Source organism: Bubalus kerabau, chromosome 23, assembly GCF_029407905.1.
Source record: "Bubalus kerabau isolate K-KA32 ecotype Philippines breed swamp buffalo chromosome 23, PCC_UOA_SB_1v2, whole genome shotgun sequence".
NCBI lineage: Eukaryota > Metazoa > Chordata > Mammalia > Artiodactyla > Bovidae > Bubalus > Bubalus kerabau.
In genome coordinates, this window is record NC_073646.1 from 10,419,609 (window position 1) to 10,490,308 (window position 70,700).

The 70,700-nt window shown below is 49.2% G+C and overlaps 2 protein-coding genes across 3 annotated transcripts; one reads left to right on the forward strand and one right to left on the reverse strand.

Moving 5' to 3' along the window:
* The first annotated feature begins 9,413 nt into the window (after positions 1–9,413).
* On the forward strand, positions 9,414–27,470 carry NUBP1 (NUBP iron-sulfur cluster assembly factor 1, cytosolic). Its single transcript, XM_055561691.1, has 11 exons — positions 9,414–9,864; positions 9,944–10,048; positions 11,818–11,951; positions 16,967–17,035; positions 19,654–19,686; positions 20,428–20,518; positions 21,119–21,273; positions 22,853–22,963; positions 23,229–23,331; positions 26,370–26,453; positions 27,177–27,470. Exons 1-11 carry the CDS (start codon positions 9,654–9,656, stop codon positions 27,233–27,235), a joined length of 1,155 nt encoding a protein of 384 aa, XP_055417666.1. The 5' UTR covers positions 9,414–9,653; the 3' UTR covers positions 27,236–27,470.
* Positions 27,341–60,308, reverse strand: TVP23A (trans-golgi network vesicle protein 23 homolog A). Of its 2 annotated transcripts, XM_055561693.1 has the most exons (8): positions 60,117–60,308; positions 59,786–59,865; positions 32,319–32,463; positions 31,068–31,157; positions 30,707–30,835; positions 29,710–29,838; positions 28,755–28,814; positions 27,341–27,594 (listed from the first exon to the last, which is right to left on the reverse strand). In XM_055561693.1, the coding sequence occupies exons 1-7, from the start codon at positions 60,123–60,125 to the stop codon at positions 28,755–28,757; spliced, it is 642 nt and encodes a 213-aa protein (XP_055417668.1). In that variant the 5' UTR covers positions 60,126–60,308; the 3' UTR covers positions 27,341–27,594. The 2 variants fall into 2 exon arrangements, with proteins under 2 accessions (XP_055417668.1, XP_055417667.1); XM_055561692.1 differs by lacking the exons at positions 59,786–59,865; positions 60,117–60,308 and adding an exon at positions 44,366–44,610.
* Between the last annotated feature and the right edge of the window lie 10,392 nt (positions 60,309–70,700).

Here is a 70,700-nt window from a genome sequence, read left to right on the forward strand (position 1 = left end):
AACCACCAGGGAAGCCCAGTGAGTTTGGGCAAACTCCGGGAGATAGTGAAGGACAGGGAAGCCTAGCGTGCTACAGTCCATGAGGTCGCAAAGAGTCAGACACAACTTAGCGACCAAAAAACAGCAAACCCTAGACTCAATATCACTCTGGTCCTGCCTAACAAAGTTTAAAAGTAGAACCCCAGAGATTAAAATGTTTCCAGTCCATTCCCTGTGCAGGAAAAAAAAAAGATTAAGAATGTAAAATACAAGAAATTTTCAGCACAAAATAAGGTAAAATTCACAATGCCTAATAAAACAGGGGTTCCCAACCTCCAGGATCGCATGCCTGATGATCTAAGATGGAACTGATGTAATAATAATAGAAATAAAATGTACAATAAATGTAATGAGCTTGAATCATCCTGAAACCTTCCCCACCCCCACTCCAGTCCATGGAAAAAAATGTCTTCTGCAAAACCCTGGTGCAGAAATGTTGGAGACGGCTGCAATTAAAAAAAAAAAAAAAAATACCAGGCATGCAAAGAGGTAGGAAACCAGGATCCACAAGAGTGATAGGGGAGAATCAATCAATTAAACCCAAACCAGAAATGGCATGGATAACAGAATTCGTAGTCAAGGACATTTTAAAAGCTATTATAACTGTGTTCTATGTGTTCAAGAAGCTAGAGAAAAAGTTGGCACGTTAAGTGGAGACATGGAAGATATTTAAAAAACAAAAACCTGAGTTGAACTTCTAGAGATGAAAACTACAATGTCTGAGATGAAAAATGCACAGGATGAGATTAAAGGTATGGTTTAGTCAATGGGCTTCCCCGCTGGCTCAGACGGGAAAGAATCTGCCTGCAATTCGGGAGACCCAGGTTGGATCCCTGGATTGGGAAGATTCCACTGGAGAAGGAAATGGCAACCCACTCCAGTATTCTTGTCTGGAGAATTCCCTGGACAGAGGAGCCTGGTGGGCTCCAGTCCTGGGGTCGCGAAAAGTCAGACACAACTGAGTAACCTGGGGTCGCGAAAAGTCAGACACAACTGAGTAACACTTTTCACTTTCACTTGGTCAACAGAGGCTGCCGTACAAAATACCACGGAGTGACACATCATACCATAAACACCGGAAGTGGATTTCTCACGGTTCTGGAAGTCTGAGATCAGGGCACCAGCACGGTCCACTTCCGGTGTCGTTTCTCTACCTGACTTCGAAGCCAGGTGTCCCACTTTGCAGACAGGCTCTTTATCGTCTGAGCCACCAGGGAAGCCCCTATGGGAACTAAGGATGTAATAAAGTCTAGAAGCAGGATACCAGCCCCAGATAACTGAGAAGCACATGAATGGAATGATTTCCGTGAGCCCAGATGCCTGCATCTTCCCACACATAGACGAGCGCTAAATGCCTTAACTTGAGATACCTGGTTTTCCTTAATCAACAGACATCTCTGACGTTCAGCCTACCTGCCTGTTGCAAACTTCTATATAACCTGACTCCTTCCCCCAGCTCCTTGGAGCAGTTCGCTCGGGGCCACTTGAGATTCTGCCTCCGGGGCTTGCAGTCCTAAGAATTCCTACCGAATAAAACAACTCTCTCCTTTCAGGTTGTGACTGAATTTTTCAGTTCACAGTTCACTATCTTGATTGCGGTGATGGTTTCACAGGTACAGTATGGTGGTGGTGGTTTACTCGATAAGTTTGTGTTCCACTCTTTGCAACCCCATGGACTATAACCCATCAGGCTTCTCTGTCCATGGGATCCTCCAGGCAAGAATACTGGAGTGGGTTGCCATTTCCTTCTCCAGACAGTATATATAAGTCAAAACTTATCAACTGTATGCTTTAAATATATGCAGTCTGTTTTCTATCAGTTAATCCCCAATAACGCTGTTTGAGAAATAAACTAACAATTGCTAACATCCATATACCACTCAAATGTATGAGGCATTTTTTTTAAAACTTGTTTTAATCCCGTTAACTTTTTTAACGCTCCAAGGTAGTCAATATTATCACTGTCATTTTACAGAGGAAGAAACTAAGGAAACTATGAAGAAAAGATTTTAAAGCTGATAAATAGGGAGCTGGAATTTGAACTCAGACATTCAAAAATCTACGTTCTTAACTAGCACAGGAGTCAATTCCATAGATAATGGATCTGAACCTCATTTTTTGACTCAGTTATATATTAAGTGCCTACAGTATATAAAATCCTCTGTTAAATATTTTTGCTGGATCCTAGAGAAGAGGTTGGAGAAGGCAATGGCAACCCACTCCAGTACTCTTGCCTGGAAAATCCCATGGACAGAGGAGCCTGGTAGGCTGCAGTCCATGGGGTCGCTAAGAGTCAGACACGACTGAACAACTTCACTTTCACTTTTCACTTTCATGCATTGGAGAAGGAAATGGCAACCCACTCCAGTGTTCTTGCCTGGAGAATCCAAGGGACGGGGGAGCCTGGTGGGCAGCCGTCTATGGGGTCGCACAGAGTCGGACACGACTGAAGCGACTTAGCAGCAGCAGCAGCAGGAAAGAGGTGGGCTTCCCAGGTGACGCTAGTGGTAAAGAGCCCACCTGCCAATGCAGGAGACTGAAGAGATGTGGGTTCGATACCTGGGTCAGAAAGATGCCCTGGAAGAGGGCACAGCAACCCACTCCAGTATTCTTGCTTGGAGAATTTAATGGACGGAGGAGCGTGGAAGGCTACAGTCCATAGGGTCGCACAGAGTTGGACATGACTGAAGCGACTTAGCAGGCACGCACAGGGAAGAGGTAGGAAATTCTCTACTCTTGTACATAAAATTTTTGTCCATTTCCTGACTACTTTGGTCATAGATAGGGTAAGAACGTCACCTAGTGGTAACACTGGGAACTGCATGCACCTCCTGTGCTTTTCAAAGGGTAGTGTTTTCACCACCTGCAGCGTGTTTTAGGCTCGGCTGAATTGGCATCTGAATTTGTAATCAGTTTGACACTGGTGCCAGTCTTGTTTCATCTGCTAACCTGCTGTGTGATTAGGGGCCACTTTCCGTGTCTAGGCTTCAGTTTCCCCATCTGTAAACAAGGATGCGGATCTCACCATTGCAACTCTCTCCTACAACATAAACTCAAACAGAAACGTATGTTGGATCTCTGTGCTTGCTGCTTTGCATGAATCAAATGATTTTATTCCCACAGCAACATCGTGGAGCAACTGCTCTTATCCCCGTTTTACAGATGAGCAGGCTGAGGCTGGAGACACGAAGGGACTAGCCCAGAGTTACTCAGCTCATTAGAGTCTGGATTTGAACACATGTTGTCTGACCTCAGAGCAGGAACTGTAAACACCTGTCTTGTGCCTTCACCCATCTTACCCATCCCAACCATGGAAGTCTGTAGTGCCTTTGCTAGAAACTCTGGAGGAGTTTTTAAAAACGTGCTGGGATATGATTTATAATAAGAAACGTATATTTGGTCTTCGTCCCCATTTCTGGCAGAGAGCTCCTAAAATCCTTCGAATTTCCTAACGACTGAGGGCTGCAGTCCATGGGGTTGCTGAGAGTGGGACACGACTGAGTGACTTCACTTTCACTTTTCACTTTCATGCATTGGAGAAGGAAATGGCAACCGACTCCAGTGTTCTTGCCTGGAGAATCCTAGGGACGGCGGAGCCTGGTGGGCTGCCGTCTATGGGATCGCAGAGTCGGACACGACTGAAGCGACTTAGCAGCAGCAGCTGAGGGTGATAAATGTGTCTATTGTTATGTTTATTAGGCGACTGCGGCCCTCTCTTGGGGATGGGGGCTGGTTGCCAGGGGAACCATCCAAGTGATTGGCAGGTTTGAGCTTTCACTCCCACCTCCGGGAACAGAATAGAGCTGGAACTTGAACCAATTGCTGATGATTGGTAATGAAACCTCCATTAGAGGACAGGGTTTGGAGCGCTTCCAGGTTGATGAAAACTCAGAGGTTTGGGGAGAGAAATACACCTGGATAGAGCTTGGACTTCCCGGCGCCCTTTCCTCATGCCATTCCTTGTGTATCTCTTCCATCCAGCTGTTCCCAAGATTTTAGGATAAACCAGATAAACGTACTTAAACTTTTTAGGATAAACTTACTTAAATCTAGGAAGTAAAATGTTTCCCCGATTTCTGTTAGCTGCTCTAGCAGATTAATCAAATCCAAAGGGGAGGGACTTCCCCAGTGGTGCACTGGTTAAGACTCCACCTTCCAATGCTGGGCATCTCTGCCCGGGGATCTAGGATCCTGTATGCCTCATGGCCAAAAAGCTAAAACATAAAAACAACAGAAGCAATAGTGTAACACATTCAATAAAAACTTTACAAATGGTCCACATAAAAAAAAAAAAAAAAAAGGAAGGAGGTCATGGGAACCTCTGAGTTGTAACCAGGCAATCTGAAGCACAGGTTTGCAACTGGCATCTTGGGGAGGAGGGCAGTCTTGTAAGTTCAGTTCAGTTCAGTCGCTCAGTGATGTCCCATTCTTTTCCCATGGACCTCAGCACTCCAGGCCTCCCTGTCCATTACCAACTCCCGGAGCTTGGTCAAACTCATGTCCATTGAGTCAGTGATGCCATCCAACCATCTCATCCTCTGTCATTCCCTTGTACGACTGAGCCCTTAAACTGTGAACTCTGAAACTCTGATGCTAAGTCCAATAGTGTCAAAGCTGTTGAAGTATAATCCATCCAGCTGGTGTCCAGGGCATTTTTCATTGATCTGGGGAACCACCCCCCGCCCCCCACACACACACACCCCTACCTCCCACATTAGAAACTGTGTTCAGAACCTCTTTACCAGCCCAGGCCCCACCCACAAGATTGTGACTTAATTGGTGTGGGGGAGAAGGACCCCTGCATAAAATACCTCAGGTGATTATACTGTGTAGAGCTGTTCTTAGTCGCTCAGTTGTGTCCGACTCTTTGTGACCCTATGGATTGTAGCCCGCCAGGCTCCTCTGTCCATGGGATTCTCCAGGCAAGAATACTGCAGTGGGTTGCCATTCCCTTCTCCAGGGGATCTTTCCCACCCAGGGATTGAACCCTGGTCTCCCACATTGCAGGCGGATTCTCTACTGTCTGAGCCACTAGGGAAGTGGAAGAATACTGGAGTGGATAGCCTATCCCTTCTCCAGGGGATCTTGCTGACCCAGGAATACAGCTTGGGTCTCCTGCATTGCAGGTGGAGAAACTCTGCTGTAGAAAGTATTAATATATATCCAGGGTCCCAGTATATCCAGTCTTAGTGCAGATTTAAGCTCTAATAAGTTCAGAAGTATAAACAAGTTTTGCTTTTAGAGCAGTTTTAAGTGTGCAGAAAAACAACTTGATGAAAGTTCAAAGCGTTACCATATAACCCCCCACCCCATTGCCCCCATTATTATTAACATCTAGCATTGGTGTGGGACGTTTGTTGTCATTGGTAAACCAGTATTGATACATTAGTATTAAAGTCCATGGTTTATGTTAGGTTTCACTCTTAACGCATCTTCTGTGAGATTTGATAAATGCATGATGTCCTGTGGTCACCATGACAGTTCACACAGAATGGTTTCAGTGCTGTCAGCTACAAATGGGCATTTACCATCTTCCTCTGCCGATTCCCACGTGGTGCAGTGGTAAAGAATCTGCCTGCCAGTGCAGGAGGCGTAAGAGACTTAGGTTCAATCCCTGGGTTGGGAAGATCCCCTGGAGAAGGACGTGACACCCCACTCCAGCATTACTGCCCGGAAAATTCCACGAACAAAGGAGCCTGATGGGCTACAGTCCTTGGGTTGCAGAGTCAGACATGACTGAGCGTGCGTGCACTCATGGACATCCACCTCTGCAAGGATCAAATCACGTGCTGCTGCAGCTGCTGACCTTCAACACCCCCTGAAAGGAGTGCAGGGCGGAGAGCAGAAATGAGGCACTCGGTGCTCTGGGAAACTGGCAGGACAGGTCTTCAGATAGATATTTTTAGGAGCTGATTTTATGAGCCCAATTCTTGCATCTCCTCATATCTAGAAAAGCACTAAAATCCTTCACGATGACTTTTCATGACCAGCAGGAACCTTCAGCAAAAAATGCGTGCTTGATTGCACATACTCCCCCTTCACCAAAATCACATATATACTGACCTTTCTCTTACCTCTTTGGAGTAGTTTCTCAGAGCTATCTGAGGTACTGGTTCCCAGGCTGCAGCCCTTATTTTGCCCCAGATAAAAAAAACTTAACTTGCAACTCTCACATTTTCCTTTTTTTTTTTTTTTTTAAGTTGACACTGCCCTAAAGACCCCTGTGTTTTTCGTCACTCTCTCTTTACCCTTCTCCAACCCCTGGCAACCACTAATCTTTTCACTGTCTATAGTTTTACAAACTTATTTCTAAAATCATTTAAACATTTAGCTATTTAAATCTACAATGTTTTAAACTTTAATTCTGTTATTTCTTTTGTTTCTCTCTCTCTCTTGGTTTTTGTGTTTTTTTTTTTTGGTCTTTTTTTTTTGAGCTATGCTGTAGGGCTTGCAAAATCTCAGTTCCCCAACCACGGATTGAATCTGCACCATGGCAATAAAAGCCCAGAGTGCTAACCACTAGAATTAAAGTTTAGGAACCCCCTAAACTTTAATTTTGTTGTTTTAGTCATCGTGGCCATCTACAGTCAGGAGGACTGAAATGAAAATTTTAAAGTCTTATTTCAAACTCATGAGACTAAATAAATGTAAAGGAAATGTCAACTTGCAAATGCCAAATGCCAATTTTTGTAAGTTAGCTCATGCTTCAAAAGTTCCTAAAGGAGAAAACTGGGCTCGGACCTTTGGAACACACTGAATTCGGGAAAGGGGGCGCAGTCAGTTTCACAAATTTCACAGACCAGGAACGGTACCTGTGAGAAGATGCTGAGAGATCTCTTGGGGGGACTGGGTGATGGATGGACAGGCAAGGGTCTGGGGGGTAGGGGGGTCCCTCCAGAAGGACCTCTGTGAACGAGAGTAATGGGCTGGGGTCCCCAGGGAAACACCAGCTGTTCAGTGGTTAGGGCCCAGTCTTTACCCCAGGACAAGAAATGAGACTGGATAGGTCAGTTGGGTCATAGAGGCCACTGAGAGTCATGTGAAGATTGGGTGCTAGCCTGTGGGCCATAGGGAGCCATTGCAGATTTAAGAGCAGCAGAGTGACACCATGAGATTTGTATGGGGGAAAGCTCAATAGATCTCTACTAGAGAAACCTCATGCGGATCTATGGGCGACAGTCAGGGCCCACCACCCTCTAGGTCTCTTCCCCCAGGCATCTAGAGCTGCACTCCCTGCGCCTCTCTGGGGGTGACCTTGGGACTGAATCTCGCTGGTGGAAAGTGAGCAGACAGCTTTCATGTCTGGGCAGATGTATTTCAACAGAAGCTTAAATTCACTCCAATTCACACTCTCCACCGTTGAAGATTTGTGTTCCGATGGTGGCGGTGTCACATGATGGCACTTCTGTCTGCATCCCTGAGCAGCCATGAACAGGGGCCTCTGTCAATGAAGCCGGAGCCAAAAATAAACTTTGCTGCCTTGAGCCTGTGCAGCCTGGAGGATGTTGGGCAGCGTAGCCTGGACTGGCAGATACAGAAACTATTGTAGACCCAGGAGGACAGGGCCTGAGCCTAGGCAGTAGCGATGATGGAGGTGGCGGCCTGGGACGTGTCTGTCACCACCCCAAACACAGCGGTTTAAAACAGTGTTTATTGGGTGGGTTGGGCAGCTCTTGTGGACTCGGTTGGACTCACTCGTACACCTATCATCATCTGTGCGTCTGCAGCACTTGGTCCTGCATGTCTCAGGGTCACTGGTTTGGAATGGCCTTGGCTGGGACCCCTGGAGTGACTTGGCTTAGCTCCACGAATAACCTTCCATGGTTTAGCCCAAAGATGGCCTCACTGTCATGGCAGAGGGACATGAGAGGGAAGTGAAAACAGGCTTTTACGACGTTTTTCTTAGGTCCCATTTGCTAACATCTCATTACCTAAGTAACACACATCCCTAAGCCCAGAGTCAATGACAGAACAGAATGCACTGCAAAACCGGATAGCAAAGCACACAGATAAAGAGGAGGGTGAAGAATCAGGCCATGTGCACAGCCAGGCCACCACACCCCCCAGGGGGGAAGCCACAGGACTTGATGCCTGAGTGAGTGTCTCAGATGTCTCCAACGGTGAGTACCAATGTTTACCCCCATCCCTGTGCCCATCTGCCACTACACCCATCAGGATGTGGTGTCTGATTCCCCACCTTGTGAACCTGGGCTGCCCTTGTGACTTGCCCTGACCAACAGAATGTGAGATCATGAGCCTGTGCAAGATCCCAGCCTTGCCCAGTGGCCATGGAAAGATGATCAGGCTGGACCACTGAGTGATGAGAGACCACGTGTGGAGAGGTGCCATGTGGTGGGAAATCCAGAGGGACATGAGAGAGTCTTGGATCTTCTAGTCAGCCCCTGCCTGAATGAAGCCACATGAGTGAGCCCAAATAAAATCAGAGGAGTCATGAGAAATAAGAAACCACTGTTGTCTTAACCACTAGATATCTGGATAATTTGTTACGCAGCAATTGCTAACCAATACAAGGGAGACAGAAAGAACTAAATGAGGCTGGTGTTCAGGCTGATGACTTGAGTGCTTCAGCAGGGGTAGCATCAGTCTCTGAGATGAGAGCTCCAGAGACAGGAACTAGTTTGAGAAAGCTGTGGACATGTTTGTCATGCTCACAGGACATCCATGCAGTAAAATCCAATAGGCATCGATTGAGATACATGGGTTTGAACTTAGTGAGAAATAGGGGCTGGAGACTGGGGAATGTTTCATATGGGATATCAGAAGATGTGGAAAGTTCCACTAAAAGTGGTCCAAGAAAAGAGTCTTGAGGAGTGCTCGTGCTAAGAAGTGGTTCTCAAACTTTAGTGGATGTCATTGCTATCTGGTGAGAATGTGAAGATGCAGATTCCCAGGCCCATACCTCTAGTTGTTGATTAAGTAGGTCAGGGATGGGCCTGGGGAATCTGCTTTGCCACCTGGCTTCCAGTCTTCTGCTCCCAAACACAACAGATGGAAAATTCCATCCCAGCTGAGGCACAGGAGTTTGGCTGGGAGAGTAGGAGACCTGGAACAAAGCTGAGAGAAGCTTTGTTTGATTTTGTTTTACTTCACCGTCACTCTTACAGCCTTGTGAGGAGGAGTAGGGAGGGGAAGGTTAGAGAACAGTAGACGCTTTCCTCCCTGCCACCGGGCAAAGAATGAAGCTAAAACCACTGGGTGAAAGGTTGATTGAGAACAAGATATTCACATGACTTCAACATGTCACCCACAAAGTCCGTATTAATTACAAATGGAAAATGGTACCATTCCCTGGTGTGTTTCTGTTTGAGCACTCAACATCTTTATTAAGTGATCAAGCCCCAATAACACCAATAATGGGACCAACTGGTATCATGCGCTTCCTGCTGTGCTACAACTTCAAGTGCATTCTGCTAAAAACTTTAACCTGAATTTAATCAAGGGGATTGGGGGAGCGAGGATGGCAGGCTCCTCCTTAACTTGAAAATAAAAGTGTATATAAGCTAACAGCTTTGCGTCAATCAAATCTCTTGGGTATGAAAATGGCATTGATGTAGGGAAACCCCTTTGTTTCTAGCAGGCACGCTGAAGTATTTATGATAGATAACCGAGGCTCAGTTTTAAAAGGAACAGAAAACCTCCCTAAGCACCTGCCACAGGGTTTGCGCGTGCGCAAAGTCCTCTTTCGGAGACTTATTTCGCGCAGCTGGAGGGTCAGATTGAGCGCCACGAGACGGAAATATGCAACCGCGGTTTCCGGTGACCGCGCAAGCGTCCAGAGCAGCAGAATGGAGGAGGTGCCTCACGGTGAGCGCGCGGAGGGGGCTCGGGTAGGGGGAGCTGAAAGGAGAGGAGGCATTCTAACTGTGATCCTGTCTCCGCGCAGACTGTCCAGGGGCCGACAGTGCCCAAGCAGGTCGAGGGGCCTCATGTCAGGGGTGCCCCAACCAGCGGCTCTGCGCTTCTGGAGCCGGTGCTGCCGCGGACCCGGGTGAGAAAGGGGCAAGGCTTGAATGGAAGTGAAAAGCGCGATTCCGGAAGAGGCGGGGCGTAGATGGAGTGGGAGGGGTAGGGATGAGTGACAGGGTCGGGGCCCAGAGGGGGCGGGCGTGGGGAACGTCTGCAGTTAAGGGGCGAGGCTTGAGGAATGAGTGACAGAAGCGGAGCCCGGAGGGGAAGAACGTGGAAAAAATTGGCGGGGTCGGGGCGGAGCCTGAATCCGTGACTGGCGTGGAGTCCATAGGGGTCTCGGGAGGGGCGGGGCAGGGGTGAAGGTGGGCAGGGTTAGAGGTGGGACGAAAAGTTTGAGTGACAGCAAGTGGAATTGGTCGGAAGGAGGGCGGCACCAGCCTGAATAGGATATAAACTTTGAAGTCAGGGAGCCTAGGCTTAAATCCTAGCTCTGCCAGCTGTTTTTTTTGGACAAAATTTCCTTTCTTTTTGAGGAGCTCTTCCATGAATTCAACAGAAGTATGAATTAATCACTTGCAGGCAGAGTGTTCTGTGCTGGGTACACAGCTGTGATTGAGACAGATGAGGTCATCTGTCTCATTTTTAAGCCTTAACCTCTCTGACCCTCCGTTTCCACAGCAAACTGGCGAAAAACAGTTACAGTGTTTTAAGGCTTTTAACTAGGAGGAAATACTGAAGACATAGTATTATAAATGTGTAATAATGATGGTTATCGTGACAGGTACTAAGTGCCTGCAGTATTTGTCAGCATCTCACTCCCAGCCCTCCTGACATTCAGGGCTGGATAATTCTTTGTTGTGAGTGTGTCTCTGCCCTGAACATAGTAGGACATTTAGCAGCATTCCTGGCCTCTACCCGCTACATGTGGGCAGCACTCCTTCCCATGGCAACCAAAAATACCTCAAGACACTGCCAAATGCATCCTGATGGGGTTTGCCCCCAGGTTGGGAATCACTGCTGCATTCAGAGCTGTGTTCTGGACCTGGGAATATAGTTCATACTGCTGAGTTCCCTGCTTCATGGGCTTTATATTCTAGTAGAGAAGGAAATGGCAACCCACTCCAGTGTTATTGCCTGGAGAATCCCAGGGACGGGGGAGCCTGGTGGACTGCCGTCTCTGGGGTCACACAGAGTCGGACACGACTGAAGTGACTTAGCAGCAGCAGCAGCAGCAGAGGAGACAAATGAGTAAACCAAGAAGTAAGGAACTCTCAGATGTGCTAGTAGCCTTGTGGGTTTGTTTTGGGGGCTTTTTTGGATTTTTTGTAGCTCTTATTACTACCGTTGGTGAGCTGCTGTTTCACTCATGATCCCTTGAAACAGTCGAGCACTTACCTCCTTCCAGCCCATCGGAAGAGCGACATTCCGAGAAAGACAAATATCAATATCATATGATATTGTTCATATGTAGAATCTAAAAGAGTGGTACAAATGAACTTATATACAAGACAGAAATAGTGTCACAGATGTAGAAAACAAACTTATGGTACTGGGGCAGGGCAGGGGGGTGATAAATTGGGAGATTGAGATTGACATATACACACCACTATATATAAAATAGGTAACTAATAAGGGCCTACCGTATAGTACAGGAAACTCTGAGCAGGACTCTGTAATGACCTATATGGGAAAAGAATCTTAAAGAAAAGTAGATATATGTACAGATATAACTGACTCACTTTACAGCAGAAACTAACATAACATTGTAAATCAACTCTACTGCAGTAAAAATTTAAAAACTGAAAGACTGAGTCAGGAGCTTGGTCACCTGACTTGCTTTCTTTGCAGCCATAGAGGAAATCAAAGAAAAAATGAAGACCGTGAAACACAAGATCTTGGTGTTGTCTGGGAAAGGCGGCGTTGGGAAAAGCACATTTAGCGCCCACCTGGCCCATGGCCTAGCGGAGGATGAAAACACGCAGGTGGGACCTTGGGGAAAACTGGGAGAGGCTCCTTCCTTTCTCAGGGCTCATGATGGCTGGCAGGGGGCTGACTCTTAGCAACAGCTGAATTGGCCTCTTTGGAATTTATATCCCTGCAGAGGGAACAAGAAAATGCAAGGGAGTTGAGCAATGAAATGAATATTTCATTGGATTCTCTAGCCATGAACATGGATACCAGGTGTACATTTTTCTAGTCTTGCTGATTATTTATTATGTTCAGTTCAAGCTTCTTTCTCTTTATGGGTCTTTATGAAACCCCCTTTCTGTCTTTTCTAGCCAGGGGTCTGCCAACAAGAGCCTGTCTTCTTATGGCCTGTGAGCTCTGGGCGGTTTTTATGTTTATAAATGGTTGTTTTTACAATGTTACAATAGAACCTACATATCATCCTGGATTTTGCCCACAGAGCCTAAAACACTTTCCATTTGGCCCTTGAAGAAAACATTTGCTGACCCCTGACCTAGGCCATTCACTCACACCCACATACACAGAGGAGCAGGAAAATTCAGATTCCCCGGGGCCGCTCTCAGGATTTCAGCTTGAATAAGAGGTATGAGAGGGAGAGGAAGAGAAAATTTTTTACCAAAAAGGTCAACTGGAAATTTGCAGTCCCTGTGATAGTAAAAAAAAAAAAAAGAAAATACAGGTTATTCATTGGGCCTCATACAGTTTTGCTTTGATTATAGAACATGACCCCAGTATTCACTTTGATCACTTCATGGCATATGGGGAAACACTGTCAGACTTTATTTTTTGGGGCTCCAAAATCACTGCAGATGGTGACTGCAGCCATGAAATTAAAAGATGCTTACTCCTTGGAAGGAAAGTTATGACCAACCTAGATAGCATATTCAAAAGCAGAGACATTACTTTGCCAACAAAGGTCCATCTAGTCAAGGCTATGGTTTTTCCAGTGGTCATGTATGGATGTGAGAGTTGGACTGTGAAGAAAGCTGAGCACCGAAGAATTGATGCTTTAGAACTGTGGTGTTGGAGAAGACTCTTGAGAGTCCCTTGGACTGCAAGGAGATCCAACCAGTCCATTCTGAAGGAGATCAGTCTTGGGTGTTCATTGGAGGGACTGATGCTAAAGCTGAAGCTCCAGTACTTTGGCCACCTCATGTGAAGAATTGACTCATTCAAAAAGACCCTGATGCTGGGAGGGATCGGGGCCAGGAGGAGAAGGGGATGACAGAGAATGAAATGGCTGGATGGCATCACCGACTGAGTGGACAAGAGTTTAAGGAAACTCCTGGAGTTTGTGATGGACAGGGAGGCCTGGCGTGCTGCGATTCATGGGGTCGCAAAGAGTCAGACACGACTGAGCGACTGAACTGAACTGATGGTGTTATACCTGATGAAACCATGAATACTGGTGTTTTGTTTTTTTTTTTTTAAACACAGAATGCATTCCACCTTTTTGGTTTTGCCAAAACTCTGCATAGATTGCCAACTGTTTTTCCACTAGAGGACTGTTTGGGGCCTGCAGGGGGGTTCGGTGTAACATAGAAACAATTTTATTAGGTTTGTGTTGAAAGCTGTTCCAGACCATTTTCAGTTCTTTCCACTGCCTTGGTGTGTGCTTTCTTGCATACATTGATGCGTTTTTGAAAATTAGTTTTCTCTTTTTGCATTTTGAATGTTGAAACTTATTTTATATGTATAAAGGCTAACTTTTCATATTTGTCTTATAACTGACTAATGGCCTTTCCCTTTTATTTGGCTTTTTTATTAAGATAGTACTAGCAGGGACTGTAGAGTACTTTTAATTTAATATTGACATTTCAAAACTGTGCTATATTTCCAGTTATTTTTTTTAAACTAAAAACTGGATAAATGCCAGTACTTTCTACTTGTGTGAGATAAACCATTCTATTCCAGTATGAAATAGCATCCTAAGTTCTTAATAAAATAATGGCTAAATTTCCTGCACGAAAAAAAACCAGTAAAGGCAGCTACCGTGGGCAGGGGAATGAAGCCCACCATTCCAGCCTGCCCTCAGTGTGTGTACACACACACAGATACACAGATGCACAACGACCTCTTTGATACCTCACCGAGGACTCCAGGAATATATATATTTTTTAAATCATTGGGTTAAAAAAGAGTTGACTTTGGAGGTCAGCAGACTTTTTATATAAAGCGCCAGATGTTAATTATTTTAGGTTTTGTAGGTTATACAGTTTCTGTAGCAACTTTCAGTTCTGCCCCTTTAACACGAAAGCAGCCTGTGAACAAATGACTGTGGCTGTGTTCTAATAAAACTTTGAATTTCATAATTTTCACAGTCATGAAATAAAAATATTCTTTTGATTTTTTCCCCCTTACTCTAAAAACATAATAGCCATTCTTAGCTGTGGTCTGTACAAAAATAGGTGGCATTCTGGGTTTGGCCCCCGGGTGGCAGCTCGCCAGCCCCTGGTTTGGTGGTTTGGTTTGTAGCCCAGCTGCGCCGGTGCTGGCTGGAGAAGAACTTTGTTGCAGGAGGACTGAAATGCTGGGGAGGCCATGGCCTTCTGGAGACAGTGCTGAGGTGGGACTAGGGGGTCTGGAAAGCTTGGTGTTTCTCTCATTGACTGTGGCTCTGAATTGCGCTTGTAACTCATTTCTCTTCTGATCGTTTTATGATGTGTGGAGCCACTCCCATTGACCTGCCTGACAGATGTGGGCTTCTCTGGAGTCTGGTTTCTGTTACCTAAGGTGTGCTTGAGGGATCTGGTGAAAGGGAGAAGGGACTGCCCGGAGCCAGCTGGGCAGCAGGTTGGAGAAGGCATCCTGTGGGCTCTGATGCCAGCTGGTGGAAGGTGGAGGGAGGAGGTATAGGCAGAGGCACAGAGCCGGAACCGCCAGGGCAGACTGGACAGGCGGGCAGGGCAGGGCCGCTGCTGCTGCTACAGTGGAGGAGCCGAGGATGGGGGGCCAGCCCAGGAGGCTTGAACGCGCAAGGAGGACATTCCCGTGGCAAAGAGGATGGTCCGAGTGTTACTACAGCAGCAGCAAGTGTTGTCAGAGGGTGATGGTGAGCCAGCAGGAAACGCTGGTCTTGTCTCCATGAGGGGCCGCAAGGTCACAGCTAGTGCGGGGGCTGAAACCAGTGGCAGGAAAGGAGAGCAAAGCTGGGGAGATGGAGTAGCAGGGTGTCTAACTGCTGGAGAAGAGGGAGGATCCGGAGTCTAGCTGAACCTGTGGGGCCAGAGCGGGGCGAGGTCTAGTGTGGTGGCCAAGAACACAGGCTCTGGAGTCAGTCTGCCCACCATCACCTCCCAGCACTGCCCACCCCACTGCTGTAACCGTGGGCAGGTTATCAGACTCTCTGCCTCAGTGTTCTCATCTGTAAAATGGGACTCAGTCCTGAGTGAGATGATACATGGAACTGTAAAATGCTTAACACGACACTTGATGCATAGGAAGTGCTCAGTCAGTGTCCCTGATAGTCATCATTATTATTTCTTCATTCCACTCCCTGGAGTATGGAGGGGGTGAAGACCACTATGGGAATGAGTGCATGGGATATCTTTCCTGCATCTTTCACTCAAGATACCCCTTCTGTTGGGGGTGGAGGGGATGTATTAATAATTCCTCAAAAGGAAATGGGTTAAACTGTTCCCAAAAGAGAGTGAGACATTCTAGACCTAGAGGCTAGAAACTCAAGAGCCTTCACAGAAGTCTCCCATTAGGGCTGTAGGGATGGTGTAATTGCCCAGGTCCTCAGGCTCTGATGTAAAATCTCTGGACCATTAAACACACACCAGCCTGAAGCCTCAAGAATGGTCGTTAGGATGAGTTCTGTTGCATTCTTCTTGAGGTCCAGCAGAGGGTGCAGGAGGCAGATGGTGATCCAGTGTATGAACCCCTTTGCTGACCCCGGTGTGAGGTCATGTGAGGACCACAGGAGGAGATCATAAGGGATTGTTGAGAGAATGGAAGAGGGAAGCAAGAAACGAATTTGGGGCAAGTTAAAAAGTTACCCAGAGGTGCTGCACTTTGGATCTAAGACATAAGCTCTTTCAGGATGAATAGCTCTGCTCTTTAGAGAGTTTCTGAAAGCTGTCTCAGACCTTTTCACATATCACATGGGGAAAGCGGGGCATTTGGGGTGGAAAGAGTCCTCCTGGGCTGGACATGTCACTAGCAAAGAACTTCTGTGTGTTTCCTTATTCTTTCTTTCTCCTTTAGAAGTTGAACCTACGCCACTGTTAACCTTCAGCATCAAAGGAAAACAGGGCTTGCTCAGAACTCAGCTGGAGGGTCCACTCCGGCCCTCCTAGCCAGGCCCCCGGAGCCGTGGGAAGAACCCTGGTATTGGAGTCCAGAGACCTTGGTTTAAGTCCCAGCTCTCTTCCTTGCTTGTTGAACAAGTCTCTGGGCATCTCTGAACTGCAGTTTCTTCTTCAGGAAAGCAGAGTTATAATGATCACACACACACCCACACACACCCACACACACACATACACACACACACCCCCCCCCCCCCCCCCAGACTGAGCCGCAGTTTATTCTTTGGTAAAGCAGTTATAATGATCTCACACACACACACACACACACCCCCCCCCCCAGGACACACACACACATACACACAACCCAGGACACACACACACACACACACACCCCCCAGGATACACACACACACACACACCACCCCCCCCCAGGATGTGGTAAAGACCAGGTAAACAGTGGCTGGACCTGAATCTGCGAACAACCTGACATCCTGGTTCATAAGCTCACCTTGAAAATAGGCCGTATTGAGGGTGGCAGGGGTTGGGGGGAGCATGGGGGTGTTGATGTACTTTGCACTTGTTGGGTGTCTTGACTGTGTCTCCACGGCCCGGAAGGGAATGTTGTGACTCTGAGACTCTACTCGGTCCACGTTCCACCCGGTTTCTCTGTGTCTTCTCCCCTCCCTTCTTTTGCTCGAACCCCGTCCCCTCCCGATCATGCACACCCGGAGGATTGGACCTGCATTGCATCACTGCCCTGGTCTCTTCTTGTTCCCCAGGTTGCTCTTCTAGACATCGATATATGCGGGCCGTCAATTCCCAAGATCATGGGATTGGAAGGAGAACAGGTAAGAGCAAAATTTTAAAAACACCAGGAAATATTTTCTTATAATGAACCTGAGCCCTGAGCTGTGCACCCTAAGCCAGGGGGTCAGCGGAGCGCGTGCGTTTTTACCTGGATGTGACCACATCAGGGAGGGTTCAGTCGAGGGTCTACTTTTAACAACAGCTGTGAGTTTGGGGGTGTGTTGGGGGGGGCGACCCATCTGTAAGTTCATCCAAGCCATCTGAGAAGTGTTCATTTCGATGCCGTCTTAGAGGGGAAGGGAAAGAGCAAGTCAAATGCAGAAGTCAGACACAAAAACTTGGTCCTGGCTGGGAAAGCTTGAGCAGGGCTGGCAAGGGCTCTGTAGGCTGGAAGCAAGGGAATCTTTCTGCCCCTGTGGTCACTGGGGAAGTGAGGGGAAGTGAGACCGCGAGGCAGGCGGGTGACGTGGGATTGGGGGGTGGGAGGCAGCCGAGCTAGGTGCCACCGCCTCCTCCCGCCCTGGTGCGCAGAGCTGGCCAGGAAGGGGCTCCCAGGGGGTTGCATTTTGAAGCCAGCCTGGAGGACCAGCCTTGTCCGGGGCTGTCGGGATGGGTTCGTTCTTTACGAAGCACTGGGTGCTGCCGTTCAGAGGTGAACGAGGCAGATAAAGACCCTGCCCTCATGGGAAGGACGGGTGACAATAGGAATCTACGTGAAGCGAGGGGATGGGACAGATGGCAGGGAGGGGGCCCGGGGAGCTGCTCTCTGGGAGGAGGTGGTCAAGGGCACCCTGCTCAGAGAGCCAGGAGGAAGGCATGCTGGGCTGGGGACTGTCCTCGTACCCAGTAGCCTGTGGGGCCACGCAGAGTGGCCCTCAGGGTGGCAGAGAGTAGCCCAGGTGGATGGGGCCAGCCCCTGGGGACTCTGCTCAGGGCTTGGCACTTGCTTCCCACGTGCTGAGAGGCGCTGATGCTGTGCGGGGTCAGGGCGGAGCAGCGGGACCATGGCTCTGACCACGTACCCGTGGGCAGCAGGCTCTGAAGCGTGGGTCTCCCTTCATCGTCAGTCACACACACGTGCTACCCACTGAGCCGGCGCACGAGTCGTTTATAAAAACTGAACATTGTAAATGGTGAGAAATTCCACCCTTTTCTTCTCCTGTGCTGTTGGATCATCGGGTTTACCCCCTCTTTCAAGACCAGTGACTTAGAGAATGATTATTAATAGGAATTAATGGGGTTTTTTTTATTTGAAGTATGACTTTGAAGCCAGTGACAAAGAGTCACATATTACCTGAATTGCATTTCTGTCAAATGTTGGGGACAGGCACCTCTGTAGACACAGTAGATCCATGATGACCTAGGAGTGGGGGGAAGCGTGGTGGTTGGGGGTGACACTTGAGGGGTGCAGGGTATCTTCTTAGAGTAAACAGAATGTTCTGACGTTGATTGTGGTGATGGATGTGCAATTCTGTGACTATCCTGAAGCCACTTAAGTGTACGCTTTAACTGGGTGAACTGTGTGGTATGTGAATTATATCTGAGTCAACTGTTTACAAAAGTAAGATGTCATCAGGAAAAATGGGCCTTCTCTTTTGGCTCCAACGTTGCCTGAAGCATAAATTCTAAGACTTGATGTGCAGTTAGAAATTGCGTTAAGTTCCAGTTTCATAGAAAAGCGTTGGAGTAGACTTCAACCCTGGAAGTTTGTTGTTGCTTAGTCGCTAAGTCGTGTCCAACTGTTCTTTGACCCCAGGGACTAAGGCCTGCCAGGTTTCTCTGTCCATAGGATTCTCCAGGCAAGAATACTGGAGTGGGTTGCCATTTTCTTATCCAGGGGATCTTCCCAACCCAGGGATGGAACCTGAGTCTCTTGCCTTGGCAGGTGGATTCTTTACCACTGAACAACCAGGGAAGCCCTCACCCTGGCAGTTAGTGACACCTAACTGGAAAGCATCTGGGTCTTGAAATAGCCCCAGCTTCCCGCCGACACCCCTTTTCCAGGGCTTGTCCCCTGGGGCAGCAGCTCAGACCACCAGCGGGAGGGTTCCGTGACCGCTGCTTCACTCAGGGTCGTCCCTCCACTCAGTTACCTGCATCTTCGCAGCAATCCCCAACCGGTTTTTGTCATGCTTTTAAAATCCCCCAGATCATACTGGACTCGGATGAACACTGGTTCCCTGACCCGATATTTAAGCAGAGTTTCCAGATCGCCCAACCTGGGAGGGGAAAGCGTATGCACTCTATCATCTGTATCTCTGGCTTCCCAGGTGGCACTAGTGGTAAAGAACCTGCCTGCCGATGCAGGAGACATAAGAGACACAGGTTCCATCCCTGGGTTGGGAAGGTCCCCTGGAGGAGGGCACAGCAACCCACCCACTGCAGTATTCTTGCCTGGAAAATCCCATGGACAGAGGAGCCTGGTGGGCTGCAGCCCATAGGGTTGCGAAGAGTCGGACATGACTGAGCAACTGAGCATGAACCTGTATCGCCTAACCCTGACCCCCTGGTATTCACTCCCTGTTAAGAATTCAGTGGCAGCCTTTAAGACGACGAATCGTAATTTATAAAACTGCCCTCCTACTGCATAAACTTTGCGTGTAAAGCACGACCAGGGTGTGTAATTTCTCACAAATGAGACAGGCTCCTGTTCCCGCAGGTTCACCAGAGCGGCTCGGGCTGGTCTCCAGTGGTGAGTGCCCACCCCAGGCCTTCCCTTCAGGGTGGTGTGTACATAAGGGATAGTGGTGGGCAGTCAATCGGTGGCTATTTATCAGTCAACGGGTAGTCACTGAGGCACTTTCCTGGGCCTGGGGGATCCAGTTACGACCAGGGATTGGCTCAGAGAGTAGCTCTTTCCAGTTTGTGGGCCAAACAGTTGCCGCCATTGTAGATGGAAAGTAGTGATATGCAAATGAATGACTGTGGCCCTTTTCCAATAAAACTTTATGTACAAAACCAGAAGCGGGGCCAGCCAGATTAAAACAGCAAGTTTGTTGTTGTTTAGTCGCTCTGTCATGCCTGACTCTTTGCAGCCTCATGGACTGCAGCACACTAGGCTTCCCTGTCTTTCACTGTCTCCCGAAGTTTGCTCAAGCTCATGTCCACTGAGTCATGATGCATCCAGCCATCTCATCCTCTGTGACCTCCTTCAGAGGAGACAGTATTTGTTCATTTCAGCTGAGTTCATTGTCATTGCCACCTAGGGCCGTATGGTGATTCTTTCAATCCCCCCAAATATGGTAACCTTTTTTTTTTTTAATGATTTTTTTGGGGGTGGGAGAGATTTAAGGATTCAAAAAGTGAATATATACTCACATCACATAGTAACTTTGCCCCCTCAATTTCTTCCGCCTGCGCTCAGACACAAGATATAGGGAAGTGCCTGGCACTGTGGTTTGAAGTAAAATGTCTCTTGCATCATCCTTTCCAGTTCCTGGAAGACAATTTGGGGGTGATGTCGGTGGGTTTCTTACTCAGCAGCCCCGATGATGCTGTCATCTGGAGGGGACCAAAGAAAAATGGTTTGTTACTCTGCTTTCTGTCTCTTGTCACGTCCTTCCAGGGGCAGAAGCGAATCCCATCCCATCAGTATGGCCTGTGTCTCTGGTGGCCTCTTTCTTCACTGGTTGAAGAGAGCCCATAGAAATTCCAATTTTATGTAATAAATGTAACGTTACAAATTTTTGTATCTCTGATGGGTTTTTTCTCTCCTGAAAACCCACCTAATCCTGAAATGATCCCTCTGGTGGTTTGTGCTCTTGTCAGAGAGAGGAGGATATAGGGTGAAGTCAGTACCAGTTTGATAGGGTGTCCAGGCTGCAGGTACGGAAGTGCCAACCTGGGCAAGGCTCCTCAGCCTCGGTGCTGTGATGTTCTGAGCCAGACAATCCCTTGTTGGGGAGGTTGGGGGGTGGACGGTCCTCCGCATCACAGGGTGTTAGCAGTTCCCTGGCCACCCTGGAGGCAAGTAGAAGACCCTCCCTAGTTTTGGACAAGCCCCCAGGCACTGTCACACCCCACCAACGGAGCGCATAGACAAGCTGTGCGTAAGGGTCAGGAGCTGTGCTTTTGTAGGGTCAGAGGACAGGAGCTAGCGTGCATCACCACTGCCTCCCCCACAGGCATGATCAAGCAGTTCCTCCGTGACGTGGACTGGGGCGAGGTGGACTACCTCATCGTGGACACCCCTCCCGGGACGTCGGATGAACACCTCTCTGTGGCACAGTACCTGGCCGCAGCGCACATCGACGGGGCGGTAATCATCACCACGCCGCAGGTGGGCGAGGGCCAGGTGGAGTGGGATCTGGGGCACTGCACTGGGGGAGCTCTTTCTTCCACGGCCTGAGACCCTGGGCTCCCCAACACCCTGGCTGGGATCCGCAGAAACCTTATGTTTATCTTCAGTTCAGCCGTTGTCGGTGGACAGGGAGGCATGAGGTGGCTGGGGTGGGGGCTGCCTAGAGCAGGGGTGGAAGGGGCCCTGGCCCAAGGATGGCGGTGGAGAGAAGACGGATGCTTCATTAGAAATGTTTCCTGATGAATATTTAACAGAGCTGGGCAACCAGCCATGCGCTCTTAAACCCTTAGACCAGCTGTACTCTCGAGAGCAAGTCCCAAAGAAGTGACCTTCAGGGACAGTGGAGCTGGGACATCCACCCTGATGGCAGGTGCTGACAGCGGGCAAGGCTTCCCATGTGGGGACTGTGTGCTTTCTGTGAGCCTAAAACCACTCTAAAAATGGTCAAAAGCAACAGCAGCAATCGAGTTGACACAAGAGTGGCCTCTCCAATACCACATTTACTGTGAAAGGAAACAGAGCCCCCCTTAGGTTCAGGAGGAGGGCAGTGGCCGTTCCAGAAGCTGGCGAGGATGCGCTGTGTCTGCTTCTGTGTCTGTCACTTCTCCAGAAAACAGGACTTCACGCTGGGCACACCCACTCCCTCGGAGCCTTGCACATCCAGCAGCTGGCTTTCTTTGGGGGTCATTTTTGAGAAAGCAGGGCTTTTAGAGGACACTAGGGAGAGAACCAGAGGCACCCTACGGAGATGCTTAGTACCAGCGGGTTTACTTTCTAGCCAAGCCCTTTTGTCTGCACCCCAGCCTCCAAGGGCTCAAGAGGCAAACATGGGCCTCAGGAGAATAGACTCAAAGCCCAGGTCCACTGGGGGCCCACAACTGTTAGAGCTGTGCTTGATAGCACACAACACTTGGACATGTGTCTGCAATAAAATTAAAGATGGATTGGGTAGGGTACTAAGCTCTGATTACCCACGCTCCTCTCGCTGTAAGGCACATAGGGTCCAGAAGTGAATTCGCAGGGCTCCAAACCAGGTAATATTCCTTATTTTCTTTTGGTCCATAAAGTTGTGGTCATGATAACCAAGGTCAGAGGTTAGCAGACTTTTTCTGTTAAGGGCCAGAGGGGAACTATTTCAGGCTTTGCGGATCACAGGGTCTCTGTCCCAGCTCCCCAGTGGTACCATTATGGGATGAAAGTGGCCAGAGGTAATGTGGTGGTCAGGCTGTGCTCCAGAAGAACTCGATCTACGAAAACAGGGCAGCCAGGCGAGCCTGCAGGCTGCCCCCCGCCCCCGGCTAAAACAAGGCTCACACGTGGTTGCATGAAACACTCAGGGAACGGTTGTTGTTCAGTCATTAAGTCGTGTCTGACTCTCTGCAATTCTGCATTGGCAGGCAGGTTCTTTACCATTGAGCCACCAGGGAAGCCCTTATATACAGAGTCTCTAAAGCTTCACGACAGTGATGCCGCGGCCCTGCAGCCGTCCCTCCACCACGCGATCGTTCCCTCTTTGTGCCCAGACTCTGAAATAACCAGTCTTCTGGAACCTTAACAGGAAGTGTCGCTCCAGGATGTCCGGAAAGAGATCAGCTTCTGCCACAAGGTGAAGCTGCCCATCATCGGGGTGGTGGAAAACATGAGTGGCTTCATCTGCCCCAAATGTCAGGTGAGAGCACGTTCCCCCCCAAGTCCCGGCCTCCACGCTTGGGGAGATGGTGGGGTCGGGTGTCTGGGAAACCGTTTCTGCTTTCCCCATCGTTTGGGAACAGGAATAGTTTAAAAAAAAAAGAAAACAATCCTCTGTTGCCGATTTAATGGAAATTCACACTCAGAAGAGCCTTTTTGTTATTTAAAGTTTGTTTAAAGTGTGGTCCATTCATACAATTCTGACACAAACTCAGGATTCCTCCCCCTTTTACATTGCGTTTCAGAAAGAGTCTCAGATATTCCCACCAACGACGGGGGGTGCGGAGGCCATGTGCCAGGACCTGAAGATCCCGCTGCTTGGCAAAGTGCCTCTGGATCCACGCATAGGTGGGTGCGCCCCCCACCCCCACCCCCCAGCTAAGAGCAGCAAGGAAACAAGCGGGTGTGTGGTGAGGGAGCAGGAGGGCCTCGGGGAGGCAGGAAGGGACCACAAGGGTGTAGGAGAGACTGGTCATGGAGGCACCTGGCGCAGGGGGCGGGAGGAGAGGAAGTCAGCAAGGAGAGGGGCCAGGCGGGGGTGACTGGGGGGAGGAGGCAAGGGCATGTATTCGAGTCCTGTCTCACACAGGAATTAGGTCCTGGCGTGAAAGTCATCGACAGAATTAGCCTTGAGAACCCCAAGGAAGGGCACCCCACCTTGTCCTGTCTGCAGGGAAGCCCAGCACAGCCCTCCTGATGCCCGGATGGGTGAGCAGGAGGGCACGTTGCTGGCCTGCCTTCAGGGGTCATGCACCTCTCTGGGTACCAGAGTCCTTGGGGCCCCCATCTCCACACCACACTCACTCCAGGGCATCAGCTTGCTGCGTGGAGTGGGGGACAGCCACCCCCCTTTCAGTGACACCCACCACCGACTTTCTTTCCCCACCATAACAGAGTCGGGCTTGCTGAAGTTAGATGTGTCTGTGACGAGGAAGTGGGGCAGTGAGGTTTTGTAGATGAGGCCTAAGGAGGCAAGGGAGACTGTCGGGGAGTTGGTGTGGACGGCTCTGCAGCCAAGCCTCGCGGTTTGGACCCCGGCTGTCAGGAACTGAGACCAGGGAGGGTGGGCGCTGTATGTGCTTAGAGGCTGAGGCCGTGGGCCACTTATACTGGTTGGGAGGCGGTTAGGACCAGACCAAGCCGGGCATCAGCATGGAGAGGAAGGGACACAGAGAGGGGAAGCGACAGGCTGGGGCAGGTGGGGAGGAGGAGGTGTCCCTGACGTCCATGCTGCCCAGCGTGACCCCCGGGGAGCTGGGGATGCCACCCAGGGCCAGCGAGCACGGGAGAGCCAGCTCCCTGCTGGTACTGTGTGGAGCGGGCAGAGCCTTAGCATGTCAGCTGGTGAGAGGTGGGAGCAGAGGGGGCCGTGTCCACGCTGGGGGGACGGCATAGAGGGAGCCAAGAGCACAGTGTGGAGGAGGCCTGCCCCGAGGAGGGGGGCGTGAAGACCCCAGAGCGCCTGGGCCCCCAGCAGGGTGGCTTCTGGAGTCCCCTCGACGGTGCCCACACCCAGCAGCACTTGTGGTACCTGGCTCCCCCGAGAAACAACTCCGGCTGCTTTTCAGCCTTCCCTAGTGTTGTCTTTGCATTGACCAGCGTTTCCTTTGGGGTCGTAGGAGCAGGTACCGCCCCTGGAGGCAGGCTGGCCATACGAGCGTGTGGGGCCGGGTGGGTGGCGGGCCTGAGTGGTCACTCCCGCCAGCTGCAGGCTGCGGCGGCCTCAGACCTCAGAGGCACTGGTAGGAGAGGCGGCCGGACGGTGGCCTCGGGACTCAGGGGTTGCAAGGACGCGGTGTCGTCCACTGGGCACGCTCCCACGTGACAGGGCGCACCTCGCCTCCAGTTGAAACTGCACAGCCAGGGGCAGCAAGCGTGGGAAGGGATGGGGGTGAACACTGCCACGGGCTGAGGCAAGGCGGACAGGGCCCGGTGAGGCTGCCGAGGCCCCCAGAGCCGCTTTGTGCAGTGAGGGAGCAGCCCCATCACCGGGGAGACTGGAGGCCATGCACAGCCCCTGTGCAAACACGCAGCAAGGGAGCTGCCAGGCTTTGGTGTCGGGATCCCAGCCCCCCGGGCCCTCGCCCCAGGCCTGGATCCCCCCGCCACCCCCTTCGCCCCTCCACTGGCTCTGGGCTCGGGCGGGTCCTTGCGGGGCTCTGAGCCTCAGGCTCACGTGTTAGGTGGGGATGTGATGGAACCACTGTGGGGGCTGCACAGGTGGACGGCATACGCGAGGGGTGAGGTCTCGGACAGGGCAGGGAGAGGGGAGGTTTGTGGAGGTGGGGAGCCGACCAGAGCGAGTTGTGAGGGTTTGGGCAGGTCTCCTGGGGAGGGGAGGACGAGGAGCGAGAGGATGCCGGGTGAACATCAGGAAGAAGTGGCCCCACGAGCCTTCTGTGGGACCTGTGACCTCCCAGACCTGGTCTGCGAGCAGGAACTCGGAGGCTTCCCTAGCTGCTTCTACCCACAGTGTCCAGGCCAGTGCGTGGGGCCCCCCTCCGCACCCCCAAACCCCCAGGTGTCCCTGTCCTACCCAGCAATGTGCTGGGGAGACTATTGCTCTGCAATTGGCCCAGCCAGTGTCCCCCCAGAGGCTGGGGAGCAGCTGTGGGTTGTGGGACCACTGATCCAGCTTCTCTAGCAGGGACAGGGGCTGGGGGGGTGGGGGCAGGGTCTACTCAGGACCAGACAGGAGATGAGCTCCCCCCGGCCCAGGACCCCCCATGCCCACCTGGATGGGTTGATGCCAAGGTGCAGTGACCTTCAAGATACAGTTACAGAGGGAGAAAGCAATGAGTGGAATATGTGTATGCGCCCAAGCATTTTTTAAAAAAATACTTGAGTGTGTATATGTATGCATACGCCACACTTACTTATTTTTAGAAAGAGCTGACACCCCAGTAGCTTCCCTTGAACTCATTCTTCACGGTGTAACCTTCTGTCCTCCGTACTCTTTCACTCTGAGTCTTCATTATCTTCTTACTGGAGAATGAATCGATCTTTTTTAAATGCAGGTTCCTGGGCCCACCCAGGAGCTGCTGAATCTGTTCTGTATGGAGCCCTGGAACCTGCATTTGCCACACTTCACCCAGAGGGTTCTCAGGCACGTGCGCGCGCACACACACACGCGCGCACGCGCACACACACCCACCCACCCGCCCCAGCATTGCCCAGGCACAGGTCAGAGCCATGAGGCAACGCCAGCCAGACTCGCTGCTGGGTGGAGGGGAGGCAGGCGAGGTCCCAGAGAGCCCGACGTTCTGTCTGAGCTCTGATCTTCATTACGAGGGAGGTGGGCCCGAGGTCTTCGATGTCACAGGCACAAGTTCAGGTCACCACTGTGTTCTCTTTGTGGGTTTTTATTTTTCCTTTGTTTCTTTAAGGTAAGAGCTGCGACAAAGGACAGTCTTTTTTGGTAGAAGCACCAGATTCACCAGCCACCGTTGCCTACAGAAGTATAATTCAGAGTAAGTGCTTAAGGGGACCTGTGAATCCAGAGGGCCACGGGGCCAGGAAGTGACGCACGTGAGCAGAGTGGGCTTGGGAGTGAGAAGATCCCATTCAGGGTCGTGAATGGCCATGCCGCCTCCATGGGGACATGGGGGTGGAGGGGTCTGGGATGACCCCCTCAGCCCAGGAAGCCAGGAGTCTGGGAAAATCTTCCAGTCCATCAGTGTTATGAACTAAGTCATAGCTTAAAAGCACGGCGAGGGTGAAGTTTACAGTATAGGAAATATTAATGTTACACCTCAGTAAAACTGTAAAAAGAATTTAAGAAGGGGGAAAAAAAAAGCACAGTGAGCCAAACCAGACCCAGATGCAGGCCTGATTCAGTCAATGGGCAGCTGTCAGAGGCCTTGAAGTTGAGGCAGATATGTCGGTAGTTAAAGCTCCAGGCTTGTGGCTGAGCCCTGCCGGCCTAGTGAAATGGTGTCCAGTGTAAGCAGCATTTCCGGGATCCTCATTCTGGAGAACGGGCCGACAGGAGGCCTCCAGCCATGGCTGTAACCACGGACAGGCAGCCAACAGTACTGGGCTCACTTGCAGAGATTCAGGGCATCAGCTGAGATGGGACTCTGGGGTGAATTAAGCCACCTGGGACTCCGCCCCATTCAGACGCGGCCTCGCCAGCACAGGGCAGGGCCACCGAAAGCCCCCAGTGCTTCTGCGCCTGCCGTCCTGTTTTCCAGGAATCCAGGAATTCTGTAGTCAGCGTCTGCCAAAAGGAGAGAACCTCGTCGGCTCCTGAGACAGGAGGCTGTGAAAGAACGGAAGCAGCACGACCCATCCTGTCACGCCTGGCCAGCGTGGGGACAGCGCACGGGTCGCAGGCAGAAAGGGACCAGCCCCAGGCATGGCGTGACATCACTTTTTCAGAGACACTTTAATCATCTAGCATTTGTACACCTTCCCTTTAGAACGTATGTAAAGGACGTTCTTTACAGATGCGCCATTTGAAAAATAAAAACAGCTCCTCAAACCTCTGCCCCGAGGCCTGCTTCTCGTGAAAACCCAGCAGCTCCTGGGTCATGGAATTCTCTTCTCTGTCGGAAGCTGTCCTGTCACAGAACATCTCACTTTGTGCCTTTGCTGCCTCGGAAAATAAGCCTGAAAAAGAACCAAAGGGATAAAGGGAGGAATGTGTGGTTTCACTGCAGCGTCGTTCTTGTGGTTTAATCACTAAGTCATGTCCAAGTCTTTGCAGCCCCCATGGGCTGTAGCCCCACCAGGCTCCTCTGTCCATGGAATGCTCCAGGCAAGAACACTGGAGTGGGTTGCCATTTCCTACTCCAGGGAATCTTCCCAACCCAGGGGTCAAACCCGAGTCTCCTGCATTGGCAGGCGGATTCTTTACCACTGAGAGTGTAGTGCAGACCCTACGCTTTTCTCAGATAGAGGAAAAATTCAAATAGCGACAGAGCCTCCCACTGGGGCTTGGGCCGAGCTCAGTGCACAGGATGCAGCCGCACAGTCAAAAGCCCGCGAATCACCTGCATGAACAGAACTGGGGGTCAGTGCAGACACCCCATACAGGAATTATGTGCTTACTGTATCTGGCAGTGGGCTTCCCTGGTGGCTCAGCTGGTAAAGAATCCCCCTGCAATGCAGGAGACCCAGGTTTGAGCCCTGGGTCGGGAAGATCCCTGGAGGAGGGCATAGCAACCCACTCCAGTATTCTTGCCTGGAGAATCCTCATGGACAGAGGAGCCTGGCGGGCTACAGTCCATGGGGTCACAGAGTCGAACACAACTGACTAAGCACAGCATGTATATCTGGCAATTTCCAGTGCCAGACACGACAATTTACAGGGTTTTTAAAGTTGCATGAAAGGAGAGATCCAAAGTGTAAGAGAGCCTTATTGCCCTGAGACGCTCACCGTTTGAAAGACTCACAGGAACTGAGAGCAGCTTAGGAAAGAGGAAATTCCCATTTCCCCTCTGACTCCGGGCACGGAAGTGGAAGGGGCACACGTCCCCTGCTCTTTCCCACTCCTCCCGTCACCTGCCCCCCTTGCCTGCCCAGGGTCAAATCTGCATCTGTTTAAGGTGAGGCAGGTGGGACCCCTCTAAAGGGCCGTGAGGCCACCCAGCCCAGGAGGGCCCAGCACACAGGTTGGTCTCCCCCCGCCCCGAACTGTGCACACAGGCTGCTCGGGCCCGCTGGGAGGCCACCCCAACCACAAGCCCAGCTGAGCCTGGGGAGCCACGCTTCCACCAGAGCCCCTAGCCCTGCACCGTCCAGGCCACCATCTTGACCCCACCGCTTACCTAATGCTTGTGAATCTCCAGCCCCTCGAGGCCAGGCTTCTGAAAGTCGCTGGGACAGGCCTGCAAGGGGAAGAGACAGCCCTGGCTTTCTGTCCCACGTGTGCGTGCCCTGACTGCCGAATCAAGGCCAGAGCAAGCCACAGTGAGCCGAAAGGCTTCAGGGCTGCTTGCTCGAAGTCTTGGCTTAAAGCTGCACTGTTAACACTTAAGATAGCTCGAACCATTTCAGGAAGAGCCTGGTCACGTTTAGACGATCTGTCTGTTGCTTCTAGAACTCAGGCTAGGTTTAAAAAAATTGTAACGGCTTTAATTCTATTGTTGTTTAGTCTTTCAGTCATGTCAGACTCTTTGTAACCCTGTGGACTGTAGCCCACCAGGCTCCTCTGTCCACGGAATTCTCCAGGCAAGAATACTGGAGTGGGTTGCCATTCCCTTCTCCAAAGGAGCTTCCCAACCCAGGGATCGAATCCAGGTATCCTCCACTGCAGGCAAACTCTTCACTGTCTGAGTCACCAAGGAAGCCCTCTGTAGTTTAAAGAAATCACTAAACCAACAATGGCAATCACAAAATGACAAGCGCTATGTGATTCCACTTACGTGAGGTCCCTAGATTAGTCAGACTCATGCGGGTAGAAAGTAGGTGGTTGCCTGGAGTTTATTGGGGTTGGGGAGGGTGGAGAATGAATTAAATGTTTAGTGGGTACAGAGTTTGCTTGGATGAAAGAGTTGTGGCAGCATGATGATGTGGGTATACTGAACTGTACGCTTAAAAATGGCTAAAAGGGTAAATTTTGTTGTGCACATTTTAACCACAAACCACAATCACAAAAACCCAGCTAACACTGGCAGCCTGGCTGATACAGAAAAACATCATCAATTGCCACTGCCAGCAGGCCTCCGGGACTTCCAAGTGTCTGGAGATCAGGGGTCCAGGAGTCAGACTTGAGTAACTCACCGTCTGGAACACCGTCTGGGACAGAAAACTGGCTGTGACTTTGCTGATGTCGCTCTCGCCTCCCATCTTACACAGGACGTAGCCATACAGGTTGGCGGCTTGGAGAGAGATCCCAGCTATCACGAGGGCCTGCACTTAAACAAAGCGGAGGTCATTCTCCTGAGAGCACGGATTGAAATGTTCCTCCCAAACCAAGCAGGAGTGGTTCCGGCCCATGCCCACCAGTGTTCGGCAACCTTTATGGAGAGCTTCCCTGGTGGTTCAGTGGTCAAGAATCTGCCTGAAATGCGGGAGACCCTGGTTTGATTCCTGGATTGGGAAGATCCTCTGGAGAAGGGAACAGCTACCCACTCCAGTATTCTTGCCTGGAGAATTCCCTGGACAGAGGAGCCTGGCAGGCCACAGGCCATGGGATCACAAAGAGTTGGTCATAACTGAGCGACTAACACTTTCACAAACGGGGTAAGGGAACAGAGGCACGGGGAGGGTCATGGCTAAAGGGCTCAGGATCTCCTGGGGTGATAAAAATTTCCTAAAACTGACTCTGGTGCTGGCTGCACAGGCCTGAGGACAGACTTGTTCTGTTGTTCAGTCGCTCGGTCGTGTCCAGCTCTTTGTGACCCCACTCTACAGCCCACGGGCTCACAAAGAATCGGACACGACAGAGCGACTTTCGCTTTTTTGCTGACTGTAGCCCTCGAGGCTTCTCTGTCCATGGGATTTCCCAGGCAAGAATACTGGAGTGGGTTGCCCTTTCCTTCTCCAGGGGATCTTCCTGACCCAAGGATCAAACCTGTCTCCTGCTTGGCAGGTGGATTCTTGACCACTGAGCCACCTGGGAAGCTCCCGAATCATACACACAAAATGAGGGCACTGCCTGGTATGTGAATTCTTTCTCAATAAAGCTGTTTCAATCCATCGATCGCTCAATCAAGAACAAAAACCCACTTCTGCAACTGCCAGTTCTGTACAGACATCTGAGCAAGTGTTGCCTTACCAGCCACTTGAGCTTCAAGGAAAATAAGGAGCTAAAAAAGAACACGATCCAAATCATGGGACAGACGATGAGGCCGAGCCAGAAGACCCGCGCTTCCGCCTCCGTGGCAGCCACCATGTCTGGAGAGACCTGCGGCAAGAAAGAGATACGGTTGCACAACTCGCAGGAACGGTCCCAAAGGAGCGTGGTCTGATTTTCGTTAATATCACACAGGCTTCTGCCAGTGGGGGCTCTGAACGGGCACCAGCCGCCATGGGCCCTGTGTCCAGCAGGGATCAGATCATGCAGAGCTCGAAAAGAACCCATAGGGCCTTTCCACAGCCGTTTTCTCAGCTCTAGCTTGACAAGTATTGGAAGATACCTTTCTGGCTTCAAAAATCCAGTGGCTTTTCCCGTCTTCATCAATCTGGTTCCACCAGCGAAGACCCACCATGAGTCGTCCGGTTACATTCTGAGAAAAGTAGACAGAATGCTCCTAAGCAGATCACAGGTCAAGAAAGAGGCCTCATCTTTTCCTGGATGAATAAAAGTGACCAATTCATGTCAAACCTGAGGAGAGGGGGACTGAACAGTGGGGCTTTCTCGAAATCAGTTTTAAGGTCTATAATTCTTAACTAAGCTTACCTTAAAAAGCAACTTACCTGTCCATCGACAAAGGAATGGATCAGGAAGATGTGGTACATATATAAAATGGCATATAACTCAGCCATAAAAAGGAATGAAATAATGCCATGGCAGCAACATGGATGGACCTAGAGATTATCACACTGAGTGAAGTAAGTCAGACAGAGAAGGACAGATATGACGTGGCGTATATGTGGAATCTGATGCAAATGAACTTATTTACAAAACAGAATTAGTTATAGATACAGAAAATAATCTTAGGGTTACTGGGGGAGGAAGTGGGGGAGTGATAAATTAGGAGATTGGGATTGACATATACATACTACTATATGTAAAATATATATATTTTATCCCTTCTCCAGTAGATTTTCCTGACTTAGGAATGGAACTGGGGTCTCCTGCATTGTAGGCATATTCTTTACCAACTGAGCTATCAGGGGAACCCATATATAAAATAGATAACTAATAAGTACCTACAGTATAGCTCAGGGAACTTTACTCAATACTTTAATGACCTACATGGGAAAAGAATCTAACAAGAGAAGACGTATGTGTAACTAATTCACTTTGCTGTATGCTGGACACTAACACAACATCGTAAATCAACTATATTCCAATAAAAACTTTTTAAAATTAAGTTCCATTCACAAAAAAGACAGACTCCCCAGACATACATACACATATGTCATATATATATATGTACTCCTATTTTATAGAATTTTAAAATACATTATTTATGATATGATATGTGAAATTTACAAAAACCCTAAAACCCTATGGACTTGTCTCCCTCACATAGTACGTGTCTGCAAGCATGGCAGTGACCACCCAGAAACCATTTATTCAACTATATAATGTACTTTTTTCCTCTGATTTTAAGTGATGTTGGCTCAGTATTCTCAAGTGTGCATAAAGGTCAGCAAGTGGCTGGAAACGCAGCCCGTGTTTCGGGAGAGGGAGTCACAGGTCGCGGGGGGCCGGGGCTCACCTTCACAGACCAGAAGTCAAAGGACAGGAGGAGAAGCACAGTCACAAAACAGCCCACGAAGCTCTTGCTGAACCAGTCACAGCCCACGTAGGTGACGATGGCACTCACACGGAAAAACAGGTGGAAAAACGTGGCCACCGGGTGCCTAGGAAAGAACCCAGAAGCCCGCTCAGACCAGGGCCCCAAGGACAGCGGCCAAACGTGCTCTGTGGTTTCCAGGACCCACATGTTCCCTGTGCGTCTCAACCCAAACTCCACCAGGGCACAGCTCAGAGAAAGCATCACTCGCCTAGAAGACTCAAAACCATCCTCATCACACCAACATTTTTCCCACCCTCGAAGAATCCAGTACTTTCCCATAATCTGACTGCAAATATCACTTGCCCTCTTCGAAACTGGGTCACTTTTCAAGTGTATCGTGACACTGATCACCGCCTTCCTGCCTAGCAGCAACAATGACCAGTTCCCCAAAGGGAAATGTTGGGTTATTCCGCCAGTAACTGAGCTGCGTGGTCACATGCAGCCCATGGGTTCAGAAGCCTCACATCAGCGGGGACCACGTGGGCATGTCCAGGTCCAAACCACTGGTGCTGGTGATGAAGTGAAGTTGCTCAGTCGTGTCCGACTCTTTATGACCCCATGGACTGTAGCCTACAAGGCTCCTCTGTCCATGCAAGACTACAGGAGTGGGTTGCCATTTCCTTCTCCAAGGAATGATGGTGATGAGCAGCATTTAACCCTGGAGCCAGAAAGCAGGCCGTATGCAAGGACAAGGGGTTGGGGAGGAATGGACTAAGGGATGCATTAGCCGATGCAAAGTATTATATATAGAGGATGGAGCAACAGCAAGGTCCTCCTGTACACAGGGAACTATAGTCAATATCCTGTAATAAACCTAATCGAAAAGAATATGAAACAGAATGTATATCCATGTATAACTGCTGAATCACTTTGCTGTACAGCAGAAACTAACACAATATTGTAAATCAACTCTACTTCAATAAAATAAATAAAAAAAAAAAAAAGAAATTGATCCTGCAAGCCCCATTCAGTTCAGTTGCTCAGTTGTGTCTGACTCTTTGTGATCCCATGGACCGCAGCATGCCAGGCCTCCCTGTCCATCACCAACTCCTGGAGTTTAGTCAACTTATGTCCATGGAGTCGGTGACACCATCCAGCCATCTCATCCTCTGTCATCCCCTTCTCCTCCTGCCCTCAATCTTTCCCAGCATCAGGGTCTTTTCAAATGAGTCAGCTGTTCACATTAGGTGGCCAAAGTATTGGAGTTTCAGCTTCAATATCAGTCCTTCCAATGAACACTCAAGACTGATCTCCTTTAGGATGGACTGGTTGGATGTCTTTGCAGTCCAAGGGACTCTCAAGAGTCTTCTCCAGCACCACAGTTCAAAAGCATCAATTCCTCAGTGCTCAGCTTTCTTTACAGTCCAACTCTTATATCCATACATGACTACTGGAAAAACCATAACCTTGACTAGACGGACCTTTGTTGGCAAAGTAATGTCTCTGCTTTTTAATATGCTAGGTTGGTCATAACTTTTCTTCCAAGGAGTCTTTTAATTTCATGGCTGCAGTCACCATCTGCAGTGATTTTGGAGCCCTCCAAAAATAAAGACAGCCACTGTTTCCATTGTTTCCCCACCTATTTGCCATGAAGTGATGGAACCAGATGCCGTGATCTTAGTTTTCTGCCCCATGACAGGTAGTAATTCATTGCTGGGGAAAGAGGGCGGGCAACTTGACACTAGCAAACTAACCCAGTATTGCCAGACCTGATATCTCTGCAGGAAGCTAGAAACCTAGACCTTCTGTGGGAAATCTGAGTTTTAAATGACGGCCACTAATTGTGTCAATAAAATGCCGCAGGCTGTGTTTCACAGGGCCTGGGAGCCTCCAACTTGCCACGTCTAAAGGCAGCCAACAGGCCTTCGGGGGACGAGCCTGCTTGATCTCCGAGAAGGAAGGCGGTCAGGGTGAACACCGTGGAGGCTCCTGTAGCACGATGGGCTCCTGACTCCCACGGGGATGTCAGCTAAGATTCAGATGCAGGGTGTGATGACCTTGGCACTTACTCCTCCTCTTACAAAGGAAGAAGGGGCTGTACCCAATGCCAGCTGTTCTCCAGAAGGTTCTCACCTGTGCCTTTCAGATGCCGAGCTCTCCTGGCATCTGATTGAACCAGAGGCATTTAAGAATTAGATGTGATCGCATGGCACTTCCAAACCTGATTGTTCCAGAAGACAAGACTCTGGGGAATCTCTTATACTGTTTTCTTTTGATCACACCACATGGCATGTGGGACCTTGGTTCCCTGAACTGGGATCAAACCTGTGCCCCCTGCAGTGGAAACGCAGAGTCTTAACCACTAGACCATCAGGGAAGTCCGCCTCTGATACCTCTTTTTGCCTTACACATTATTGAGGATTTAATTGTCTTAACATAATTTCGCCCCCTTCACCCAAAGATGCATGCATTGCATGCTTAGCTGCTAAATCATGTCCAACTCTTTGCAACTCCATGGACTGTAGCCCGCCAAGCTCCTCTGTCCATGGAATTTCCCAGGCAAGAATGCTGGAGTGGGGACTTCCCAGGTGGCGCAGTGGATAAGAAAATGCCTGCCAATGCAGAGGACACGGGTTCGATCCCTGGTCCAGGAAGATTCCACATGCTGCGGAGCAACTAAGCCCATGTGCCCAACTACTGAAATCTGCGTACTTTAGGGCCTGCAACAAAGAGTAGCCCCCACTCCGCAACTAGAGAACGCCCTCGCGCACCAATGAAGACCCTGCCCAGCCATAAATAGATAAAATTATTTAAAAAAAAAAGAATGCTGGAGTGGGTTGCCGTTTCCTCCTCCAGGGGATCTTCCCAACCCAGGGATCAAAGCCGAGTCTCCTGCTTGGAGGCAGATTCTTTACCGCTGAGCCACCTGGGAAGCCCTTCACCCAAAGATAAATGAATCCTTTTCCAATGTCCTTTGAGGGCAGAGACCATTTTTATATCCCCAAGAGCACCTGGCTTTAAGATTCTCAGCAAATATTTGTTGTGTTGAACCTTGTAATCCAGTCCCTTTGGGCTTACTGGGAACATCTGTCTTTTTTGTAGAACAATACAGACTTAAAAGGTGTACAGAGGCCCAAGTGTTCACTAATCCAAGGTGAAACCTGGAAGTTATGCCTTCAAATAAATCCCCTGCCCACCCACTATTTTTCTTTTTCTGACTGTGGTTTCCTGAAATAAAATGCAGAAAAAATTCCACTTGTTGGAAGGTTCTGCTTTAATTGAGTCCTGGTTAACTGACTGTTTCCTTAACTTGAATGGACGGTATCATTATTGTTGTTGCTGCTGTTATTTTAAGTATCCAAACCAAGCCCAAAGCAAGCAGAAAAGGACTCCTATTGTACTTTCAAATAATGCTTAATCCTGTTTTACGTGGGCTGTTCTCTGGACAGCTCTCCAAACCCTCACCCCCTCTCCCTGCAGTCTGCCTAGGCTGGGCCCCAGCTCACCCGTCTCCCTCCGCTAACACAAATGTGAGCTCCGAGATCAGCTTTCAAATTCTGAGTTTGGAAGGCTATGGTTTGAGCCTACCCACCCTTCCCTGATATGGGGTCCCCTGTGCCCTCAGCCTTCTCTCTGGCCACCTCTACAGCCTCGGAGCACATATGAGCCAACAGTCATCTCCACCTCTCAACGCCACCAGCTTCCAACTCCCTCATCCCAGGCACCCACTTGGTGCCTGCGCCTTGAGAGGCAAACAGTACAGAGATGCCCGACTGCCAGGGTCCAACCTCTGAGTAGCTCCACAGCTGTCCCTAAGGTACAGAACTTCTCATTGCCTCAGTCTCTGCTTCTGTAAAATGGGAGGGCCCATGGAAGCCCCTGCCGAGATTATTTGCTTAAAAAGATTAAGTGAAGGTGGCAGGTATACAGTGCCTGAAACACACACCATGCTCAGTCGTTGTGAACAGCTGACAATCTCACACGTGCTCAAAACTGTTACCCATCCAAGGAGCCAAACTGTAAAATTCCCCCTCTGACCACACTTTCTCTCTCTCATTCCCCAGGGGCTGACTTTTCATCTCTGCAGGGATCCCCCAAGACTCCTGATCTCCCCCATAACGCCCCAGCCCCTCCGCTTTCACCAAGGAAACTTCCTCATCCTCAACTGTGCGTGCTCAGTTGGTTCGACTCTTTGTGTGACCCCATGGACTATAGTCCATCAGGCTTCTCTGTCCATGGGATTTTCCAGCAAGAATATTGGAGTGGGTTGTCATGCCCTCTTCCAGGGGATCTTCCCAAACCAGGGATCAAATGTGCATCTCCTGCATTGGCAGGTGGGTTCTTTACTGCTTTTACAGAAGTATTTTCTGATCAGTATCCATCCTGCCCCCTCCAACCCAGGACAGAAGCCTGTTATCTCAAGAGGAGGAAGAAGAGAGAATGATAGGCGGTGAAAAGGGAAATGAGATTACCTAAGTCAAGGTCAGTAGGGTCTAGCTGGGCTTTTGTTTAAATTCAAAGCCACTTTCACAGTTCTGGGCCCAGCACACATCTTGTCTCCCCCTGTGGAGGGAAAGCCAGTAGGTTTGCATGATATGTGCTTGAAAGTTACCTGAGGAGGCCTTAAAATGCTCACAAGGCTACCCTGGTCCCATGACATGTGGGTTTAGATTTGGAATGGGGCCTGGACATGATGCTTTCAGTTTCTGGTGCTGGAGAAGACTCTTGAGAGTCCCTTGGACTGCAAGGAAATCCAACCAATCAGTCTTAAAGGAAATCAACCCTAAATATTCATTGGAAGGACTGATGCTGAAGCTGATGCTCCAATACTTTGGCCACCTGATACGAAGAACCAACTCATTGGAAAAGACCCTGATGCTGGGAAAAATTGAAGGCAGAAGGAGAAGAGGGTGACAGAGGATGAGATAGTTGGATGGCATCACTGATTCAATGAACTTGAACTTAGGCAAATTCCAGGAGATGGTGAGGGACATGGAAGCTTGGCGTGCTGCAGTCCACGGGGTCACAAAGAGTCAGACACAAGTTGGTGACTGAACAACAACAAATGGCCATGAACTTTACAAAGGAAAATCACTGCTCTGTCCTGGTTTTGGGGCTTCCCTGGTGGCTCAGTGGTAAAGAATGCACCTGCCAATGCAGGGGACGCTGGAGACGTGGGTTCAATCCCTGGGTTGGGAAGATTCCCTGGAGTAGGAAATGGCAACCCATTCCAATGTTCTTGCCTAGAGAATTCCATGGCAGAGGAGCCTGGTGGGCTACAGTCCATGGTGTCCCAAAGAGTCGGACATGACTTAGCGACTGAGAACATCCTGGATTCACAAACTACCGTCCAAACTCCACTTCCTGTTTCCGTAAATAAAGTTTTATTTGAATGCAGCCATGCTCACTCATTCTCTGGCAGAGCTGAAAATATCTAACCAGAACTCATGCCAATCCCTGCTCTAGACAGGCAGGAAGAATTTGATGATGAAATTAGGGAGAAGGAAATGGCATCCCACTCCAGTACTCCTGCCTGGAAAATCCCATGGACAGAGGAGCCTGGTGGGCTACAGTCCATGGGATCGACAAAGAGTCAGACACAACTGAGCGACTTCACTTTCACTTTTCACTTTCATGCATTGGAGAAGGAAATGACAACCCACTCCAGTGTTCTTGCCTGGAGAATCCCAGGGACGGGGGAGCCTGGTGGGCTGCCGTCTATGGGGTCGCAGAGAGTCGGATACGACTGAAGTGACTTAGCAGCAGCAGCAGCATCAAGACAAACCAAAATGAATCAAACTGCCAGTAATGACCTCTCCCCACTACTTCACCGCCTACTTCCAAAGCTATAGGGCAGGAGCTGCCCGACTGGCAGAAACAATGGATTGTGCCTGAAGTCAGAGCAGTGAAGGCAAGAGCAGTGACTGACACACAAGAGGGCTTGTGATGCTGGAGATGTCCCACATCTTGATCCCTCACGTGCATCTGTATAAAAATTCATCCACCTGTACATTTAGGATGAATGAGATTTACCGTATGTGTGCTGCTGCAGATGCTTAGTCCCTCAGTCGTGTCCGACTCTGCGGCCCCATGGACCATAGCCTACCAGGCTCCTCTAACTGAGCGAGAATGCTGCAGAGGGTTGCCGTGCCCTCCTCCAGGGGGTCTACCCAACCCAGGGATCAAACCTGTGTCTCTTACATCTCCTGCACTGGCAGGCAGGTTTTTTCGCCACCTGGGAAGCCCTTTAGTCATAACTGCCCCCAGCTGGAAGCACCAAGATATCCTTTAATAAGTGAATGGACACATCATAGTACATCCACACAAAGGAATATTTTATTTTTCGGCACAAAAAAGAAATGAGCTCTCAAGCCATGAAAAGACATGCAGGGACCTTAATGCACACTACACAGTGAAAGAAGCCAGGCTGAAAAGATGACATACTGTATGGATCTAACTCTATGACATTTTGGAAAAGCCTCAGCTACAGAGACAGGAAAAAGATCAATGGTTGGCAGCGTGTAGAGACGAGGAGGATGAATAGTTGGAGCCCAGGGGATGTTCAGAGCAGTGAAACTGGTCTGTATGACCACTGGTCTGTATCCACCACTGTCATGGTGGATACATGCCATTATACGTTTGTCAAAGCCTATAGAAGGCATCACCGACTCAATGAACATGAGTTTGAGCAAACTCTGGGAGGCTGTGAAGGACAAGGAAGCCTGGCGTGCTGCAGTGCACGGGATCGCAAAGAGTCAGACACACTGAGCAGCTAAACAGCAACAAGGGAAGGTACCACGTCAAGGATGAGCCCTGATGGAAACTATGGACTTTAGCAAACAACGCACTGGTTCATCACAGCAAATGTGTGACGGTACTGCAAGATGATAACCATGGGGGAACTTCGGGGTGGGGAGGGGCTTAGGGGAACTCTCTGTACTTTTTGCTCAGTTTTTCGGTAAACCTAAAACCACTCTTAAGAATGGTCACAGGTTGGGGGTGGTGCTCTGTCTAGCCAGAGTAAAGTCAGGGGTGGGGTTGGAGAGGACCATGTACCCCAGGCACACACATCCCCTTCCCAGCAAACTTCCTTTTTTTAAAAGATTTTTTTTTTTAATATGGGCCATTTTTAAAGTCTTTATTGAATTTGTTACAATACTGCATGTTTCATGCTTTGGTTTTTTGCCTGAGAGGCGTGTGGGATCTCAGCTTCCCAACCAGGAATCAAACCCATACACTCTGCAATGGAAGGTGAAGTCTAAACCACTGGACTGCCAGGGAGGTCCCCTTACAAACTTAAAGCACATTCAAATCGGGGGCAAAAGTTTGATTTAAGTCTCCATTCCGCAGTGATTTAATAGTTTCTTTAAAAGTTGCCCTTTATTGGTTAAAATACTTTGAAAAGTAATTCTTTATCAAACATCCTATTTTAAATACTTCAGTTCAGTTCAGTCGCTCAGTCGTGTCCAACTCTTTCCGACCCCATGAATCGCAGCACGCCAGGCCTCCCTGTCCATCACCAACTCCCGGAGTTCACTCAGATTCACGTCCATCGAGTCGGTGATGCCATCCAGCCATCTCATCCTCTGTCGTCCCCTTCTCCTCCTGCCCCCAGTCCCTCCCAGCATCAGGGTCTTTTCCAATGAGTCAACTCTTCGCATGAGGGGGCCAAAGTACTGGAGTTTCAGCTTTAGCATCATTCCTTCCAAAGAAATCCCAGGGCTGATCTCCTTCAGAATGGACTGGTTGGATCTCCTTGCAGTCCAAAGGACTCTCAAGAGTCTTCTCCAACACCACAGTTCAAAAGCATCAATTCTATCATCTTTCAAATACTCTGAAAAGCCTTCTGCTTTTCACTGTGGCAAAGGTCTTTAGAAAGACAGTATCTTTTGTCCTTCCTTTACTTTGCTACAAAAATAGCATCTGAGATGATGTCTAGAATTTGCTCCAAAATAATCTCGGTGTGGGGAGTGGGCGGAGGTAAAGACGAAATAGTCTGGCCATGTGTTGATCATGACTGAAGCTGAGCAATGGGAACACCAGGGGCATTGTTCTCTGTACTTTTATGTAAATCTGAATTAAAAAATAGAAAAATAAAGAAATCATCAGAGGTAGACTCGACTTTGCATCGAGCCAAGGCACGTTTCAGAAGAAAAAGAATAAAAGGTCTATAGGTTGCTATTCTGGGGGCCATCTGTGGTCAAAAAAAAAAAAAAAATCAGACCTAAAAATCCCCAGTTGAGTAACTGGCTGCTACAGCTGGATGCATAAGGAAAATTCCAGAAAATAGGTCCGTCCTTCTGGGCTTACCAGTTCCTCTGCAAAACAGAAAGGCAACCCCTCTCTGTAGAGTAAAAATGCCCACCCACCTCCAAACTGGACAGTCAGTACAGTGAAAGACAGAAAGCCTTGATCCACGCTCACGCTCCATCCTTGCTGTGTACATGGTTCTGGACAGGGCACTAAACCGCTCAGAGCCTCGGTTTACTCATCTGTGAAATGGGAGAATAGCATTTACCCTCAGATGGCCAAGGCTTCTAGGAGGAAAAACACCTACGGTGCCAGACCAGAGGGGGGCATGTTGTTAATATCACTCTACATATTGTTTGATTCATTCATGGTCAAAATTTTTGAGAATGGGAGAAAGTGAGAAAAAGCCTTGGCTGGTGATGATCTTTTTGGATGCTTTCCATTGGATGCTCTTTCCTCATTGTTGAAAAGAAGCAGGATGCTACTCTGTATTTCTTCAGCCCTGACACCCACACAGAGTCAGGTGGCTCTCAGGCTAACAGCAGTATGTCACCAGGAAGATGTGGCAGGGAAGGGGACCCCAGAGAGTGACGACTAAGACCATATCCACCTGTTCCCTTCCCCTCGTGCCCTGGAGCGTGTTAGCAAGGCAGGATCAGTGGCCTACCCCAGGCCTCCTGAGCCCAAATCTTCATTTTAACGAGATCTGCACGCTCGTTGCCATCCAGGAGTCCTCCTTTGTTCTATTTTCAAGGTAAACTCAGTCATGAGGACAAAGAGGGAGGAAGGAACCCACACTTAAAAAAGCCTTGCTAACCCAGCAGGTGAGCTGCGGGGGCTAGACGGACTTTTCTAGAATGCTCCAGATGCAACGTTAGCGCCATCACCCTTCAGACTCCAACTTCTTGTTTCAGATGACAGCACATCCTCATCCTCGCCCAACATCTGGGCCAGGAAGGCATGCCTGGGGCTGCTGGGATGTCTCAACAGATGCTGGTTGCTAAGCGCTCAGAGCTTTGATTCAAAGGTCAGCATGACAGAGGTCTGAGTATGGAAGTGAATAAAAGAACAGACTTCCCTCTGGCCGCCACAGTTTACCCCTCTAGTTTCTGTTCTTTATTTCTTTTTAAAGAGACATCCCATCTTTATCAGCTGGGTATAGTGGTTGAGTTGCTAAGTCGTGTCCCACTCTTTGTGACCGCATGGACTGTAGCCGACCAGGCTCCTCTGTCCATGGGATTCTCCAGGCAAGAAGACTGGAGTGGGTTGCCATGCCCTACTCCAATCAGCTGGGTATGCGGAGCTGCAAAATGCTGGGCAAAGGGAACCCCCAGAGATGGGTCAGCAGGCCCCTGGCCGCTCAGCCCTGGCTGGGCCCTCTGCGGGGACCCAAGCTTCTCCTCGAGGGCTCCAGGGCTGATTCCTCCCCACGGACCCTAGCTACTGCCCACTCCCCGCCGCTGCTGCTGTGCAAACCATGGACCAGATTCCTTAAAGACCCAGCATTTTCAAATGAAAGGGGAACACAGAAGAGCCAAAAACAGGCCTTCAAACAAAACCTTGCACACGAAGTTTCACAGAGGCAACGTTCACAGTCACCACGAGGCGGAAGCGGCCCAAAAGTCCATCAATGGACTCTCCATGCAATGGGGTGTCACTCAGCCATGAAAGGGAATGAAGCGTGGAAACCTGCTCCAGTGTGGGCGAACCTCGACAACCTTAGGCTCGGTGAAAGAGGCCAGGCACAAACACACAGATACTGTAAGATTTCACTTATGTAAGCTACCCGGAAGAGGCAAATTCATAGAGACAGAAAGCAGAATATAGGGTCCCGGTGGCTGGAGGGAGGAGGAAATGGGAGGTGATTGCTTCACGTTCACAGGATCTCCACGTGGGGAGTTGAAGGGGTTCTAGAGGCGGACGGTTGTCCGTGACACAACAGTGTGATCGGACTTACTGCCACCGACTTGAGATGCTTAAAATGGTAGATTTTTTTTGTCATGCATATTTAACAACTGAGAAAAAAAAAAAAAACATGAAAAAATTATTGGAGTACTATCAACACATGCAACCACACGGAGGAACCATGGAAACATACTAAGTGAAAGAAGTCAGACATGACAGGTCCCACAGTGTAGGATTCCATTCTTGTGAAAAGTCCAGAACAGGCCAACTCACAGAGACGGAAAGCAGGTAAGCGATTATCAGAGGACAGAGAGTGACTGCTTCATGGCTATGGGGTTGCCTTTTGGGGTGATGAAATTATTCCGGAATGAGACAGTTAGGATGGCTGCGTAGTATTGTCAACACCCTAAATGCCACCGAATCATTATTATTTTTTTTAATATTTATTTGGCTGTGCCAAGTCTTAGTTGTAGATTGTGGGATCTAGTTCCCTGACCAGGGATGGAACTTGGGCCTCCTACACTGGGAGCTCCGACTCAGCCACCAGACCACCAGGGAAGCCCCGAATCATTCACTCCCAAATGGTTAAAACGGTCAATTTGATGTTATGTGTTATTTTACAAGTTAAAAGGGAGAAGAAATTGGGGTGGGGAGGGAGAGAGAGAGGCTGCCTTCATCAGCTCTCCTTTGGAGGGCAGGCGAGGTGAGTAGAAAGGGTCATGGGTACAAGTTCAGAGACAAATTCACAGATTCAAATCTCAGCTCCTCCCCTGAGGACCTGTGTGACCTTGAGCAAGTGACTTAACCTCTCCGTGTGTCCCAGTTTCCTCATCTGTAAAACGGGATAAGAGTCAGGACTACTGAATTGCACAACACCAGGAGACGTCGTTCAATCACTATTAGTGTGAATCGTGTTCTCTGGAGTAAGAAGTACCAACTGCACGGAGCTGCCAGGAAGATTACGTGAGAATCACAGGCAAAGAAGGACTCAATATACTGCCTGGTTCAATAATGAGTTCAATACCCGCTCTTATCAGAAATAACTGTGCATTTGCCCTGGTGGCTAATCATTCCTGTTATACTATTGTATGACGCAGCGCTTTTCCACATACGCACCACCTGGCTCTCTCGCTTTTTTTTTTTCCTTTTTAAGGATTGTGGGATCTTAGTTCCCCGACCAGGGACTGAGCCCGGGCCCTCAGCAGTGAAAGCATAGCGTCTTGGTCACTGGATCGCCACCACCTGGCTCGCTTGTTAAATGCAGACTCTGATTCAGGAGGTCTGGGTGGGGCCCAGGAGTCTGCGTTTTAATGAGCACCCAGGTGATGCTGATGCTGCTCTTCCATGGACCACGGTCAGAGTAGCAGGGAATATAGGAAAGTGCTGTTTTTGCTTCCCAGGGCTGCTAAAACAAAACACAGCAAACTGGGTAACACCAAGATCATGTTGTCTTAAAACCCATCATTTCATTGTGCTCAAAAAAAAAAACAAAGCAAAACACCAAAATCTCTGTGTCTGCAGGCTTGGTTCCTTCTGGACACTCTAGGGAAAAACCCATCCCAGGCCCCCTCTCCTATCTTCTGACGTCAGCCAGCACCCTTGGGATTCCTCGGCTTGTATCTCCATCACTTCAGCCTCTGCCTGCATTGTTGCGTGGCCTGCTTCATGTGTCGGTCTTCACACAGCTGCCTTCTTTCAAGGACACTAATCATACGGGACTAGGGCCCCAGCCTACTCCAGGATGCCCTCATCTTAGCTAATCACATCTGCAAAGACCCTATTGCCAAGTGAGGTCACATTTTGAGGCCCTGGAGGTAAGGACGCCCACATATATCTCTTGGGAAGGATATAAATCAACCCACAACACCTACCTGGGGATAAATGAGCCCAGAGAACATAAGCAAGGCTGGAAAGGGACAGAGAGCCTCTGCAGTTGAGGGGTCAGAAGCTCAGGGAGTCTTGAAGCAAATTGCCCCTGGCCTGGAGCAAAGAAGCAGTTGGAGCAAAGCAGCAGCAAAGAAGCTGCAAATCTACACATGCTCAGCTCTTCAGCTGCAGGCCTTGGAGGAACCATCTGCCCAAGGAAGGGTGGAAGGGTCATCTCTTCTGATTTGCACAAAGGTGCCCTACAGGCTAGCAGCTGCTCTGAGGGGCAGAATCCGCCCAGAGTTTCATCTGTCAGTTTCCACCTGTCAGCTGTCTCGCAGAGACCCACGGAGCAACTGAAAGGGGACACATGCTTGGTGACAAGTGACTCCCCAGAATACATCCACTGAGAGATGCTATTAATATCAGCCCTGCCTGATGCACTCCCTGCTCACAGAGCCGGAGAGCTGGCGCAGGAGACAAACCCAGACTGTGGCTTCTAAACTCCCTTCTCCAAAGGAGCCAGAGCTCCCTGGAGAAGTGATGCCTCCAGGCACAGATGGAGAAATGAATAAGAAATGAATACGGGATTGGAACATCCCAGATCACAAGGAAGCTGTCAAAGACTGTAAGAGCCAGGTCAAAACATTCAGAGGCCAATGGGTAGACACTCCCATTGGCCAAAGATGGGAGAACCTGAAAAGCAATAAGAAGGTCTGAATCTGTGAGTCATGTGATACTTATGCAAAACCCTCAGTGGTCACTTATGGGGGATGCTGGGGAGCGAAACTCATCGCTTAGAAAATGGAAAAATGAAGGGCAAGCATGGAGCATTTATTATGCCTTTTCTCTGTACAGTATATCCTGCAATTTATTGGAAGAGGGGGAGTTTCTCTTTCTAGATTACTTCAGCTCACAGATGGAGATGGAATGATAGTGTGCTTAGAATGTCACCACGCTGCAGCCCCCAACGCATTCATTCATGAGCAGCTGCTGAGAACAACCAGGCATTAGAAGCCCCTGACGGAAGAACTCGTAGCTCAGCTGGTAAAGAATCCACCTGCAATGCAGGAGACCCCAGTCCAATTCCTGAGTCGGGAAGATCCCCTGGAGAAGGGATAGGCTACCCACTCCAGTATTCTTGGTCTTCCCTTGTGGCTTAGCTGGTAAAGAATCCGCCTGCAATGTGGGAGACGTGGGTTCCATCCCTGGGTTGGGAAGATCCCCTGGAGGAGGGCATGGCTCCCCACTCCAGAATTCTAGCCTAGAGAATCTTCATGGACAGAGGATCCTGGTGGGCTACACTCCATGAGGTTGCAAAGAGTTGGTCACAACTGAGCAACTCTTCATCATTATCCCTGGTCCAAGAGAGTATGTCAGAGGCTTGGAGTCAGTTGGCTGACCGTTCCTTTGCACTTTGTAAAGTATTTTACTATCCTGAGGAGAGAGACATCTGTATTGCAATGCTAGGAAAAATGTGAGGATCCATTAACACAATCTGTGGCTGTTTCTGAGTCATTCTGAAAGCCTCCTTACTCCCGTAATGAGTGAGGAGTGAGTCATCGGCCATGGAACACCCAAGGCTGAGCCCCTGTGTGAAGAGAATTTCCTTCGGGCTGGAGTAGGGCCAGCCCCAGGCCATTCCCTTTGGATTCCAACCCGAAGTTACTGAGCCAGTCTTGATTAAGATGTCATCAGCATCACTTGCCAGAATATATGGCTGAGCCTTGCATCACCACCTGCTATTGTTGTTTAGTCGCTCAGTCCAACTCTGTTACAGCCCCATGGACTGTAGCCCACCAGTCTCCTCTGTCCCTGGGATTTCCCAGGCAAGAACACTGGAGTGGGTGGCCATTTCCGTCTCCAGGGGATCTTCTCAACCCAGGGATTGAACCCACATCTCCCACATTGCAGGTGGATTCTTTACCGCTAAGCCACCAGAGAAGCCCATTATCAATACCTACCCATACTCTAATGAAGGTGAACACACATGCACGCACACACACACACCACTCCCTACTTAATCCAGAAATAGACAACGTAGAAAAATATGCCAAGTCGCTCAGAGCAGAATCACATTGCAGAAGCCTGTCACACCCATCTCAACACCTACTGATTCAGCATCTTTGGGAATGGAGGCCCTGAAGTTTTGGTCCTTCGTTTGCTGAGTTCTCTGGGGATGCTGATAAGAGCTGAGATCCCTTGGGAATGCAGGCCCAGTGACAGGCGTCACTGTCCAATCTCAGAAGTCCCAGCAGGTGGCAGAATTGGGACAAAGGTCAATTTAAGCCAAGTTCCCCATGTGTGTCCCTGGAGTCCAGCCAGTCCGGGCCGCCAGCATCTTTCACCCTGGCCCCTTCACCAGCCTCCTAACATCTCTCTGCTACCCTTCTTGCCCTACAGGCCACTTGATAGTCACCAGGAGCATTCTTAAGGGTCAGTCAGATCATGCCTCTCCCCTGCTCAAATCCCTCCAAAGACTGCCCATCAAAGCAGAGCAATTCCAATTTCCCATCAGAATTTTCAAAGCCCCTGCAGCTCTTCCATAACAAATCTCCAACTGCCTCCTCCTCCCACTTCCCCACTTGCTACACCCTGGCCTGGTTCCAACCATCCCTAGACTATACTCCCACCACGGGGCCTTTGCACTTGCTGTTCCCTCTGCCAGAAGTCTCTTCCTGTGCATCTTCCCATGCCTGGTTCCTCCTCCACATTTTGGTCTCAATCCAAATGCACCTTCTCAGGCCTTCTCTGAGCCCTCTAGAATCTAAATGGGCCACCTGGACCTGGACCCCTTTCTCATGGCACATACCCCCTCTGATGTTACTTTGTTTAAATATTTGCTGATACGTTCACTGTCTCTTCCCAATTAAAACGTCAGGTCCACAAGGACAGGGACCATGCCCATCTAGTTTTCTCTGCGGTCCTTCGAACAGTGCTAGGCACACGAAGGTTCTTGAAAGGTGTTCTTGACTTAACGAATAAATGAGTGAGTGAAAGAATAAATCAGTGATTCTCAAATGGGAGGTGATTTGGGGTCCCTTGCCAGCACCATCTGGAAATGTTTTTGGTTGCTGCAACTAGGGGACTGCTTCTGGAATCTAGTGGATAGAGGCCAGAGATGCTGCTAAACATCTAGCGTGCACAGGACAGTCCCTGCCACAAACAATGTCCAGCCCCAAATGTCAATAGTGTCAACCCTGGAATAAATAAATGACGAGTTAAACACTCCTGGTCCACATGGTCAAGCTTGGAACATCAAGGAACCAACGTCCAACCACCACCTCCTTCCTGTCCCCGATGCCTTCCTCAACTGTGTGAGTTATGGTTCAGGAGAAATGTCCCTTGGGTGACTATATTGTTGGCGTTGCTTATGTAATCAATTTCATGTTAACAAGAAACATAAAGAAGGGGAACTAAAGAAGATGGAGACGTAAGGGGTTAATTTCAAAACATGTAATTCTGTGTCCTAATCAAAGAGAACTGAAATTTGTCTAGTTCCTTGATTCTGTGGGTTATTTTCCTTGGTAATCGTGAACCTTCCTTAAAATTAAACAATCGGCCTTTTGTGAGACCTGCTTATGTGTCATTATTTCTGTATTTTTTTAAATAGATTTTAGAGTGGGGACAGGGGCAGAGTGATTTGTTGCACATACAGGGGTCTGGGTGAGGGGTCCTCACTAATTGAAGCAATCAGATTTTCTAACAACAAAGAAAAAACAAAATTATTCTTCTCATCTGTGTGTTGTAGCACAATGTGTGTGGAACAGTCAGAGATGTACCTGTTTTGATTTCTGGGAATAGTGGACAGCCACTGAGGCATATCTGTACCATCACCTGCCCCCTTCCTTCCTTGTCCCGCCACACCATCAGCTTCTCAGGGGTCAATGTCAAATACAGAGGTCTCAAGCATGCTCTGCGTCCCCTTAAATACAAATTTAATTTCTCTAAATCCAAACCCCAGAGAGAGCAAGAGAATAAACAGCGTTCTCAACCAGGGGCAATTCTGCCCCAAGGCCACATCACTTGGCAGAGTCTGGAGTCATCTTTGGTTGTCACAACTGCGGGAGGGGCGGGGGGGAGGGCAGCATTACCGGCATCAAGTGGGTATAGTCCAGGGAGGCTGCTAAAATCCTGCAACACACAGGATAGCCCCTACAAAGAACCAGCCAGTCCCAAGTATCCACTCCAGTGTTCTTGCAGGGAAAATCCGATGAACAGAGAAGCCTGCAGGCTACAGTCCACAGGGTCGCAAGACACAGTTGAGTGACTACTGAGCACACACATGTATCAGTGCCGAGGGCTGAGAAAGCCTGCTCTGCAAACGAGGGGCAATTCCACACTCTCATCTACACAAGGAAAATACGAAGGACTCCCTGGAGGAAGCAGATGATGGAAGGCCTGAGAATGCTGATCCCAGGGCAGTGCCTGTCCCCAGGGATCCCCACCTGCACGAACATCTGCTCCCCGAAGCACAACCTAACCTAAGATGCCACTCCAGAGACAGATCTAATGGTTCAAATCCCCACCTTGCAACTGCACAGCTGTGTGACCTCGGCTCGGGCCAGTCCCTCAACTCTTTCCTTCAATTTCTTTCATCTTGAAATTAATTTTTTATTTATTTTATTTTTTTAAATATGAACCATATTTAAAGTCTTTTATTGAATTTGTTACAATATTGCTTCTGTTGCATGTTTTGGTTCTTTGGCCAGGAGGTATGTGGGATCTTAGTTCCCCAACCAGGGATCGAACCTGCACCCCCTGCACTGGGAGGTGAAATCTTAACCACTGGACCACCAGGGAAATCCCGTAATTAATTTTTTAAAAAATCACAGTATCGACTTCATAGGCTTGTGAAAAAGTAAAAGTTGCTCATTTGTATCCAACTCTTTGGGACCCCATGGACTGTAGCCCACCAGGCTCCTCTGTCGTGGAATTCTCCAGCCAAGAATACTGGAGTGGGTTGCCATTTTCCTTTTGCAGGGGATCTTCCTGACCCAGGGATCGAACCTAGGTCTCCTGCATTGTAGACATTCTTTACCATCTAAGCCACCAGGGAAGCCCTCATAGGTTTGTAATATAGCTTAAATGAATATTATGAGTAAAACACTGAGAATAGTGCCCACGTATAGTAAGTGTTTGCTATTATTTTTCACTCAATCTAACTTCCCCTTAAAAGCAGCCAAGAATTTCATCTGGAGCTCGTTTTGAGGAACAGCTTTGCGTGTCTGTCATGGAAAGATGAACGGACAGTGGGACACTTCTTGAAAGACAAAACATTATCCTACTTGACAGGCTAGGCGCGGATTTTGATTCCATGTGATTTCTGGCTTGGGTCCCGGCCCCACCAACAGGGGACTCTCAATGGTGCCTGAGACCAGACGGTAGTGGTCCCCTCAATTTAAGGCCCATTGGGCTAAACGAGGACCAACCACGGAACACTGACCAAACCCCACCAGCAAACCAGCCCTGACAACTGAGACCATCCTCAGATCCAATAACTCTGCCTGGAGCAAGAGGACATCATCCCACTTTGGATGGGAATCCATTGGAAATCACAACATGTGGGTCCAAATGAATTTTGTGCAGACAGTGCTTTGAAAGCATAAACCAAACTTTCCATCCGAGGGACAGTCCCCAGCTCCAGGGACAATCCCAGTGTGACATCCTGTTGCAACTGAGGCTCCACCCCAGCCCTGCCCAGAGTCAGGACACCAAGTCACACTTATGATCAGAGAATAGGTACCATTTATATGTGACTGCAGCCATGAATGGAGAAGGCAATGGCACCCCACTCCAGTACTCTTGCCTGGAAAACCCCATGGACAGAGGAGCCTGGTAGGCTGCAGTCCATGGGGTCGAGAAGAGTTGGACACGACTGAGCGACTTCACTTTCCCTTTTCACTTTCATGCATTGGAGAAGGAAATGGCAACCCACTCCAGTGTTCTTGCCTGGAGAATCCCAGGGACGGGGGAGCCTGGTGGGCTGCCGTCTATGGGGTCGCACGGAGTCGGACACGACTGAAGCCACTTAGCAGCAGCAGCAGCAGCAGCCATGAAATTAAAAGACGCTTGCTCCTTGGAAGGAAAGTTATGACCAACCTAGATAGCATATTAAAAAGCAGAGACATTACTTTGCCAACAAAGCTCCGTCTAGTCAAGGCTATGGTTTTTCCAGTGGTCATGTATGGATGTGAGAGTTGGACTGTGAAGAAAGCTGAGTGCCGAAGAATTGATGCTTTTGAACTGTGGTGTTGGAGAAGACTCTTGCGAGTCCCTTGGACTGCAAGTAGATCCAACCAGTCCATTCTGAAGGAGATCAGCCCTGGGATTTCTTTGGAGGGAATGATGCTGAAGCTGAAACTCCAGTACTTTGGCCACCTCATGCAAAGAGTTGACTCATTGGAAAAGACCCTGATGCTGGGAGGGATTGGGGGCAGGAGGAGAAGGGGACGACAGAGGATGAGATGGCTGGATGGCATCACTGACTCGATGGACGTGAGTCTGAGTGAACTCCGGGAGATCGTGATGGACAGGGAGGCCTGGCGTGCTGCGATTCATGGGGTCGCAAAGAGTTGGGCACGACTGAGTGACTGAACTGAACTGATGAAGCGCACACAAGGTGTCAGTGGTCCCGGTGGCCTCGTTACATATACTTTCTTCACCCAGTTGAGTCCTCCTCACACAGCCTGTGATAGAGCTAACCTCATCTCCATTTTACAGATGAGAAAATAAGAGAAGGGAGCTGCAGAGTCCCTCCATGAGATGAAGATACTGTGTGTCTGACTTGTTTCCTTCTAGAGAACCAAATAAAAGGTATGTGTATGTGTGAACGCTCAGTTGTGTCAGATTCTTTGTGACCCCATGGACTGTAGCCCTCCAGGCTCCTCTGTCCATGGAATTTTCCAGGCAAGAATACTGGAGTGGGCCATTTCCTACTTCAGGGGATTTTCCTGACACAGGGATCAAACCCATGTCTCTTGCATCTCCTGCATTGGGAGGTAAATTCTTTATCACTTTGCCACTATATATGAAAGCCTATTTGCATCTTGTGAGGCTGCCTGCCAAGTCAAACCCACAACCACAGTTAGTTGGCTGGGGAATGGTGGAGCCAGGACCCAATCCTGGGACTGCCTGAACTTGAGTCCAGGCTCCTCCTGCTCCTTAAGGCCGCTGGAAGCCCAGAATACTCACTAAAAGTTGGTCTGCAACACAGCATGGCTAAAACATAGTTACCATTTGGCCAAGCAGTTTGGCTTCTAGGTTGTTGCCCAAGAGAATTGAAAACATATATTCAAACATAAACTTGTACCTGAATGTTCATACGTGCGTGCGAGCGTGCATGCACGCTCAGTCGCTCAGTCGTGTCCAACTCTTTACAACCCCCTGAACTGCAGCCTTCCAGACTCCTCTGTCCATGGGATTCTCCAGGCAAGAATACTGGAGTGGGTTGCAATTTCCTCCTCCAGGGGATCTTCCTGACCCAGGGCTTGAACCCGCATCTGCTGTATTGGCAGGTGGATCCTTTACTACTGAGCCACCTGGGAGGACCCCACGTGAATGTTCACAGCATTATTCATAAGAACCAAGAGAGTAGAAACAACTCAAGTGCCCATCAACTGATGAAGGATACAGAAAATGTACTCTAGCCGGACAATGAAATATGGTTCAGCCATAAAAAGCAGTGAAGGACATGCCAAAACGTGGATGAACCTTGAAAACATGATGCTCAGTGAAAGAAGCCAGATAAAAGGCCACATACTGTATGGTCCCATTTCCGTGAAGTGTCCAAAGTGAGCAAATTCAAAGGGATGGAAAGTAGATTCGTGGTTTCCAGGGGCTGGGGGAGGGGAGAGATGGGAAGTGACTGCTTAAAGAGTCCAGGACTCCCATCCAGGGTGATGAAAAATCCTGGGACAAGACAGGATTGTGGATATACTAAAAACCACACTGAATTGTATAAACTGTGAGTTTATGATATGTGAACATTTCAGTAAAAACATATACCATACACACATGATACCAAAAGCAAAGACAGCAAAAGTAAAAATCATAACTGAAACTACATAAAATTTAAAAGCTTTTGCTCACTGCAGGACAACCATCAACAGACTGGAAAGGTAACCAGTGAAATGGGAGAAAACATTTGCAAATCATACATTTCATAAGAGCTTATGGGATTTTCCAGGCAATAGTACTGGAATGGATTGCCATTTCCTTCTCCAGGGGATCTTCCTGACCCAGGGATCAAACCCAGGTCTCCCGCACTGTAGACAGATGCTTTACCGTCTAAGCCACCAGAGAAGTCCCTAATATCCAGAATATATTTTAAAAAATGTCAACAACTGAACAACAACAAAAAATCCAATAACCCATTAAAGAACAGGCAAAGGACTTTGGACAGACATTTCTCCAAATATGATGTGCAAGTGGCAAACATGCACACAAGAAGCAGCTCAACATCACTAATCATTAGGGAGAGGCAGTCAAATTTACAATAAGACACCAGCTTGCACACTACTCTGAAAAAAAAAAAAAAAACAGAAAATAACAATTGCTGATGAGGATGTAGAGAAATTGGAAACCTGTGCATTGCTGGGGGGATCATAAAATGCTTCAAGTGTTATGGAAAATAGTATGAAAGTTCCTCAAAAAGTTAAAACCAGAATTACCACATGACCCAACAAGCCCACTTCTGGGTATCTATTAAGAATTGAAAGCAGGGTCTTGAAGAGATAGTTGTACATTCATGTTCATTGCAGTAATATTTACAAGAGCTAAAACATGGAAGCAACCAAAGTGTCCACTGACAGACGAATGGACGAACAAAGTGTGGTCTGTACACACAATGAAATATTCTTCAGCCTTTAAAAGGAAGGAAATTGACATATGATAGAACGTGGTGAACGTTGAGGACATTGCTGCTACTGCTGCTAAGTCGCTTCAGTCGTGTCCGACTCTGTGCGACCCCATAGATGGCAGCCCACCAGGCTCCCCCGTCCCTGGGATTCTCCAGGCAAGAACACTGGAGTGGGTTGCCATTTCCTTCTCCAATGCATGAAAGTGAAAAAGGAAAGTGAAGTCGCTCAGTCATGCCCGACTCCTAGCGACCCCATGGACTGCAGTTTACCAGGCCTCTCCGTCCATGGGATTTTCCAGGCAAGAGTACTGGAGTGGGTTGTCATTGCCTTCTCCTGTTGAGAACATTATGTTAAGTGAAATAAGCTAGCCACAAAAAGACATATTCTCTATGATTCTATTTACATGAAGTATCTAAAGTTGTTAAATTCAAGGACTTTCCTGGTGGTCCAATGTCTAAGATTTTGTGCTACCAATGCAGGGTGCCTGGGATGGATCCCTGCTCAATGAACTTGATCTCACATGCCACAATTAAGGGGTTCGCTTGCTGCAACTAAAGATCCTGTGTGCTACAACTAAGACCCAGAGCAGCCAAATAAATAAATATTAAAAAAAAAAACACTCCATGCTTCCATGGCAGAGAGTATGAGTTTGATCCCTGGTGGAGGAGCTAAGATCTCTCACGCTGTGAGGCATAGCCAAAAAGCAAAAAAAAAAAAAAAATTAAGTTGTCAAATTAAGAAAGACAGAAAAAAGGGGTTGGGGGAGGAGAGACTAGAGAGTTGATATTGAAGGGGAAAGAGTCTCAGGTTTGTAGATGCAAAAGTCCTGTAGATCCGTTTTACGACAACGGATCTTAAATAAATATATTTAACAGTACTGAACATTCAAAAATGGTAAATTTTATGTTGTGGGTTTTTTCCCACACTAAAAAAAGTAAAAAAGAAAAGAAAAAAAAGCAGCCCACTGGGGAAACACACACACACAGCATCACTATTAATAACATTTCCTCTACCTGCCCAGGTGTGCTACAGAATCACATCCTTCATTGATTCAGCAAGGTGCTCTCCCCACCACACTGCACTTCACTGACCTGGAACCGGGGACAAGGGAAGGGACCAAGTCTCTATCCCCAGGGCGTAACCAGCACCTATACACAGATGCTGGATAAACATGTACTGAACAAACTGTATAGCAATCACGTAGGGAGGGCAGGTTGGTACAGGTTCCGTCTTTTCACAGATGGGTCAATGGCGGCTTAACAAGGCAAGATGAACCCTGTCCAGAATCACAAAGCCAGCAAGCAGTAAAGGAAGACATAGCCCTGAAATCCCAGACTCCTGCTACAGGACCCCTTCCATAATCTCACCTCCCTTCAAAGTCAACCCGGAATCCATTTCAACATGGAATTTACAAATAACAATTCTCACCTTATACCGATGCTGCTGCTGCTAAGTCGCTTCAGTCCTGTCTGACTCTGTGCGATCCCATAGACGGCAGCCCACCAGGCTCCGCAGTCCCTGGGATTCTCCAGGCAAGAACACTGGAGTGGATTGCCATTCCCTTCTCCAGTGTATGCAAGTGAAAAGTGAAAGTGAAGTCGCTCAGCCATGTCCGACTCTTTGCGACCCCATGGACTGCAGCCAACCAGGCTCCTCGGTCCATGGGATTTTCCAGGCAAGAGTACTGGAGTGGGGTGCCATTGCCTTCTCCCACCTGATAGTAGTGAGCCTTAACTTGTTCGGATCATGGGCCCATTTGATAATGTAATTAAAGTCTGAGTCCTTTTCTTAAAGCAACACACATGTGAAACTTAGATAATAGTTTCCAGAGGGTTCCTGGACCCGGCCTCAGGTTCCAGTTAAGAACCCCCTTCTCCATCCTGCTATCTGGGTGACTTCATTTATGCTCAGGATTTAGAGCTATCTCTCTATATTTTTTTTTAATTATAGTTGAGTTTTAGTCATTCCTAAAGGAAATCAATCCTGAATATTCTTTGGAAGGACTGATACTGAAGCTGAAGCTCCAATACTTTGGCCACCTGATGTGAAGAATTAACTCATCAGAAAAGACCCTGATGCTGGAAAAGACTGAAGGCAGGAGAAGAAGGGGACGACAGAGGATGAGATGGTTGCATGGCATCACCAACTCAATGGACATGAGTTTGAGCAAGTCCAGAAGTTGGTGATGGACAGGGAAGCCTGGTGTGCCTCAGTCCATGGGTTCGCAAAGAGTCGGACATGACTGAGTGACTGAACTGAACTGATAGTTGATTCACAATGTTGTGTTAGCTTCAAGTATACATCAGAGTGAATCAGTTATACATATATCCACTCTTCTTTAGATTCTTTTCCCATTGCATTAGGCCATTACAGAGTATTGAGTAGAGTTCCCTGTGCTATAGAGTAGGTCCTTATTTATTTTCTATTTTATATATGAGTGAGTGAAAGTCACTCAGTTGTGTCTGACTCTTTGCATCTCCATGGACTGTAGCCTGCCAGGCTCCTCTGTCCATGGAATCCTCCAGGCAAGAACACTGGAGTGGGTTGCTGTTTCCTTTTCCCAGGTATCTTCCCAACTCAGGGTTTGAACCCAGGTCTCCTGCATTGCAGGCAGCTTCTTAACCATCTGAGCCACCAGGAAAGCCCTATTTATGATAATATTTATATTTATATATGTAGTATGTATATGTCAATCCCAATTTTCCAATTTATACCTACTCTCTTACCCCTGGTAACCATAAGTTTGTTTTCTACATCTGTTACTGTATTTCTGATTTGTAGATACATTCGTTTGTACCTCCCCCCCCTTTTTTTTAGATTCCATATATAAATGATACCTTCTGTATATTCTTGAGCATCAGAATCAACTAGAGATGCCCATCCTGTGGGAATCTGGTTAAGCAGGTCCAGGGCTGGACCAGAGATGTGCATTGGGCACAGCAGAGGATTATGGGATTGGAAGCTCTCAGGCACACACAGGTCCACAACCTGCTACCTCCCAGATCTCTGAATGCAGCCCACATGACCTCCCCCTGCCCAATCAGATCCAGCCTCTCTGCCCTGCAGCCAATCAAACCTGGCCATTAGAGCATTCCACCACAAGCCAACAAAGACAACCCTGGACTCAACATCTTTCCCACATAAGTGCCCTTCCACCTGGGTCCCAAGGCCAGAAGGCTGGGCATCACCCTTGACTATCCCCATCTGCACCCACATCTTGATCACCACCAAGACTGGCTGATTCTGCGTCCTCTGTGCCCCTCCACTTCCCCCCACCAGCCCTGCCAGTGTCCTGGCCCAAGCTCCCAGCTTCTGTTTCGTGATTCCTTCTGCCCTTGAGCCTCTGCTCAAACTACTTTCCAGTAAACCAGTGTGAACTCCTTAAGCCCTTGCTCTCCCCTCTAAGCCTTTGTGTGTGCTCGCTCCACGTCTCTTAGTTAACTCCTACCCATCCTTTGGGTAAGCTAAGCTGTCACTTTCTCCCCTGGCCAGCATAAATGCCCAAGCTTTTGCCAATCACGGCATTTTTTTAAAAATATTTAAATGTATTTATTTTTATTTGGAGGATAACTGCTTTACAATATTGTGTTGGCTTCTGCCGTACATCAACATGAATCAGCCACAGGTATACATATGTCGGAGAAGGCAATGGCACCCCACTCCATTACTCTTGCCTGGAAGATCCCATGGACCGAGGAGCCTGGTGGGCTGCAGTCCATGGGTCTCGAAGAGTTGGACATGGCTGAGCAACTTCACTTTCACTTTTTACTTTCATGCATTGGAGAAGGAAATGGCAACCCACTCCAGTGTTCTTGCCTGGAGAATCCCAGGGACAGGGGAGCCTCGTGGGCTGCTGTCTATGGGGACACAAAGAGTCGGACACGATTGAAGCGACTTAGCAGCAGCAGCAGCAGACATACGTCCCCTCCCTCTTGCACCTCCCTCCCACTTCCCACTCCATCCCACCCCTTGAGGTTGTCACAGAGCCCCGGTTTGAGTTCCTTGTGTCACACAGCAGATTTCCATGGGCTATCTAATTTTACATTTGATAAAGTACATGTGTCAATGCTACTCTCTCAATTCATCCCACCCTCTCCTTCCCCCTCTGAAATCACAGCATTTAAAACATTGATTCATAACAGCCACTGACATGCCTTTACCCTACACCCTGACACCAATGGTTTCCAACCGGGGAAAGTTTGCCTCCCAGGGAACACTTGGCGCTGTCTGCAGACCTCACTGGTGGGATGCTCCTGGCATGTGGTGAACAGAAGCCAGAGATGCTGCTAAATATCCGAAATGCCCAGGACATCCTCACCACCAAGAGGAACCTGGCCCCAAATGTCAGCAGTGTCGAGGCTGACCATCCCTGCTCCAGAACAGACCACGCCATAGAGGTAGGCGGTGTGTCCTGTACACCACGTGTCCCCAGCCACCAGCCCAGACGTGGGTATACAGGAGGAGCTCAATGAAGACTGAGTTGGCTGTAGTGAGGTGAATGAACCTAGAGTCTGTTATGCAGAGTGAAGTTAAGTCAGAAAGAGAAAAACAAATATCATATATGAACACATATATATGGAATCTAGAAAACGGTATTGATGAACCTATTTGCAGAGCAGAGATAGAGACATAAGCCGTAGAGAACAGACTTATGCACACAGCGGGGGAAGGAGAGGGTGGGACAAATTGCGAGAGTACACTGACTTACATACACTGCCATGTGTCAAACAGACAGCTAGAAAGAAACTGCTGTAGAACACAGGGAGCTCAGCTCAGTGCTCTGTGATGACCTAGAGGGCTGGGCTAGGGCAAAAGGAGGGTGGTCCGAACGGGAGCAGATGTATCTATTCTTGCAGCTGAGTCATGTAGTTGTATAACAAAAACTAGCATGACACTGTAAAGCAATTATCCTCCAATTAAATTTTTTAAAAAAACCAACACTGAACACATGAGTTTAGATGATCTAGAAGATATCCCAGGATTCCAGTTCTCTCACAGTATCTTTCCTTAAAGATAATCATAGGTCACTATGGTAGGTTGAACAATCCCTCAATCCAGGGCCCTGACCGCTGGAGACTGTGACTGTCACTAAGTTGTTATGGCAAAGGGGCCTCTGTGGGTGTGATCAAATTAAAGATCTTCAGGTGGGAAGATTACCCTGGATTATCCAAGTGGGTCCGAAAATGCAACCACAAGTAACCCAGTAAGAGGAAGGCAGAGGGAGACTGATACAGAGGAAAAAGCGATGTGAAATAAAAGTGAGGCTCAAGATGCTACAATGCTCGTCTTGAGAGGCAGCAGAAGGAGTCACCAGCCGGCAAACCACCGGAAGCTAGAAAAGGCAAGAAACGGATCTTCCCCTAGAACCTCCAGAGGGAGTGTGTCCTGTGGACACTTTAGTTTCAGCCCAGTGAAACTGATTTTGGACTTCAGAACTATGAGAGAATAAATCTCTGTTGTTTTAAGCCAACACTACCTCTGGCTGGGGGCTTCCCAGGTGGCTCAGATGGTAAAGAATCTGCTTGCCAATGCAGGAGACGTGGGTTTGATTTCTGGGTCGGAAAGATCCCCTGGAGGAGGAAAAGGCAACCCACCGCCGTATTCTTGCCTAGGAAATCCTGTGGACAGAGGAGCCTGGTGGGCCAAGGTCCATGGGATCACAAAAGAGTCGGATATGACTGAGCGACTAAAACAACAATATCTCACTGGCTAGAGTTGAAAGAGGGCCAAGAATAAAAATTCAAGCCCTTGTCTACCTCTCCAGCCTCCTGCCAACCCCTGTCTTCTCCCCCACTACCCTCCAGACACAGTGGCTTTCCTTTGACCTTCCAAACACAGCCCTGGGCCCTTAAATCTGCTTTTCATTCTTCAAGGAAGGTTTTAGTCAGAGCCTCCCATGCTGGCTGCCTCTCATCACTCAGTTCAGTTCAGTTGTTCAGTTGTGTCCGACTCTTTGCAAGCCCATGGACTGCAGCACGCCAGGCTTCCTTGTCCTTCACTATCTCCCAGAGTTTGCTCAACTCATTTCTATTGAGTCAGTGATGCCATCCAACCATCTCATCCTCTGCTGCCCCTTCTCCTTTTGCCTTCAACCTTTCCCAGCATCAGGGTCCTTTCCAATGAGTGGGCTCTTTGCATCAAGCAGCCAAAGTATTTGAGCTTCAGCATCAGTCCTTCCAATGAATGAATATTCAGGACTGATTTCCTTTAGGATTGACTGGTGTGATTTCCTTGCAGTTCAAGGGGCTCTCGAGAGTCTTCTCCGTCATCACAATTAAAAGCACAAGGCTGCTAGCCTCCCCAGTGACTTTCTCTTTCATCAGCCTGTTTTCTTCCCAACTCTTCTCACACTAATTATCTTGTTAACATCTTTGTTCACCTGTTAGTCCCCTCCCCCCAAGACCACAGACTAGGAGGGCAGGACCTTGTCTGGTCTGTCCTGGGTGTGCTGGGAGCCCGGCGTCTGGCACACACCGGGTACTCAGTACATCCTGAATGAATGAACCTGAATGAATAAATCTGCAGCACTGAGTGTGCCTGCCCAGCTACCGGGTCAGAACGCACCTGATCTTGGCTTTCCGAAACGCCAGCTCCTCCTCGTTGCCAAAGTCCAAGGACACATCCTCGGTATCATCCACCAGGGCCTGGGGACATCAATGACGAGTGACAGGCCCTTCCCAGCGGTGCACAGGCCCTCTGGCCACGACCCTCTCTGCGGGCGGGGCCTTCCCCTTCTCCACCCTCCCGCCCACTTGGGGTCCAGCGCAGGCCCAAGCCCCGGCTCCCGCATCCCTCCCCTCCCTCCTCCTCTTCCTCCCAGCTTCTCCTAGCCCTCCGCAAGGCTCCCAGCATCCTTGCCACCACCCTCCCATCTCCGGCATCCCCGCGGCCCTACCTGCTTCATCCTTCCCAGAGCCCACCTGGAGCCCACAACCCAGCCTCCGGCTGCACCTCTCGCTGCGGAAGGGCTGGGACGCCTGGCGCGCAGTGGCGGTGGGCGCGGGGACACGGTGGGGTTGGGGTCAGAGCCCGAGCCCCCGGTGCAGCCTCCTTGCTGGTCTCCGGTGGGGGCGGGGCGCGCGGGCCCCAGAGCGCAGTCGCCGGCGGGGGAGGTGGGCTCGACTGCCCGGGCGGGGGCGGGGCTTGGGAGGGTCCCTCTGCCCGGGCCCTCCGGGAACACCGCCTAGGAGAGACAGTTGATGCCCAATGCAAGGATGGAGGGTGAAGACGGAGCGGCGGCAGGGAGGGGACGATTCGGGCTCAGAGGCGGACTCGGGAACCCAGATCGGTGATCCTGCGAGAAGTAGAGCGAGTGGGTCAGTGAACCAGGTGGATGTTCCATAGATGTCGACCGAGGGAGGGAGAGAGTGCAAGAATGAATGTCAGTGTTGGGCAGCCTCTCTCAAGGCTGGAGAAGGCCGGTGTTTCCCCAAAGAATTCCCTAGGGCCTTAATTAAAAACAATTTCCCAGGCCAACCGCGGAGATTCCTAAGGCCTGGAGTGGAGTTCCGGACTCGGCCTTTTAACAGGTGAATCTGCTGCAGCTCTGGCGTGGGTCCCATTGCCGCCCACGGTGACGTTGCCTTCATCCTGGTGCCAGACACACACTATGGACAATGTAACTATTATTAGCAGTAATAGTAGTATTTCTGCTTCCCTGGTGGCTCACTAGTAAAGAATCTGCCTGCCAATGCAGGCGATTCAGGTTCAATCCCTGGTCCAGGAAGATTACCTGGAGAAGGAAATGACAACCCACTTGAGCATTCTTGCCCAGAAAATCCCGTGGACAGAGGAGCCTGGCTGACTACAGTCCATGGGGTCCCATAGAGTCAGACACAATTTAGCAACTGAACAGTAACAACAACAACAAATGGATATAAAAGCCTTCCCAGTTATCTCCCACAAAGGAAGTCTTTGTCACCAGATAGCTTTTCCTGGCCCAGGACAGGGTCACTCCCCTCTACTTTCTGCCCTTGCCTCCTCCTGGCCACCCACATAGGAGCAGAGGTCAAAGAGTCTCTATGCCAAGGCCCTAGTCCTGCCTTTTGCCCTTCCACCATGGGCAGTAGGGACCTGTCTTCCATCCCTGGTGACTCAGAAAAGCACTGGTGGTTTCCAAGGTCCCGACACAATTCACTCCCTGCTGATCCCCGCAGGGGTGGGTGGCTGCCAGGAGGGAGGGGTAGGGAGCAGAGATGCAAGAAGGCACCTAAGCTCTGAGCCTTGGGCAGGCAACCCCCCACCATTACCTATACTGATCCCACTAAGGGTCTGCCAGGTGTGTGCGGAGGGAGGGTACTTGCTCCTGGAATGCCGTCTTGGGAGTCAAGGGTCTGGGCAGGGCCTGAGAGGCTCGATAACAGCACTCCAGTGATGCTAATGTTGCAGGCCTCTGGACCACCCTTTGAACTGTAAGGATCTCAACCACCAGAGAGCTTCCTTGGTGGCTCAGCAGTAAAGAATCCCTGCAGTGCAGGAGATGCTGGTTTGATACCTGGGTCAGGAAGATCCCAGAGAAGGATATGACAACCCATTCCAGTATTCTTGCCTGGGAAATCCCATGGACAGAGGAGCCTGGCGGGCTATAGTCCATGGGGTCCCAAGAATTGGACACAACTTAGCAACCAAACCACCACCAAAGCCTGGCTTTCTAGAAAAGCCTGTTGGTTCTTCCAGCCCAAAGTCTGCTCCAGGCAAAGAAGAGTATCATGTTGAGAGGCTAGGGCACCCTAAGCTGCCCTCCCCAGCTTGGCTACAATTGCCTGGGAGGGATAACAGGGGGAGGGGAGACAAGGGACCACAGCAGAGGGCAGGTGAGGGTGAGAGGCCGTTACAGAACATTTAGGGGCTTTTCCTCTAATTCTGAGAATCACCAGCTGTTGGTGTCTGTTAAGTTGGGGCTCAGAGAGTCCTCAAGGAGGTGAGGAGGTAGGAAAGCCCCCTTGGAAGCCCCATTTGGGGTCAAACTGTCATTCTCAGTCCTCAGGTTGGGGGTACCTGGAGAAGAGTCTCAGCCCCCACCATGTGGAAGCCACGGGCTCTTGAGCTGCCCTCAGGGGACTGCCGGCTGAGAGTGCAGAGGTGGGGGCCAGAACTGGGGACTCTGGGGAAAGCGCTCTCCCTCTCTTCCTCCCACACCTGGATGATCCTCTGCATGGTCAGCCTGTGGAGTTTCAGAGTGGGCAGAGAGCCCGAGGATTCTGCAGAAAATTCATCATTGGCTTTGAAACCAGCTGCAGTGGTTTAACCGGGCTCTGCATGCTCAGTCGTGTCTGACTCTTTGCAACCCTATGGACTGTAGCCAGCCAGGCTCCTCTGTCCATGGGATTCTCCAGGCAAAAAACTGGAGTGGGTTGCCACTTCCTCCGGGGAATCTTCCCACCCCAGGGATCAAACCCATGTCTCCTGTGTCTCCTGCATTGCAGGCAGATTCTTTACCCATTGAGCCACAGGGGAAGCCCAAAATTATTTGAAAGGCTGATAACTGTAGAAATGGTCACATAATATATGGATATATAATTGTTGTTTAGTCACTAAGTCATGTCCAGCTCTTTTGTGACCCCATGGCTCTGTAGCCCCCCAGGCTCCTCTGTCCATGGGATTTCCCAGGCAAGAATACTGGAGTGAGTTGCCATTTCCCTCTCCAGGAGATCTTCCTGTCACAGGAATCAAACCCATGTCTCCTGCATTGCAGGTGGAGTAACCTGGGGCTGCAGGTTAAATGCAGATTCCAGGGCCCCTGAAGTTCCAGGGCCATTCCCAGGAATCTGCTTTTAATAAGGACAGTGGGGAATCCTTGGGTTCAGAGACTTCTGGAAAACACTGACCATCTCCCCTCACACCGGCATCACTGAATATGACCACTGAATCCTGCCTCGAGTCACCTCTGCTGGTCTAGGCCCAGGAGAGGCTTAGGGAACAGAGCTTTGAGAAACAGCCCCCAGCTCTGGTCCCTGCAGTGTGGCTTCCAGCACTGAAGCCAGAACAACTGAAGGGAAAGGGCTCCAGGCTCAGGCAGGCACTGGCCTCTGGATGGTTCTTGGAGGTGGACCTGTAGAGTCAGGCAACCCAGCTGGGAACGTGGTTCCACCACTCCCTGGCTGGGTGGCCTGGGGCAGGAGGCTTCAATTCTCTGGCCTCAGTCTCCACATCTGTAAAAAGGGACCACACCTCCCCTCACCTGGCTGGGATGATGCAAGGACTAGAGAAAACACATGTTGAGTGCTTTGCTCAGAGTAGGGATTCAGGAAATGGTGGCCCTGGTAATACTGCCTGTGGTCATCAGGAGAGGAACTTGGGGCCCAAGGAGCCCCTGTGGGCTGGATAGCTATATGTGCAGCTGTTGGTCCCCCCGTTACAGTGGAGATCCCTCAGCAGAAGGAATGACTCTGGCCTGAGGCTCAGGTCCTGTGTGTGCCGCCCAGCCCACAGGGCTTCCATTCCCCATCTGTGTGTGTCTGGACAAACCGCAGCCAGAACAGGGTACCTTGCATGGCCCTCTGCCTGAGACAGGACCCCACAGGCCTGGACCGGAAAGCAAAGGCTTGGATTGGATTGATACGGCCAAACGTGGGTGTCCAGAGCCTGGCTGGGAGAGGTGGGAGGTCGGCCTGACTGGACCATGCTGGGCTCTGAGCCACACAGACTTTCTGCTCTTTATTCTGCAGGAGAAAGGTGGGTGATGCAGAGGGTTAAGTCATGAGTGTGGGGAGGGTGTGTGTGATCAGGCCTGGGGCTGGCAAAGGTGCTGAGCTGCCCTCATCCCCTCTCAGGCAGGGGGACCAGCAGCCCCTCTCACCCTCTCGGCCTGGCATCCCCACTGGTCCCTAAGATCCGCCCCCCTGGCACCTGGCAGTGGTCCAGCTTTCCCCCACGTCGGGTTATCAGATCTAGCAAGTAAGAGTCAGGGGCCTGCAAGAGAACACAGCGAAACTCTTTCTGACATAAATCATATCAATGTTTCCTTAGGTCAGTCTCCCAAAGCAATATAAATAAAAGCAAAAGTAAATTTCTAATCAAACTCATAAGCTTTTGCCCTGCAAAAGAAACTGAAAACAAATGGAAGAAACAAGCTCCAGAATGGGAGAAAATATTTGCAAATGATGCAACCGACAGGGGTTGAATTTCCAAGATAAAGAAGCAGCTCATACAGCTCAAAATAAAAATAGACAGCCCAATCAAAAAATGAGCAGAAGACCTAAATAGACTTTTCTCCAAAGAAGACATACAGATGGCCAACAAGTCAATGGAAAGATGTTCAGTATCACTAATTATTAGATAAATGCAAATCAAAACTATAACGAGATGTCACCTCACACCAGTCAGAATGGCCACCACCAAAACATCTACAAATAATAAGTACTGGAGAGGGTGTACAGAAAAAGGAACCCTCCTACGCTGTTGATGGGAATATAAATTGGTGCGGCCACTGTGGAGAACAGTATGGAAGTTCCTTAACAAACTGAATATAGAGTTTCCATATGAGCCAGCAATCTCACTCCTGGGCATACATATCTGGAGGAAATTCCCATTTAAAAAGATACAGGCACCTCAATGTCTATAGCAACACTATTTACAATAGCCAAGACATGGAAGCAACCTACATGTCCATCGACAGATGAATGGATAAAGAAGATGTGTTATCTATACTACTCAATCATAAAAACAAATGAAATGATGCATTCTATACCAATGTGGATGAACCTAGAGATTACTAAGAGAAGTAAGCAAGACAAATATCATATGTTATCACTTATGAGTGGAATCTAAAAAAGAAAAAACAATACCGATGAACTTGGGACAAGACAGGAACAGACTCACAGACACAGGTTACCAAAGGGGAACTGGAGGAGGGAAAAATTAGGAGTTGGGGGTTAGCAGAGACACACTACTATATATAATATAGATGAAGAACAAGGTCCTATTGTACACACAGAAAATTATATTCAATATCCTGTCATAAGCCATAATGGAAAAAAACGTGTAACTGAATCACTTTGCTGTATACCTGAAACTAACATAATATTTTAAATCAGCTATATTTCAATAAAAATAAATAAATAAGAGTCCTGGTGAAATTGAACTTGAGGTAAATAACTTTTTAGTATAAGTATGTCCCATGCAATTTGGGGGATGTACTTAAAACTAAAAAAATTATCAGTTTTGTCAACTTTGAATTTACCTGGTGTCTTCTATTGCCTCTGGCACCCTGCAGCTCCAGGTCAGAGTGCATCCAGGCCCGTGAAGCCGAGGGCTCCCACCCAGGGGGCTGCCCACCTGCCCCTGGGCCTCTGACCTTTCTGCTTCCCTGCAGAAGCTGCTCCCACTTCACAGGCCTCCTCGCACCTGACCTGGGCCCTGTCCTTCTCCAGACACAGCCGGTGCTCAGGAAGGCAGGGCAGAGGGCCGAGGGAGGAGGTGAGCCCTCCTTGGGGGCTTCTCTCAGGATCTCCGTCCACCTTGCTGGGGGGTGGCCGTGCCTGTGGTGAGCCCTGGATTTCTACCCAAATGGGCCCCAGCTGTGCCCGGGCCTCTGACTCCCCATCTGTGAAATGGGCAGAGATGCATTGCCCTGCACACTCCTGGGTCCTTCACTTGCTCCACCCTCACCTGCTCCATGCTGGATACACTGGTCTAGACACAGGGCCATAGCACTTGGCAAGACACACAAGGTGCTTGCCCCCTTCGGGCCAACATTCCAGTTGTAGATGGATGGTGTGGTGTTTAGTCTCTAAGTTGTGTCTGACTCTCTGTGACCCCATGGACTGTAGCCCACCAGGCTTCTCTGTCCATGGGATTTCCCAGGCAAGAACACTGGAGTGGGTTGCCATGCCCTCCTCCAGGGGATCTTGCTGACCCAGGGATCGAACCCTTGTCTCCTGCATTGCCGGGTGGATTCTTTAACACTGAGCCACCAGGGAAAACTGTAGATGGATAAAAACAATCAAATTTTAAAAAAAAAAGGCACAAAAGTTGTCTGAAAAGTCCACTCAATGCCCCAAACAAATGTCCCTGTCCAGCCTGGGAAGGCACGATGGAGCCGCTGAAATGGGGTAAGACCGGATGGAGATGTTCCGTCAGCATCAGATACACACCGGGGTTTGAAGGATTAGTAGGAAAAAAGGATGTAACATATTTTCTCATAATTTTGAAACTTCTCCCATACTGAAATGATTGTGTATTGGGTTAAAGTGCAATGAAAATCAACTTGCCCTGATTTTACTTTTTTAGATGTGGCTAGGAGCACACTTCCTATGATGCATGTGGCTTGCATTACATTTCTGTTCTAGAGCGTGATCGTCTGGGAATTCAAAAGGAGGACAGGGAAGTCACTCTGAACTGAGCCTCAGCATTGAAAAGAATTTTTATGCCCAGGTTGAAACAAATACAAACAGCATAATAAACACTTGTGTACTTGTCCTGGTTCAAAATTCTCAAACCAGCTCTTCCTTTTGTATTGACCCATTCCCCATTTCCTTCTTCCGTATGATTTTTTCTTTTCCTGGTTGTGCCGGGTGTGTTTCATCAGGAAGGCAGGCTTAGCTTGTGGGATCTTAGTTCCCTTACCAGGAATTGAACCCATGTCCGCTACATTGGAAGGCAGATTCTTTATCACCAGACCACCAGAGAAAGTCCCCTTCTTCTGTATGATTTTGAAGCAAACCCCAGCATCTAATTGTTTCACTTTAATACTTTGATACATAGCTCTGAAAATGGACTCTTGGAAAAACAAAATCACAGCAATCCCGCTCCTAAGTACAGCCCCAAGAGAACTGAAAACATGTTTATAAAATACCTTGTACAGGAATGTTCAGACAGGCATCATTCTTAGTAGCCCAAACATAGAAACAGCCCAAATGTCTGTCAGTTGATGAGGATAAACAAAACTCACGATATCCATATGATGAATAATCTTTTGCAATAAAAAGGAATGAAGTGAAGACTTCCCTGGTTGTCCAGTGGTTAAGAATCCGCCTTCCAATGCAGGGGATGTGGTTTGATCCCTGGTCATGGAACTAAGATCCCACATGCTGTGGGGCAACTAAATCCTGGCACCGCAACTAGAGAAACCTACATGCACTGCAATGAAGACCCAGCAAAATAAAACGGAGTGAAGAGCCCATACCTGCTACAGCCTCAGTGAAATTTGCAAACATGATGCTCAGTGAAAGAGGCTGGATGCACATGTTACCTGATTCTGTTTATATGAAATGTCCAGAATTGGCAAATCCATAGAGACAGAAAGCAGGTTAGTGTTTGCCAAGGGCTAGGGGATGACTTTTCATACTGTTCAGGGAGTTCTCAGGGCGAAAATACTAGAGTGGTTTGCCATTGCCTCCTCCAGTGGACCACGTTTTATCAGAACTCTCTACTATAACCCATTTGTCTTGGGTGGCCCTGCATGGCATGGCCCATAGCTTCATTGAGTTAAGGGAGATTGCTGGGAGAAATATCAACAGCCTCAGATATGCAGATGATACCACTCTAACGGCAGAAAGTAAAGAAGAACTAAAGAGCCTCTTGATGAGGGTGAAAAAGGAGAGTGAAAATGCTGGCTTAAAATTCAACATTCAAAAAACTGGAATCATGGCATCCAGTCCCATCACTTCATAACAGATAGAAGGGGAAAAGTGGAAACAGTGACAGATTTTATTTCCTGGGGCTCCAGAATCACTGCTGACAGTAACTATAGACATGAAATTAAAAGGCACTTGCTCCTTGGAAAGAAAGCTATGATCAACCTAGATAGCATATTAAAAAGCAGAGACATTATCACTTTGCAGACTAAAGTCCAAAGCTATGGTTTTTCCAGTAGTCACATATGGATGTGAAAGTTGGACTGTAAAGAAGGCTGAGTGCTGAAGAATTGATGCTTTAAGAATGTGATGCTGGAGAAGACTCTTGAGAGTCCCTTGGACTGCAAGGAGATCAAACCAGTCAATCCTAAAGGAAATCAACCCTGAATATTCATTGGAAGGACTGATGCTGAAACTGAAGCTCCAATACTTTGGCCATCTGATGAGAAGAGCTGAGTCATTGGAAAAGACCCTGATGCTGGGAAAGATTGAAGGCAGGAGGAGAAGGGGATGACAGAGGATGCGATGGTTAGATGGCATCACTGACTCAATGGACATGAATCTGAGCAAACTCCAGGAGATGGTGAAGGACAAGGAAGCCTGGTGCGCTGCAGTCCATGGGGCCACAATGAGTCGGACACGACTGAGTAACTGAACAAGGGGCTGGCTGCTGGTGACTACAAAGTTTCTTTTGTGGGTGATGAAAATGTCCCTGAATTAGATAGTGGTGATGATTTCACAGTTTTGGGAATATCCTAAAACTCACTGCATGTTATACTTTAAAAGGATGAATTGTACGGTATTCAAATTTTATGTCCATTTTTAAAAGCTTCAATATTATCATGCCTAACACGATGAATAATAATCCTTTGTGTTAGAGATCGTATCCAAAATCCTGTCAGGGTTCATTTCCTGATTGTCTCATAAATATTTTTATTTCCCATAGTTTGTTCCAGTCCCACCCCAAGCAGGGCCATGCCATGCAGGTGAGTAATGCACAGACTGTTGTTAATTAGTCACTAAATCATGTCCACCTCTTTGTGACCCCATGGACTGTAGCCCGCCAGGCTCCTCTGTCCATGGGGTTTTCCACACCAGAATATTGGAGTGGCAGAGAAGGCAATGGCACCCCACTCCAGTACTCTTTCCTGGAAAGTCCCATGGACGGAGGAGCTTGGTAGGCTGCAGTCCATGGGGTCACTAGGAGTCGGACAGGACGGAGTGACTTCACTTTCACTTTTCACTTTCATGCATTGGAGAAGGAAATGGCAACCCACTCCAGCATTCTTGCCTGGAGAGTCCCAGGGACAGGGAAGCCTGGTGGGCTGCTGTCTATGGGGTCGCACAGAGTTGGACATGACTGAAGCGACTTAGCAGCAGCATCCTGGAGTGGGTTGCCCTTTCCTCCTCCAGGGGATCTTCCTGACCCAGGAATCGAACCTGCCTCTCCAGCTTGGCAGGTGGATTCTCTACTACGGAGCCACCAGGGAAGTCCTCTACAGAGATAGATCTCTAAACCAGAAGGTTCCTCTCCTCTCTCCTCTCGTACAATGTGTTTGTGGAAGACCCAGACCCTGGGTCTTTTGCATCTTCTCATGATCTGTGTCCTGTGGCTTCTCTGGGGGTGGGGGACCCCACATTCTCAGACTGCTATGTAGGGCATTGCACCCCACCAGCTCTCCCCCAGTGGCAGCTGACTTGCCAAAGAAATACCACTGCAAGGTAGGAGCTGGCACAGAGCTGTGTGTTCAGTCAGAACACATGGAGCGTGTGGTTCGGTCATGTTCGACAGCTTTGCAACCTGTGGACTATAGCCCACCAGACTCCTTTGTTCATGGAATTCTGTAGGCAAGAATGCTGAAGTGGGTTGCCATACTCTTTTCCAGGGGATCTTCCCCACCCAGGGATTGAACCCCAGTCTCCTGCACTGGCAGGCAGATTCTTTACCATCTGAGCCACCGGGGAAGCCTGTGACAGGACCTGGGTGCCAGGTAAACAGCAAGGACTAGGCCTTATCTACAGACTGTTACAGGAGTCTCGTCAGAGTCCCCAGAAAACAAGATCTTTCCCAGGCCCTCTTATCTTTCCACTTTGCACAGATTTCACAGGGCCCTCCACCCCTTCCGTTTCTGCTGCCAGAGCTGTACCCTGTCCTGTACACAGGTGGGAGCAGGAGACCTGGGTCTCTGTCCTCAGGTAAGTGGTTCCCACCTTCCCCCTCCCACTAGGTGGACCCCAAACTCCCACCCTGGCTTATACGGCTTTGCAGGGCAGGACAAGCTCCCCTCTTTCAGCTCAGAGGCTCACTCTGCATCTGCATGCTGGCCAGATTCCACCAGTCATTACAACATACCCACGTGGGTCTTTCCTTCCTCAGGGCCTTTGCACAGGCTGTTTTGGGGTTTGTTTGTTTGTTTGTTTTCTGCATCAGTGCTCCCTCGTGCACACACTGATTTATCGTGGTGCTGATAACAAGGAGGCTCCAAGCCTCCCTTCCAGACCCCCAGCCTAATGACCCAGCTACCGTCTCTACACCTTTGCTGTCTCTGTTTTGAGTTCTTGAGGGACTTTTCACGTGCCCCCTAACTCATCCCTCTTGCTTGCTGTTTGGTCATTTGTATTCCCTCAGAACTAGAATCTCAGCGCTGGGAGGGAAGGACCCTGTGTCTAGACTCACACCCAGAGGAAGTGGAGGAGCAGGTGAGTGAAGGCCCCCGGGGGTGTGTAGGACAGAGATTCTCTCCCTACCCATCTCACAGATGGGGAAATAGAGGCCCAGACACAGCTGAGGTCCATCTGAATAGAAATCAAGGACTCCACTCTGTGTTCCACCTGCCGTCAGGAAAGTGTGTGGGCGCCCCACAGGTAGCCCACGGGAGGAGCCCACTCCCCCCTTGGTTCTC

Coding starts and splice junctions, on each gene's coding strand:
- NUBP1 (XM_055561691.1), top strand. CDS start 9,654: ATGATAGATAACCGAGGCTCAGTTTTAAAAGGAACAGAAAACCTCCCT. Junction 11,952..16,966: donor CGGAGGATGAAAACACGCAG/GTGGGACCTTGG, acceptor CTTGTTCCCCAG/GTTGCTCTTCTAGACATCGA. Junction 26,454..27,176: donor CTACAGAAGTATAATTCAGA/GTAAGTGCTTAA, acceptor CCTGTTTTCCAG/GAATCCAGGAATTCTGTAGT.
- TVP23A (XM_055561692.1), bottom strand. CDS start 44,595: ATGACCCTTCCACCCTTCCTTGGGCAGATGGTTCCTCCAAGGCCTGCA. Junction 32,464..44,365: donor CTGGGCTCATTTATCCCCAG/GTAGGTGTTGTG, acceptor GTTCTTTCCTAG/GCACCCGGTGGCCACGTTTT. Junction 29,839..30,706: donor CCTTGAAGCTCAAGTGGCTG/GTAAGGCAACAC, acceptor GTTTAAGTGCAG/GCCCTCGTGATAGCTGGGAT.